Below are 59950 nucleotides of genomic sequence, written 5' to 3' on the forward strand. Positions count from 1 at the left end.
GAGTCTACTCTGTGCCAGTCGTCATCCTGGAAACTGGGACACAAAGACCAAAATTCACTTGGTTCATACATGTTTGTGGAGAAGCAAATAGAAGATGTAAAAATAAATGCAGGCATTGAAGGGGACACTAAGACTGGGCAAGTCAGGATCCTCTCCTCCCTTCTTAGTGCTGCTGTAAGAGCCTCCTCTCACCCATCACTGAATTTTCTGCAACATTGTACAAAGAGGCCAATTTCTTCCTCTTCTGGGGTGGTCTTACATGTAGAGGAGACAAAGAAACTACCCAGATGTTTTTTAAGAGACACCTGGAAGTTCCCATCTCCTCCCCAAAAGATGTACTCTGCTGATCTTTTCTTGATGTCTGGACATGTTTCATCAATCTCTTCCTTTTTATTCTCTTTTTTATTGTAAACTTTATAATTATCAATAAATATACCTTTCCATATTAAAAAGAAAAGAAAGAGCATTGTATATGAAAATTTGAACTTTCATTAAGTAGAATGTGTATATTTAAAAATTTCATAATAGAAATTGAGCACACACACATACATATATAATGTAACAAGATAGTAACACACTTGCTTTATTTTTGCATTTTTCTGTATTCATTTTTGCTTTTTTTTGTACATCTTGAAAATATTTTGGTGATGTTTTTGTTTTTTCATCTCTATCACTACCATAAACCCCTGCCCCTAAATAAAAATCAATATGTTGATTTTTTTGCTTGTCTACTTATTTTTATTACACAAAAGTTTTATTTCTGGAACTTATTTTCCCTTCTTCAAGATGGAGGGGCTGTCATCCCAGGCCCAGTGAGTGAATGAGTGAGTGACCATAATTAGAAGTCAACATATCAAAGGAATTTGGGAGCCTGGGAAATTTCAATGACCAACACAGTCAAGTCTTAGACTTAGACTATACTGGGCCATGAATTCTTTCATGACCACATGTTCTTAAGTCTTTTACTTCTGTTTAATGGTATTTTACACAATGATTACCTTATTAGACAGCCTTATTTTTTAAACATTGTCCTTTCTTTTTTTCTGAAATTATGCCATTAAATATACATGAAACTAAATGTGACCCTTCTCTACAAGACTGTTTGTTGTGAGACACTGGTAACAAAGCCCCACACCCCCTTAGATGTTTAGCCACATTATTTATAATATTTAATATATAATAGTATCAATTATATATTATAATATATAATATAATGTGGTTCAACATTTTCCTCACTGAAGTCAATAAATGAAAAAAACCTTTCATTTTATCAAATATATTTGTTTCATTTTCTTATAAATCTCGAATGCTTACAAAAGGCAGAAAATACATTTAAAAAATGTTATTTTTAAACCTTAAAATCCACCTTTTAAAACATAGTTATGCTCAGAAAAATGACAGCTAAAATGGCATCTCAGTTGTCTAAATTTCCCCCCTTGGTCAATTTCAAGTAAAATAGCTGCATTTGAAAGCTGAAATGAGATTTCCAGCTCTTCATCTCACTAATGCTTGTCCCTTGTATTTTGTTCCACTTAATGCATCTGCCCCAATACCAAAGTGTCTCAAGTCATGTCTCAGCTGAACAGGTCAGTGACAATTCTTGGGAGACATGGTGAACTCTCCCAGAGCCACTGCACTGCAGTCAGAAACATGCTTTGGTCAGTCAACTAAAGATACGATTCAAGGAAAAGAAGACAGAGACTATTTTTAGAACCAATTTTCTGTCCTTAAGCATCCTTTATTTTTACATAATAAGGATTTCAGAATGGCAGACGATTTCTTGTCTTTGGGTCTATAGTAAAGTAGAGATGATCTCAAGCCACCCATGCAACTCAAATATTGAGGGTTTACACTCACCCCAGATGTGGTCCCTATTTTAAGCAGAATGTTTAAGCAGAACATTTCAGCCTAGGGAAGAGATTCCTTGTGATTTAATAACTTCCATTAAAACAATTAATGCTTTGATAACCTCCTAAGTCAAAATACTTTCTGGTTGTCAGATGTATTAAATTGGTTTGTTGTTTTTGCCTCTTTCTAAGGCATGATGACATGAGGGTCATGCTTGAATTCCCCTGCTTCTTATTCTACCTGGAAGCAACCTCAAGACATTGGGTTCAGATATTCATATGGGTTGGAATAAAAATGAAAGAAAAGTGGTATATTTTCTTTAACATCTAAGCCAATTGGAAAATGCTAGAAAAGAGTGGGAAGCAGAGGATCTAACAGCTAGTCCTTATATAGTAATTTACAATTGGCAAAGTACTTTACCTATATCATCCCATTGAATCCTCAAAAGAAAGCTGTGAGGTAGGAAGTATTTTCATACCCTCACTCACATATATCATCTTCCCCTACTTCAGGCTCTCATCATCTCTCATCTAGAGACTGTATTAGCCTCCAAATTCCTTTGGGCTTCCGCAGTCTTTCCTTTCCCCTTCTATCCTCCATATAACTTGTCAAAGATACATGTTTAAAATGCAGATCTGATCGGTCACTCCTCTACTCAAAAACCTCTAGCAGCTCCCATTTACTTCTAGGATGAAATACAAAATGCTTATCTTTGCATTTAAACTCATCCACAATCTACCTCCCACCTACCTTTCCAATTTTCTTTGATATTTCTCCCTTTCACACATTATCTATTCCATTCAAACATATGAATGGTTCATCACAAATGACATCTCATTAGGTCATTCAATGAACACATGAAAAGACTAGTATGTGTCCTAAGCAATGAGGAACTAGGGCAGCTAGGTGGCACCACAGTGCATAGAGTGCTGGTACTGGAGTCAGGAAGACTCATCTTCCAAGTTCAAATCTGGCCTCAGACACATACTAGCTGTGTGACCCTGGGCAAGTCATTTTACCCTGTTTGTCTCAGTTTCCTCATGTATAAAATGAGCTGGAGAAGAAAGTGGCAAACCACTCCTGTATCTTTGCTAAGAAAACCCAAATGGAGTCACAGACAGTCAGACATGACTGAACAACAAAGGAAAAAAAAAGTGATGCAGATACAAAGACAAAGAATGTAACAATCCCTCCTCTCAAAGAGTTTATGTTCTGTTGGAGGAGGTGACTGTTTGATCTTCCACCTCCTGCAAAAGCTGGCTCCCAATATTTGGACTGCCCAATCTTGCATCTACCTCTTAGAATATTTGGCTTCTCTGAAATCACAGCTCAAGTCCTATCTTCCACACAAGACCTTTGCTCACTCCCTTCAGTTATTAGAGCTTTCTACATATTGAAATTAGTTTTTGTAGCTTTATATATACTTAATATTTACCAGTCTGCCTGTATGTCATATTACCTGGTAGAATGCAAGCTTCTTGAAGGCAGAGTTAGTTTGTTTTTTTTTATTCTATTTTTGTATCCCCACTGTCTATGTGGTAGCTGCTTAATAAATATTTGTTTAATTGAATTGAGAGGAGTCATTTAATAACTTTTCATTTAATTAAAATTCAAAATGTTAGAAAGGAACCCACTTAGATAATTGACAATAGCCTTACTTGCAAAATGGGCCAGACCAGAAGACCCAAGGTGATTGGTTTCCTGAGTGTCCCAAAAGTCCAGAGTAACACTGGGCACACCCTCTTCCTAATAGGCTTCCATGCCGCACCATTGCAGCAGAAAACTGAGTTCTTCCTTGGTCCAAAGCTGCCATATATAAAAACTATTGGGAGCTTATTACGTGGCCCAGTGAATGGGCCAGGGATAATGCATTAGCTCTTGAGTCACCTGGAAGTCCAGAGGGCTTGTCTATCTCTTTCCCAAGCTGTCCCACTTTACTTTGAATGGAGTGTCTATTCAAGATGCCCGTGGACCTTAGAGTGAGGGTGAGATGAATTTTGGATCATCTGTCAGTTCCATTCAGACCCACAAGTAAGTACTGGATTCCTACCAAGGGTATAGAACTGTTAGGTTCAGGACGCCTTTCTTGTTTCCTAAATAGATACTTGGGGTCCGGTACCCTCAGCAGAACTGGATTTCTTAAATTGGGAAAAGAGAAGAGAAACTATTTTTTTTCATTGGGTGACTGATCCTCCCTGAGTGATAGTTGCTGTCATCTCCAGGCAGCTGATGCCCCCTGAAGTAGAAAACAAGTACAGGGACATACCAGGGCAGAAGGGGAATAGGAACCAGAGACAACTTGAAATTTGGTAGTAAGTCAATGTCTGAATGTCCATCATTCCTGGCTGTATTTATCCCCTTGCTATTATATAACTAGATCTGTGCTAGAAAATACTTAGGCCAACTGAACTGATTTAGAAACTAGGGGCCAAGCTGCACAGCCTTCTTTGTATTATTAATAATAATAGGGATAGGAAAAATGGCTGGATCTGTGATTTCATTGATTTGGGGAACTCTCATGTAGATAAGAAATTAGCAATGCAGATTGGCACCTTCTAACTTATAGTCTTAGAGAACTAGTTGCCTAGAGCACTAAGTCACTAGCTGTAACTTACTTGGCAAAGGTCATGTAGCCAGTAGGTCAGAGGCAGGATTTGAAGAGAAGCTTTCCTAGCCCAAGTTGGACTCCCTTTCTGCTGTGCTAAACACTGCCTATCATTCATATTAGAGGCCAGTTATATAATTCTTTAAGGTTTGCAAAGTACATTATAGACATGATCCCATTCAACCCTCATAACAACCCTGTTAAATAAGTACTATTATTATTCTACCCATTTTATAGATGAGGAAAGTAAAGGTGAGGGGAGAGGAGGAAATGACTTGCTCAGAATCACACAAGTAGTAAATAGTATATGTAAAAAAGGGATTTGAGCCTGGTATTCCTGATTCTCAGAGCTCTAGTTTATTTTTTGCTTGCCCAAAGTTTATTTTTTTACTTGTTCTCAGTTTACTTGTTTTTAGTTTATTTTTCTCTTGTTCTACTTTGTGTCCTCCCCCCCCCCCCAAGACCTACAGCTTAGTATCTGTAATTTATAATGTTAGAGAGTGGTCTGAGGCACCAAGAAGTTAATTTTCTCAGGGTTATATAGCCAGTGGGTGTCAGATATGGGACTTGAACCAAGGCCTTCCTGACGCTGAGGCCAGCCCTCTCTGCATGATGCCATTCCGCTTCTCACTGAACCTGACTGACTAGACATCTCAGTTCCTGCAGAAAGTGCCCTGAGCCTTTTCCTTTCTGGCAAGCCCATTTTGCCACTGATCCTTATGATTCAGTCTCCTACCGAAGGAAGAAGAAGAAGGTTAATATCAACTCTTTCTCTCCCTGTCCTCCCCCTCCGCTCCTTGTCACATCTCAGTATTATCACACGCTCTCTTCTCTTTCCCTCCCATCTTAGAAGGAGTCGTGCCGCTTCTATTTTCTAAGACTAACCCCTCTGTTTGAAGCCTTTGATCACGTTCCCTTCTGCCTTTTCCAAGACATTGCTGCAATGGTGATCTGCTACCTCCTTTACCCAACTTCTACCTGTCTGTCTTTCCTTCACTATTTGCTCCTTCAATGAATGAATGCATAGTCAATGCTCAGGGCTCCCCAGTTCTTAAAAAAAAAAAGCCTATTTTTGACTCCTCCACTCCATTGCACAATCAGCATTTTTCCCATCCTGCACTGCTAAATTTCTTCAGAGATCTGTCCCGGGATACGCTGGAGCCATCTCAAAATCAAGGCTTGGTTTATTGTTTTGTCAATTGTCTAGACTTAAGAAAGTTGTGGAGAGATGATAATAATGCAAATCATTAACACTTAAATGTGTCATGCATCCATTTTTTTGGGGGGTGCGTCAGTTGTTAAACGTTTACCACAACACCTCTACTTCGTTTCTTCTCACTCCTGAACCACTCATGGATCAGACTTTCTCTTCCAGGGCACCATACTCCATATGAAGCCTGACCAAGGAAGAGTATGATTCTGAACAGGATACTTCTCCAAACATCTGAGGTTAGCATTTCTTCTTGAATCCTATAGGCATATTTTGAGCTTCCGGTGCTCTGAAACCCTCAGACCTTTTTCATAGGAATTGCTATTTAGTCATGCCTTTTCTTTTTTTGGTAAATTTTAAAAATTCATTTTAAACTTAAATACAAAATCAGAAACGAAAAAAAGAGAATATTTCCACATACACAGCAGAACATAGAAGAGGATTTAACACAAAACAATAAATTTCCATTTCAAGAAAAGCTATATAATAAATACTACACATTATTTTCAAGTACCCAGTTTTTCTTTGTTTCCTTCTAGGTTTTCTTTTGTTCTCTGTTGCGCATTTTTTACTTTGTTTCCCTCCCCCTCCCACTCCCCACCCTAAAGAAGGCTACAATTAGATGTGTACACACACATATGTAGATATCTATAAACATACACATATATACACATACACACTCATATACATATGTGTAAAACCGTACTGTATGTCTCTTTCTCTGGAGGTAGATAACATCTTCCTTCATGAGTCCAAGTCTTTCCATGTTTTTCTAAATTTACCAGCTCATCATTTCCTACCCCACAGCAATAGTCCAATGCAATCACATCTGGTCTCAGAGATTGTCTATGAAAGTTTCTTCCCAATTTTTGGCATTCTTTCTATTCTTGGCTATGTTAGTTTTCTTGATACAGGAAAATTTTAATTGCAAATAATCTAAATCATCCATTTTATACTTCAGCAATGCTCTCACTTTATAATATTGTTTAAGGTGTGATACTGCTGGGCCATGCTTTTCCAAGCTGTGTTTGCGAATTTGATTTTTTTTTAACACAGATATGGCATTTTATAATAAATATACATTAAATTTGATCTTATTTGATTCTACCAATTCATTTAGCTCGTTGACATCTTTTTAGGTCTGGACTCTGTCATCAGATGTCAAACACTTCACCATCTATACATCTGACTAGTGTGCCATCTCTGGCTTTGTACTGGTTGTAAAAATGTTTACTAGCACTGGGTAGATAGGTGGGGGGCATGCCATTAAAAACCTCTCTTCAAGTTGACACAGGTTCATTAATGGTGGCTTTGTGGGTCAGTCACTAAATTAGCATGCATTAAGCACCTGCTATGAGTCTCCCGGCATTGTGCTAATTATTAGGGATAGAAAGAAAGGCAAAAAACAGTCTCTGCTTTTGAGAAAGTCAAAATCAAATGAGAAGGAGACAACATGCAAACAGCTATATACAAATGATATACACAGCATAAATTGGAGGTGATCTTAGAGGGAAATTGCTAAGATTATGGAGGACTGGGAAAACCTTCTAGCAGAAAGTGGGAAGTTAGAGGGAAGGCAGGGACACAAGGTGGGAGCTGGGTGGTGCAGTGGATTGAGTGCTGGGCCTGGAGTCAGAAAGACTTATCTTCCTGAGTTCAAGTCTGGCCTCAGACATTACTGTGTGACCGTGGGCAAGTCACTAACGCCCATTTACCTCAGTTTTCTTCATCTGTAAAATGAGGTGGAGAAGGAAATGGCAAACCACTCAGGTACCTTTGCTGAAAAGACCCCAAACAGGGTCACAAGAGTCAGACATGACTGAGATGGCTGGACAATGACAACATAATAGGGAAACCAGGAGGTGGAGATGAGATAGGAGAGCATGCTAGCCTTGGGGGACAGGCAGGGAAAACACTCCATCAGGGGATGGAGTCATGGAAAGGAAGAGTGAGGGGGCCAGAGTCACTGGATCAGAGTATGTGCAGAGAAATAAGGTACAGGAAGACTTAGAAAGGCCAGAATGGGGCAGATGATGAAGGGCTTTTGCAGAGAGAGGATTTTATATTTGATCCTTGAGGTAATAGTAGGATATAGCCATGATGTGGCTAGATATGGTTTTTTAAAAAGTAGATATGGCTTTAGGACGATCATTTTGACAGCTGAGTGGAGGGTGGATTAGGTGGGGAGAGATGAGGCTGGGAGATCAGTTAGCAGGTTAGTGCAATAGTCCAGTAGGAAATCCTGCCCTAGGGTGGTTTCAATGTGGGAGGTGAGAAGCAGGCACATATGAGAGATTTTATGGAAAAAGAAAAAGAACCTACATGTTCTAAAATGTTTATAGCAGCCCTCTTTGTGGTGGCAAAAAATCAGAAATTGCAGGAATGCCCGTCAATTGGGGAATGGCTGAACAAGTTGTGATGGTATGTGATTGTGATGGAATACTATTGTGCTTTAAGAAATGGTGAGCCATGGCAGCTAGGTGGCGCAGTGGATAGAGCACTGGCCCTGAAGTCAGGAGGACCTGAGTTCAAATGTGACCTCAGACACACAACACTTACTAGCTTGGTGACTGGGCAAGTCACTTAACCCCAATTGCCTCACTTAAAAAAAACCAAAATGATGAGCAGGTGGACTTCAGAAAAACCTGGCAAGACTTGTATGAGATAATGGAGAGTGAAATGAGTAGAACCGACAGAGCATTGTATGCAGTCACAGCAATATTGTTTTAAGAACAACTTGGAGCAAGTAAGTCATTTTGACTATTATAAATACCCAAATTAGCTACAAAGGACGTATGAAAGAAGACATTATCTTTATCTACAGAAAGATCTATTAAATAGCAGTATGTATAGAATGATTTTACACATGCACACACACACACACACGCACACACACACAAACACACACACACACATACCCACACACGCACACACACACACACACACACACATTTCTGTCTGATGGTAGCCATCTCTAGGCAGGTGTGCAGGGGAGAGAAGAAAAAAAGGAAAAAGTTACATGATAACTTCATTATATATTTAAAAGGATTAGCAAGTTGTATATAACGGATTTGCGGTTTCATGTACAAGCACCTTTTTTTACTACTATGCTATGGAAATGCTGATTTTATTTCAAAAAATAAAAATAATAATAATAAAAAAGAAATGACAGACCATGAAAACTGGTAGGACACAGGGAGTGAGAGGGAGACATGGAAGATGATAGCTCGCTTTTGGGTCCAGGTGACTAGAAAGGTAGTGAGAGGGGAGGAAGTTAGAAGAGGGGAGGGCTTGAGGGAAAGATAAGAGTTCCATTTTGTGAGGGCATCCAAATAGTTCTGAACCCAGCTAATTTACTATGATCAACAAATATCTGTTCTCTTAATCCCGTCAAAAGATAACTGTCAAAAGACTTTTTCAGTGCTTTGATAAAATCTAAATATCATATGTCTGCAACATTCCCCTGATAGTCTAGGAACCCTGTTAGAAAAGGGAAAGGAAGTGAATCTGGTCAGACCCGGGCCTGCTGAAGCTTTGCCTGCATTTAACAGCTGCTCCTTCCTTTTCTAAATGCTTGCAGAAAACTCGCCCTTGAGCAAATCTTCGAGAATTATTCCAGAAACGAAAGTCAGATTCTCTGGTTAGTGGTTTTCTGATTACCCTCCAATGCCTTTTTATGAAAAGGGGGACATCTGTGTTTCTCCAGTCCCATGGCACCTTTCTTGTTCTCTAAAATAACAACAACGACATCAACAATAATAGATACAATTTAGACAATTTATATAATATAAAGTGTTTCACAGCACTGTGCCTAGCACATGGCTGATGCTCAACAAATGCTTATTGTCAGACTCTTGCCTCACTATGTCTGCATGATGTCGTTTGGTCTTTCCTAGATCACCAATAGTCACTCAGCAATCACTTCTCAGGTACCACCTTTGGCAGGAAGCCTTCCCCTCTCCACCTCCCCTGACCCCAGGCTGCTGCTAAAGCCTTCCCCTTTCAGGTTACCTTCCCTCTACTCTCCATGTATCATGCATATACTACTTTAAGTACCCCTTATTAGGATGTATGCTCTTAGATAGTTGTTGTTCAGTTGTGACCCCATTTGGGGTTTCCTTGTCACAGATACTGGGGTGGTTTACCATCTCCTTTTCCAGCTCATTTTATCGATGAGGAAACTGAGGCAGAGAGGGCTAAGTGACTTGCCCAGGGTCACACAGTTGGTGTCTGAAGCCGTATTTGAACTCTGGTTTTCCTGATCCCAGACCTGGTGCTCTATCCACTGCCCCACCTAGCTGCCCTTTTTAGATGGTAGAGACTATTTTTGTGTGTCCTTTGTGTCCCCAGAACTTAGCACAGTGCTTCAAATGTAGTAAACACTTAATCCATCCTTATTGATGGAATGGTTACTCTAGATCTAGGACAAGTACATCTTGAACTCCTCAGGGCAGTTGGATTCTCATTCCTCCCTTATGCAGTGTTTCCCTTCCCAGCTAAGGTTCTTTCTATGTCTGACATTGTATGTACTATGGTCTCTTCTGCCTCTGATGTTCTGTGATCTGCGTTCTAAAATCCCTTGCAGTGCTAACATCTTTGAGCTTTTGAGTTGATCAGATACATTTATTTAGGATCAGTCATGCTGGGCAGTGCCAGGAGTGAGGAAATGAGGTGAGGAGTCAACCTAGGGGGGTGAGAAGTTTCAGTGGATGGAAGGCAAGGCTTCCTCACTTCCTGATTTGAACTTGCTTCCATGGGAATCGGCATGTAGCCACTTCCCACCTGCCTTGCTGATGGCTCCGCAAATGTGGTCAAGGAACAAAGACTCATATCAGAGTCAGAATCAGAACGTCAGAGCTGGGAAGGACTTCAGAGCTTCTGTAGCCCAACCACGTCACTTTGCAGATGAAGACACTGAGGCCCAGGGAAGGGAAGTCAAATGTCCAGAGCCACACAAGTGCACTGCAGGGCCAAGATTAAACCCCAAAGAACTTGGCTTTTGGTCCTGGGCTCTTTCTATGACAGCAAAATGTGTCAATGAGAATTAAAAGCTGCTAGTGAGCATCTTTCTTACTGATTCTGTTTCTTCAGTGTCTTAATTGCCTAAAATTCTGCTGCAAAGAGTGAATCAGATGGCTGATTTTTCTTTGTTTTTTATTTTGAGAAGAGGATTGTAGCATAGGATTCAGGAAGACCCATGTTTGAATCATTCTAGTATTGCTAGCTGTGTGAGATGAGTGAAAATCTGAGAGAGTTTCTGGATAATTAATAATTAATTTATTAATTAGATTAGCAAATAATCAGTACTTTGATGGTCAGTGGTTTCTCTAGGTAACCAAAGACTCCAACCATTGGGATTATGGAATGTTTAAATACCTTTGGGAAAGTGGGTGTCCCTGACAGGTGGAGATCAACCGTGATTGATAACAATCAATCAGGGGTAGACATATGAATGAGGAGGTGGTCTAAAAGCCTTCAGCTCCTCCTCCTGAGAATGTGACTTGATCATGAGACTCAGCTGCCTCCAGCAATCTGGACAAAAGAATCCATCTCTACCCAGACCACTCTGGTTAGTTTTTTTTCATAAGCTGAGTCCCTAAATTCTCATGGAAGGTTCCAAGGATAGGGGCTTATTTCCTAAGGACAGGAACTCACCTAGACCAGATCCTGTTAGTAAGGTCTTCTAGCTGGTTGGGGTTCACCCAAGATAAAGAAGCATGTACCCAGAGGACTTGGACAATCTCATCTACTAGCAATGTCCTTCAGAGACTGGCTGAATAACCAGTTGGGCTGGTCCCTAAATGAGGAACAGGAAAAGAAAAACTTCATTCTAATTTAATAATTGGTTATTAATATAAGAGAAATAATCATTTCTCTCATGTGTGACCCTTGGCAGTCACTTAACTCCTCTGGGCCTCAGGTACCTTTCTAGAAAGTCATAGATGGGTTGTGAGGTATTTTTTTTTTGGGCGGGTGGTGGAGTAGTAGTTCCCACAATGGCAATTTCCAAGAAGGAACTAGGAAAGACTAGGACATAGCTTTGTCACTGAATTCTTGTGTGACCTTGGGCAAGTCACATTCTGGGTCTCAGCTTTTTAATCTAGATATTGAAAGTTTGGACTAGATCGCCTAATGAGGTCTCTCCCAGGTGTACATCTATGATTCTATGATGTTTTATGTAGGAACATAGTAATTTTAACTCTTTGATGTATTCATTTCATTACCTCCCCACCACCCACCCCAGTGTACCACTGAGCTAGAGCTTTAAGGTACTGTATTTAGCAAAAGTTGGCATTGATTTCACATATGACCCATGACTAATGACATTCTTATTTCCTCATACCCACAGGTAAATTTCCACAGTTTGGCTCACTTGAAAACTGTCAAGATCTCATGGAAAGTAATGTCACAGAATTTGTTCTGATAGGTCTGTCCCAGAACGAGATGGTACAGCAAGTATGCTTCTTACTCTTCTTACTTTTTTACACAATCATCATCTTTGGGAACTTTCTCATCATCTTGACCATCACTGTCAGCCCAAATCTCAACTCTCCCATGTACTTCTTCCTCTGTTTCTTATCTTTTGTTGACATTTGCTTTTCTTCTGTCACTGCTCCAAATTGATTGTAGACTTCCAAGCCAAGGTCAAGACCATCTCCTTTGTAGGTTGCATGGCTCAGCTCTTTGGGGTCCATTTCTTTGCTGCACTGAGATCTTCATCCTCACAGTGATGGCCTATGACAGGTATGTGGCCATCTGTAAGCCCCTACACTATACAACCATTATGGACGAAAGGGTCTGTATCATATTGATGGTGAGTTGTTGGGCGGGGGCTTCATTCATTCTAGTATACAGACCCTTCTCACTCTCTGGCTGCCCTTCTGTGGTCCCAATCTGATTGACCATTACTTCTGTGATGTCCATCCCCTCTTGAAGCTGGCCTGCACAGACACTTATGTAGTGGGCGTCATTGTGGTGGCCAATAGTGGTATGATATCCTTGAGCTGCTTCATCATTCTTGTGGGCTCCTATGCTGTCATACTTCTCTCCCTCAGGACCCCCTCCTCAGAGGGTAGGCGCAAGGCACTCTCTACCTGTGCTTCCCATATCATGGTGGTAATTTTGTTCTTTGCACCATGTATCTTCATCTACATGCGGCCTTCAACCACTTCACAGAAGATAAGATGGTAGCTGTGTTCTATACCATCATGACCCCCATGTTGAACCCATTGATCTACACTCTGAGGAATGCAGATGTGAATAACGCCATGAAGAAGAGGTGGAGCAAGAAAGTGACGGAAGAGACAAATAAAGACCCTAAATGAGACTGAACTATGGTTGTACCAACTAATAGCGGGATGGTAGAAGAGCCTTCTAATGATTTTCCTTTAAATCTTCCAATGGCCTAGGAAAGACCTTGTCATTTTTTACTCCTCAAAGCAACCCCCTCTGATTTGTGGTTTCTTTTAATTTGTCCTTTATTCATTTAATAACCAGGTGGCGTTGATAACCCCTCACCTGATCCTGTTCAGTAAAGAGCCTCTGGCTTTCAGGTGTGCCACATTCATATCAACTATATGTATGCATGCCCAGTGAGTGGAATAATGGAATCAACCCTTCATAGAAGCAGAGAAACATATTTAGATAGTATGTGTAGCCTTTGTTCTTAGGATCACATGAATAAACATAATAAATAATACCACACAAAAAGTGTCTATTGAATGGCTGTCAGCCAAGGATATATCCAGAATTATATAGGATTGATATGCACTCAGAATTTCTAGGAAATGTATCATTTAAGTTTATTTAGTTCCTCATGGTCACAACTCTTGTGAGTGGGCAGAGAAGTGCCTACTTAATCTTGACTCATGTTTTCAGTAAGGCCTGTCGTTGGATGATAACACAAACTCTGGATTCAGAATTGCAGCTCTGGCAAGGGCTTGGGATCCAGTATGAATTGGAACTCATGCAAGTTGGTGCTTTCTCTGGTCTCTATCACTGGCAGAGAATATTGAATGATTTGAGCCTTGGGTAGCCCACCATGAAGCAGGCTAAGCAGATTCAACAGCCATTCCCTGCAAGGAGCAATTCTACCACCCTGATACCTATTAGGGAATGGTTTTCAGTCTTACAAATATACATTATATGTGCACTTAGAATAATATTTGTTTAATTCCCTCTCCACTACAAATCCTGTTTGACTGTTGCTAACTAAAACAACCTTCCCTCTAAGCTGCTTTCCTCCCATGAGGAGGCTTTGGAGCATTTGTTAATTGAGTCAAAGCTACTATCACTCTGATTTTCCCCTATAATAATTCCAAAGAGGAAATAGTTAATCCTACTCAAAGTAGTTATGGTGCTCCTTCCCAGTCTGTTCCCTCTCACCTTGATATAATTCTAAATTACAGAGCCTTGCTGTTTTTTTTTTTAAGATTTTCTAAAGGTTTTACTCAGCACAACGTTGTTTGATCATCACAATTTTTCTTTCAGGTTTTGCAGATATTATTCCCTTATTTTACTGATGTGCATGTTGAGGTTCAATGGTTAATTACCTTCCCCTGCATCCCTCAGCTAGCCAGTGTCAGAAGTGGCATTAGAACTCAAGTCTTCCTTATTGTGTGACCAGTGATATTTTTAATACATTGTGATTCATCTATAATTTGACCTCTTATTATTTACTTTGAAGACATTCTCAGTGGATCAGCCCGTAGAAGGTCCTAGCCAGGCTTAGCCTTTGCTCCTTTCCTCCTCCTTCCTCTTTGTTGTTGTCTCTCTGTAAGTGATTATCTTGGAATTCTTAAGGATGAAGACAACTGTCACGATTTTAAAAAAAATACCTGAATAGAATTTAGAGTAAAAAATACTTTGGTGGTTATAAAACTTTTGAAGGAGTTAATGATAGCAGCTAGGTTGTGCAGGGGATAGAGTGCTGGGCCTGAAGTCAGGAAGATTCTTCTTCCTGAGTTCAAATCTTGCCTCAGATACTGGCTGTGTGACCCTGGGCAAGTCACTTAAACTCTGTTTGCCTCAGTTTTCTTATCTGTAATGAGCTGGAGAAGGAAATAGCCCATTATGTGACCATTTTGCTCTTGAAATTTGATATAATTCCTCTAGGTAGACTATTATTATTGTAGATATTATAATTTCCTTTTCACATATGCAAGATTTGCGTTGCCTTTGTGAGTTACATGTATTTCCACATGTGTTGTCTAAATATGGCCGAAGGGGAGACATATATAGATATCTCTGGAATCTTGCCTACCTCTCTGGAAGGGAGATTTGGAGTCCTGCCTCAAGAGCAGCAGGAGATTTGGGTTATTAGGCTAACTGCTCTCAGAGAGTGGGGCACAGAATAAGAATTATATCTATCTGCCTCCCCAGATTTGGTAATCTAGGGGACACAATTCAAGGTTTTTCCCTGGTCACTATCCTTTAAAGAAGCAGGAGTACATCATAGCTTATATCCTAAAGTCTGCTTCCTTCCCACCAAATGCTAGTTACACAAAAGACCATCAAAAATAGTGAATAGTGAGTAAGTCAGTTTATCTAAGCAGATACCAAATCAAATTCTGAGAACTTATACAGATTAGAACACATCAGACAATAGATAGAAGGAATGAGATCTCTCACATTTTGTCTCTGAGGGAGAAAATTGAGAGGAAGAAATGGGGACTTTATGAGGTAAGCAGCCGCAATAATAGGAGGAATGAGTATCCCCAACCAGGACTTATTAAGTTGAACTGGACACAGGGCCAACAAGTGAAAGGAGCTGCTGGAAGGAGAACTGAGTTTCAAGAAAGGAGGAAGCAAAAAAGATAGGTCTTTGGACCCCTGCCATCATCTCAGGACCCAGGACTAGGACAGAAGCTGCCTGTTTTACTCACCACTTCAAGGAATCCAGGAAGAACCTCTTCTTCTTCTTCTTCTTTTTTGGCTAGGTAATAGGGTTAAGTGACTTGCCCAAAGTCACATAGCTAGTAAGTGTTAAGTGTCTGAGGCTGGATTTGAACTCATGCCCTCCTGACTCCAGGGCTGGTGCTCTATCTACTGCACCACCTAGCTGCCTCTAGGAAGTTTTAAAAGCTCTGTCTTTCCCTGCTATTTCTCCATCCTTTCCCTATCCTGTAACTAGTACTGTAATATGTTTTACTTGCTCCTTTTATCTGAGTGTTTCCTGAATCTTGATTTTGCCTCAAATATATAGAAATCAGGAATGATCTATGAATAAACAAAATTTAAATTAGGGGTGAGAACAAAATGTTGTTAGGGATTTTTCTAAGGGGGGCTCTGAACTAGTATGATAAATTAATAACTTTTTGTCTGATAGAAACACCATAAAGTAGCAGAGGAAAGGGCTACATGGACCCGCATGCCATTATATTTCCTCTATACTAAAAGCAAGCTATGGCTACTAGGTGATACAATGGTGAGAGTGCCAGGCCTGAAGTTAGGAAGACTCATCTTTCTGAGTTCAAATCTGGTCTCAGATACTTATGTTGTGTGAGCATGGGCAAGTCACTTAACTTTACCTTAGTTTCTCAGGTGTAAAAATGAACTGCAGAAGGAAATGCAAACCATTCCAGTGTCTTTGCCAAGAAAACTCCAAATGGGATCACAAAGAGTCAGACATGACTGAAATGCTAGACAGCAAAAGCAAGTGAATTGTAACATGGTGTCACTGATTAAATCATCAGAGAGGAGGGAGTGGGAGGGATCTAGTACTGGTCAGGCAAATCCACCTTCCACACAGACACCTCCCAGTGTTACACTAGAAATGGGTGAAAACTCAGACCATTAAATAAATAATTGAAGCAGGCATTCAGCCTTTCCCCAAGTCATTATTTCTTTGGCAAAGTTCTCACCCAAGGGAGCCAAAGAAGACCTCAGAGGATTTGATCTCCTGATCTTAGCTGCTGGGTTAGAGCATTTTATAAGGTTAGGGCAGCTCAGAATTGAAATCATGCAGGTGAGTCTCATGTCACATAATGTGAATAGCTGTAGATTTGTTTCCTTTTGTAATTCTTTCCTTTTTCTAGGGGAAGGGATGAAATGATTGTCCATGTCACCTTGAACTGGGCTCTGAATGATTTACCTGCCAGTAGGACACCCTTTGCTTGTTTTCAGAGATCATGAGTTATCTTGAGATTTAGTGTGGGTGAAGGCAGCTTATAAACTATGATTCAGCAACAACAATAACAAAGTTGATGTCATGGGGAACGTAAGACTGTATAGTGGAAAGAGCATTGAGTGGAGAGGCAAGGTTCTTAGCATGGTTGTTGATGTTAAATAGTTGGGTGACCTTGAGCAAGTCACTTCTTTCTGAGTCTCATTTTGGTCAAATGAAAAAGTTTGGACGGGATGATCTTTAAGTCCTTTATAGTTATGACATCGAAAGTGTTAAGTCCCCTGCACCCCTGAATTCTTTGTTCAATATTTTAAGGGCTATTCTTTATTGTCCTTTGTGGGCTCTTCATCCAGGTCATGACCATTAACCATGGGCTTTTCCCAAGGCTTTGTCCAGCATCCTTCTCTCATCTTCCTCTATACCATTTCATCTAGTGATCTCATCAGCTCCAATGGGTTCATTTCATCTCTATGCACATGATCCCCATACCTATGTATCCAGCCCTGGTACCTTTTCTGACACCCAGTTTTGCATCTTCAACCTCCTCTTGCATATCCCAAACTGGATGTCCAATAGACATATGAAACTCACCATGTCCATAGCAGAACTCCTTAATTTTTTCCCCTGAAACCACTGTCTTCTTAAATTTCTTGTTTTTCTTGAGGGTATCACCATCCTCCCTATCCAGGCTTATAATCTAGATGTCATCCTTGACTTCTCATTTTCTCTCACCACCCATATCCAATCATTGGTTAAGTCCTATTGCTTCTACCTTTATAGTATTTTCTTTTTACAGTCTCCCCTTTGTCCTCTGACATGGTCACCTCCCTGGTGCAGGCCCTGATTACATCATACTTACACCATGGTGTAACCTTTGGTTGGTCTCCTTGCCTCAAGTCTCTCCCCACTCCAGTCCATCTTCTGCTCAGGTGTTAAACTGATCTTCGTGAAGTGAAGGTCTGATAATATCATCCCTCCACCTCTGACTCAATATTTTTCCATGGGTCTCTATTGTCTCCAGGAGCAAAAATAATACCTCTTGCTTGTCTTTGAAAAGGCTCAATAACTTCACTCCTTCCTGCATCTTATTCCCTTCCATGTCCCCACTGATACAATGACATGGGCTATTCCTTGAACAAGATACACTGTTTCTTAACTGTGGGTGTTTTCACTGACTGTTCCCCCATCCTTGGTATTCTCTTCTTCCTAATTTCTATGTCCTGACTTCCTTTAAATCCCAGATAAAATCTCATCTTTTATAAGAATATATAAGCCTTCCCAATCCTTTTAGTGCTTTCTCTCTATTGATTTTTCTCTAATTTGTATTATATAGAGCTTCTTTATTGTTATTTATTTTCATGCCATTTCCAATATTTCATCGTGAACTCTTTGCAAGTGAATACTTTGTCTTTAGTCCTTTCTTTGTATCTCCAGAACTTAATGCAGTATCTGGCAGGTACTAAGTTTTAATAAATATGTGTTTACTGGCTGACTGACTCTCAAAGATGTCATTCTATTTCCAGTGTTCTAAGGACACTCACAACTCTGATATTCTTATTCTCAGTGCTTTGTAAGTTCTAACAATAAATGTTCTCATGGCAATTCCTACCCTGAAATTTTATTATTCTGTGATTCTTTCTTGACTTTCTGTGGTGACTACCATCTTTAGCCTATTGTGGGCTAATACATATACACACACACATGCACACACACACATACACACACACATATATACATACATACGTACATACATACATACATACATACATATATATATATATATATATTTTTTTTTAAAAGCTCCAGTGCTCCAATCTTTGCATCCCATGGCCTGCCTATAAGCCCTAGGTCCCTTTTGATCATGTAGAGATCACTGAGTCTATCCTTTGCCAAGATTCATCTTGGGAAGGTCATGTTGACTTCCACACTGTCTCAAGGCAGCATTACCTCTAAAGAAGACTTACTGACTCTTAGGGATTGAATGCTGCCGGGACCAAAAGACTATCAGAATCAACAGGCTAGGATTCCTGAGAATAAGGAAATATGGTCAAGTTTCTGGTGGTTAGGTTTTCTAGGGTTGGCCAATGTTGTTTTGTTTCTGTCTGAGAGGGAGAATGGGGTAAAACCATTTCTCATAAAGTCCCTTCTCATGCCTAATCTTTGTTAGAAACTTGAATGTTCATTTTAGACTTGCTTTGAAAGGTCTTCTAGTTTTATTCTTTCATGATCTCTTTCTGTGATCTTTCTCCAGAGACCTGAAATTTAAGGGCCAGGAAAGATTATAAACCTAGAGATATCCTGCCCAGCCACTGACTCATTTTCAATTCCCATGGTCTGGATTTGGTGGGAAGGTGTATGTGGAAGCTGAGAAGTATCTGTTTGCATCCTTTAAGAAAGAGGAATCAGAGGAGAAATTATATGCATGGAAGTTTGAGAAGGGAGGGAAAATAAAGCAAGAAGGAGAGGGCTATCAGGTAGCCCCATTTTCCTTGTCTCACTCCCCATGTCCTTTGTGCCCCCAGTTAAGGGAAACTGTGAGTATCTAGGTCTTTTGACCCTCAGAGCACCATAACCTGAAAGTAGTATCATTACCTCTAATAAAATGTGAACTCCTTGGAAGTATGGACTGTTTTAAAACAAAATTTCTAATCTTAACCCCTGGCATGATGTCCTCACCTATAACAGATGCTTAACAAATTTTTTTTTTTGTTGTTGAATTAATTAAATTATTCTTCCAGTGACCCTGTAGCTTTATCTTTGCAAAAGCTGGAATTATCAAACTCATATAATTATTTTGTTTATATAGGTATGTATGATGTACATATACATATCATATATATCCATATGTGTATGTGTCAGTTTAAGTCACAACATTTGTGAACCTGATCAACCTAAGAATACAGGTAAGTGGGGACATGTACGTATGTATGTTTTGAAGTAAAAATAACTTTTTTGTTGAAAGTCAGATATAAAGCCATTTGTTTGTAAGAAACAGAATCATATTGAGGGAGGAATCTCTCATGCCTCCTTCATCTTCTCATGGGCTGTGATTCCTGTCATTTTTCCCATTCACTCTGTCTTCCTCCTCCCTTTCCTGTGGAGGATCTATTGGAAGCCCTGAAAATCTTCCTCCAGTTCTTTAAAAGGATCTTGAGTATGCCAAGGGAACTTCTTGTCTGTCCATCTGTTTTTCCTCCTTCCTTGAAAAAACGTGTGACTACCATTGACAATTCTTAATTCTTTTTTAATTCTATTCAAATTTTTTTTTTTGCCATTCAATATGTTAAATGCCTTTGTAGCCCTTTTTTTTTTTGGTCAAACCCCTACCCAATTCTCCCTCCCTTCAACTTTTGTGTTGAGAGTAAAGAAAAAAGTGCATTTAAAAATGGACAACAAAAGGTAAAAAGGTTGTAAATGATTATGAGACCACAAATTTCTATTATTTGCTGACATTTAAGTTCAATACAGAAGTTGCATATACTGTTTGTGATATATGGAGTGGAACCAATCACCATATTTTACATGTATTTATACCATACAATGGTGAAAATTTGAATAATGAGACCACTTCCTGGGATCCATTACTCATACTAATTGGGACCTATCTGTGTTCAAAACATAGTCGTTGTCTTGCTTGTTTCTATTTCCTTTCTTGAAAACCTCCTCTGGGTAGCTAACCTGGACTTGTAGTTTTTATTGTGGCATAATGTCATGTTGCTTTCCAAAAAGTTGGAACCAATCCAGAGCTCTGTCAACAGCAGAACAACATGGCTGATTTCTTTTTTAATCACAGCCAAACTACATTTAGTTTGATCCTTTACATTACCTTTGGCATCCTGATGGGTGTAAAGGAAGAATTTCAAGGTTATTTTCATTTGCATTTTTCTGATCATGAGAGAATTGCAAGGTTTTTTGTTGTAATGCATGATCCGTTTTGCTTGTAGTTCAAGAATGGCCCATTCATATCCTTGGGTCCCTTGTTAAGTGGAGATAAAGGTTCTCACTTTGGTGCAGGTGGGTGCTGGGGTGAGCTGTCAGTCTCTCTGAAGAACCCATACTTACATTTTCAGTGTGAGCATTGATACGCAGAAATTGGCAGACACTACAAAATGTTTCCAAACTTAATTTATTGCTTTGTGGAATATTTAGACTTAGGAAAATCATTGAGAAACTTTTAAAAGTATAGATTAAATTTGAAAGGACACCAGAGATTTTTGAGAGCCAGTTAGACATTTGCTAGCAAACATTCATTTAATGGTGTCATTTGTTCAGGTGGAGTAGCTTTCTTCCCTAGGTTTGAAGAGTTTTCATTTTTCAAATGCTCAATAGGATTGACTTGTAAGTCTATGCACTTCTGATCGACCAATCAAAAAAAGTTAATTGAGACACACCCACACCCCCACACACCCACAGAAAGAGACAGAGAAACAGAGACAGACAGAGATAGAAAGAGCGAGAATTATGTGATCAATAAAAAGATTAAGTAAAATATAAGGGATTAAAAAGAGTAACATGTCAAAAAAGTATTCTTTATGGTCAAGTTGAATTTATACCAGGATTTCAAGGACAGCTTACTATTGGAAAAGTAATTATAAATAAATCAAGATTTCTCAACAGTCTCCATCTAGGCTTCTGCCTTCTGATCATATTCCACTTTTTGGTTACTTTTAAATATTTAAACTATGGTTAATAACAGTTGCATTTCAAGATTTGCCTCTCTCTCTCTGTCTCTCTCTCTGTAAATTCTTTACGTGGCCTAAAGTGTGATCAATTTTGGTAAATGTTCCCTGTGTTTTTGAATAGAACCTCACTCCTCTGACCCTCTGCATTGGGCACAAGGGAGAACTCTAGAATCTGAGAAGCTGGGTTTGAATCCTAGCTGAGATGCTCACTCTCTATGTGACATTCGGTAAGTCTCTTACCATACTGTTCTTGGGTCTCAGTTTTCTCAACAGTGAAATGAGAGAGTTGGATTGGATGATGTCTGGGGTTTCTTCCAGCACTAGATTTATGATCCTATGATCCAGTCAGTCATTCTTCTATGCTGCAGTGGTTAGAGCACCAGGCCTGGAGTTAGGAAGACTTGAATTCAAATCCAGTCTCAGATACTTGCTAGCTATGTGATCTTTGGCGAGTTAATTCACCTTTTTTGCCTAATTTTCATATTCCTAATATTCTTGGCACACAGAAAACACTTCATAAATGCTTATTGATTGAGATATAAAATAGAGATATTAATACTTGTAGTAATTAGTAATGAGTTAGTTGTAGTAACTTATGAGGTTGTTTTAAGGATCAAGCAAGGTAGTGCATCTAATATGTTTTGCAAACCTTAAAGTTCTACATAAAGTCAGTTTTAATAGTAAGTATTATTATTTTTCTTGATATGATTTTCATTCTCAGTGGTCTCTTTATTTTTTCCATCCTCCCCATGGTCTCTTTAAACATAACAAAGTACCTATGTTTCTCTCTTTATTATTTCCTGATTTAAATTCCACTGTTTTATGTGACTATAACTTTTTAATTTCTGGAGTCAGATAAATATTTTATATTTTAATTCACCCTTCTCATGTAGCATTTTGAAGTACCTGACTTGCAGATACTTTATAAAACTTGCTATATGTTATTTTCCTAGTTCCTTGAGAGCAGGGCCTATGTTGATGTTCTATTCTAATCCTAGAATTTACCACAGAGTTTGCACGTAGCAATCACTGAATAAGTAGTTTTTGATCCATCTCTCCATCCATCCGTCCATCCATCCATCCATCCATCCATCCATCCATCCATCCATCCATCCATCCATCCATTCATCTACCCATGTATCCATTTAATCCATGCCTTCATGCATCCATGCATTTATGCATCAGTGTATTCATCCATCCATCTATCCATCCATCCATCCATCTATCCATCCATCCATCCATCCATCCATCCATCCATCCAACCATCCATCCATCTCTCCATCCATCCATCCATCCACCCATCCATTCATCTACCCATGTATCCATTTAATCCATGCCTTCATGCATCCATGAATTTATGCATCAGTGTTTCCATCCATCCATCCATCTATCCATCCATCCATCCATCCATCCATCCATCCATCCATCCATCCATCCATCCATCCATTCATCCATCCATCCATCCATCCATCCATCCATCCATCCATCCATCCACCCATTTGTTGTTCTTGTGGTAGGAAAGTATCGTAACTGTTACCATGGCCTCATCTTCTTTTGTCTTGTTTCAAGCCTAACGAGTTTCTTTAGAGTTGATATGACATGATTGGATTCCATGGCTGTTACAAACAATGTGACCCAGCTAATATTCACGGGGCTCTTCCAGGATCGAGAAGCACAGCGAGTTTCTTTTCTGGTGGTTCTTCCCATGTACTTGGCCACAATGTTGGGCAATGACCCCATCATTCTAACTGTCAACACTAGCAAGAGCCTGAGCTCTCCCATGTACTTCTTCCTTAGCCACCTGTCCCTAGTAGAGATCTGTTACTCCTCTACTATTGTTCCTAAGTTCCTTTCTGGCTTATTGGCTGAGAATAAATCCATCTCTTTGAATGGCTGCATGGCCCAGCTCTTTTTCTTCCATTTCTTTGGAGATGCTGAGATCCTCCTGTTCACAGTGATGGCCTATGACCGGTATGTGGCCATCTGTAAGCCCCTGTACTACATGACCATCATGAGCCGTCCCGTGTGTCATGTGCTGGTGTTTAGCTCCTGGCTAGGGGGCGTGTTCCACTCTCTGGTTTAGATTCTCATCACTGTCCAACTGCCCTTCTGTGGTCCCCATGTGATTGACCATTACTTCTGTGACCTCCCTCCCTTGTTCAAGCTTGCCTGCACTGATACTTTTGTGGCAGGGATTATTGTGTTTGCCAATAGTGGTTTATCCTGTGTGATTTCCTTTTCCCTTTTGATTTCTTCTTATGTTGTCATCTTGGTTCACTTGAGAAACCAGTCATCAGGAGGGAGATGCAAGGCCCTGTCCACTTGTGCCTCCCACATCACAGTTGTCCTCTTATTCTTTGGTCCTTCCACTTTTCTGTACTTGCGGCCTTCTTCCACCCTCACTGAAGACAAACTTGTGTCTGTGTTTTACACGGTGGTTACTCCAATGTTGAACCCCATTATTTATACCTTGATAAATGTAGAAGTGAAGAATGCCATGAAGAGGTTGTGGAGCAAGAAAGTGAACTTGGGAGGGGCATGAAAATGTGTATATAGACATGAACTTTGATAGACAATAGTGGTATTTTGAATTTGATTTTGGAATGGCTACAGAAGAAATAGAAACAAATTTATGTATGAAATTCATCTGTGTCTTCATAAACAGCATCTCCAAAACTCGGCATTGTAACAGAGTCATGGATTTAGAGTCAAAGCCTCTTCTTTTGAGTCCTGAGTTAACCAGGACTCCTTGTATGACCCAGGGTCATCCATGTAACCTCTCCTGGTTTTGATTTTCTCATCTGTAAAATAGTGATATTGGGCAGGATGGACTTTTCCAGGTGGAAATCTAGGCTATCCCTCTTAATCATTCAACGAACAAACATTTGTAATGAGTCTACTCTGTGCCGGTCATCATCCTGGATGCCGGGACAGAAAGACTAAAATTCATTTGGATCATACATGTTTATGGAGAAGCAAATAGAATATATAAAAATAAATGCAGGCATTGAGGGGGACACTAAGACTGGGGGAATCAGGATCCCCTCCTCCCTTCTTAGTGATGCTGGAAAAGCCTCATCTCACCCATCAGTGATTTTCTGCAACATTGTACAAAGAGGCCAATTTCTTCCTATTCTAGACTGGTTTTACATGTAGAGGAATCAAAGAAACTCCACCATTGTGTTTTTCAAGAGACACTTGGAAGTTCCTACCTTCTCCCCACAAGTTGTACTCTGCTGATCTTTTCCTGATGTCTGGACCTGTTTCATCAATCTCTTTTTTTTAAATTCTTTTTTTTTTATTGTAAACTTTATAATTATTAGAAACTTGTATTTCAATATTAAAAGGAAAAGAAAGAAAATTGTGTAAGAAAATGTAGATTTCCATTATGTATAATTATTCTTTCATGTATATATTTTAAAATTTCATAATAGAAATTAAACATATATATATTTATATAATTTAACAAGATAATAACACAGTTGCTTTATTTTTGCATTTTTCCTATATTCATTTTTGCTTTCTTTTGTGCATCTTGAAAATATTTTATTGATGTCCTTTTTTCTTTATATCTATCACTACCCATAAGCCCTGGCTCCTAAATAAAAGCCAAAATGTTGATTCGTTTTGCTTGACTACTCTTTTTATTACACAAGAGTTTTATTTCTGTAACTTATTTTCCTTCCTCAAGATGGAAAGTCTGTCATCCCAGCCCCAGTGAGTGAGTGGCCAAAAGCAGAAGTCAACACAACAAAGGAATTTTGTAGCCTTGGAAATTTCAATGACCAACACAGTTAGGTCTTAGACTTAGACTATACTTGGGCCATGAATTCTTTTATGACCATGTGTTCTTAACTCTTTAACTTCTGTTCAATCACAGTTTATGCAATGATTACCTTATTAGATATCTATATATATATTTTTAACCTTGTGCTTTCTTTTTATTTCTGAAATTATGCCATTAAATATATGTGAAACTAAATGTGACCCTTCTCTACAAGTCTGTTTGTTGTGAGACACTTGTAACAAAGCCCCACACCCTCTTAGATGGTGAACCACATTATTTATAATATTTGATATATAGCAGTATATAATAATACTTATTATGTATTATTGTATAATATATTTACAATATATAATATAATGTGGTTCAACATTTCCCCAATGAAGTCAATAAATAAAAAACTTTCTTTTTATAAAATATATTTGTTTCATCTTATAAATCTTGAAGTGTTTACAAAATGCAGAAAATACATTTAAAAATATTATTTTTTAACACAAAGATCCACCCTTGAAAACATAATTACGGTCAGAAAAGTGACCCCTAAAATGGCATCTCAGTTGTCTAAATTTTCCCTCTTGGTCAATTCCAAGTAAAATGGCTGCATTGGAAAGCCAAAATGAGATTTCCAGCTGTTCATCTCACAATGTCTCACTCATATTTGTACCCTGTAATTTGTTCCACTTAATGCAGCTGCTCCAATATCAAAGTGTCTAGAGTCACGTGTCAGCTGAACAGGTCAGTGACAATACTTGGGAGACATAGAGAGCTCTCCCAGAGCCACTGCACTGTAGTCTGAAACATGCTTTATAGCAGACAGAGGCTATCTTTAGAACCAATTTTCTGACTTTAAGTATCCTTTATTTTTACGTAATAAGTATTTCAGAATGGCAGATGATTTCTTGTCTTTGGGTCTTTAGTAAAGTGGAAATGATTTCAAGCCTCCCATGCAACTCACACATTAAGGGTCTACACTCACCCCAAATGTGGGCCCTATTTTAAGCAGAATGTTGTTTGGAACATTTCAGCCTAAAGAAGAGATTCCTTGTGATGTAATAACTTTCATTGAAACAATTAATGCTTTGATAACCTCCTAAGTTACAATCCTTTCTGATTGTCAGACGTATGAAATTGGTTTGTTTTTAGAACTGGATGCTGTATCACCCTACTTCTAGACATATGCCAGAAGAGATCAAAAATAGAAGAATCTTATATACACCACAGTAGTCATCCCAGCACCTCTGTGGTAGCAAATAACTGGAAGCAAAGTTGATGTCCATCAGTTAGGGAATAGTTAAAGAAGTTGTCATCACATGAATGCAATGGAATATTATTGTGCTGAAAGAATATGAAGAATTCAGAGAGGTGTGGGAAGGCTTATATGAACAGATGCAAGGTAAACAAGCAGAACCAGGAAAAGAGTAAGCACCACAACTGCCATAAGGGAAAGGGTGTGAACAACACATTAAAATTTAAGGCTTTGTGGTCACAATGCCCAATTTTGTCACTGAAGAAGAGTTGAAAAAATGTACCTCCCTCGTTTCTTTGTAGAAGTGGATGACCATGAGTGTGTAACACTTCATATAATACTAGATACTGCTGATGTGTTGATTTTATGAGGTCTTTCATTTCTCTCTCTTATTTAAAAAAAATCTTTGCTATAAGTGACAGCTCTTTGGGTAGGGGAGTAGAGAGAAATAAAGTAGTCAGAAATAAAGGGAATGTAAAAACAAAAGATGAATTAAAATAAGATAATCAAAAAGATCATTTGTTTTAGAAATGCTAAAAATATGTGAAAAGGTCTTTAGGCAGTTTTTTCTTTTTATAAATTACCCCTGCTTAATGATAGTTACACGCTGATAGCTTACACAATCGTTAAACAGAGACTGAGGTTAATATATAAAGTTGTGACCATTGTCACCATCTTGTTACTTCCCTGAGACGGTATTGCTTAAAGACTTCTAGTGAAAGCAATCCCACCCTCTCCCTAGGCAGCTCATTTCATTTTTGAACAACTCTATTTGTTAGCAACTTTTTTCTTTATATCAAGCCTAAATCAACATCTCTGCAACTTCCACGTATTATATTCCATGGACAAACAGCACAAAAATCCCTCTTCCATAATTCTACTATCCTATTTGACAGAGGTGTCGCAAGAAAACTTTTTAAACTTTAAACTTTATTGTAAATGAGAGTCTTTTTTTTCCAGCCAAAGCCAAGGTTTATTAAAGATCTGCCATATTAGCCAGACTCTTAAGGAATCTGAGCGTCTGTGAGCTATTGGCTAGATTCTAAAAATTTGAGCAGTGGCTAGATCATAAGAATCAGAGCCTCTTAATGGAGACAAGATGGACCTTACATACAGAAAGACTATGGTAGGAGTGGCCAAGTAGTCTATGAGGTATTAGAACTCCATGGGTGGCCAAGGGAGAATGGAGCCTAGATAAGATTAAGGGTGGGAAGTGGTCTGGGACCATAGGAAGTATGGAATTATAGCCTCAGGTGAATGCCAGAGATTTGGCCATGTGTGAAAGTCCAGGGTTTTTCCTTTTTGGGGTCTAGATTCCATCCTAATCATCCCCCCTCAAACAAATGGGACTCAAATTCCATTGGTGTAAGGAGCAGAGGTCTAGGCTTCTGAAACTGCTTCCTACTGGCAAGGGGCATACAGCTGTCCCTGCCTGGAGAGGTTGTAAATGAGAGTCTTATTAATTATTATCACTGATGACAAATTCATCCAGAATTCTAAACTCTCATGATCAAAGATTTAGGCTCAGATGGGACCATAGATGTCATCTGATTGAATACTTTCATTTTTCAGATAAGGAAATTGAGACCTAAGGCTAGATCACACAGACAGGAGCAGAGAACTGGGGACTTCAGTCCAGATCCTTTGATTCTAAATCCAATACTCTCTAACTTGCCCTGTATTATAAGTGAGGAATCTGTGACTAGCAGAGAAGGTGTCTGTCTAAGATTCAAAGAATTGAATAAAGATAATGTAAGAAATGCCTTTTGATTTAAACTAAACATGTTTTTTTTAATTTCCCAAGTCACCCCACCTGTAGTTTTTTTCCAATGCTTGATTCCAGTGATCAGAGACTTGTAAAAACAGCAACCCCTCAACAGATTAATGAGCTCTCTCTGCTACATGTTTTTTCCATGTTGCTTCAGTTCTTATCTTTAATTATGCACAGAGGAGCCAATAGTAGTGTTTATGGAAAGTCTGCATGGGTAAGGGAGGATGGCATTTGCAAGGATGCAGAACAGGAAACTCACAGAACAGATACTTACATGAATCAGAAATTTGGTATTTCATCAGTGTGGGGACCTCCCTCCCATCAACCACTGAAGCAGACTCCAATCCTTCTATTACTGAGTAGATGGTCTTCATGACTTGGTCACCATCCCATCCTACCCATTTCCCAACCTTCTGGCAATAAGAATTTCTACAATTAGTGAGGCTTGTCCTTAGATAGAATATATCCATTGCTGAACCCATATTCTAAGCTTTTTTAGCTTGGTAGGATCTATTCTCCACTGGTACGTTCTATGAAAAAGAACTCATGATTTCCTCCTCCCTGAGATGAGGAATTGGAGGAAGATTCTGACTTTGCATATGTACGTCTGAGATTTGCTATCACTTTCAATACAAGCTCAATCCATTCCCTATTCTTGTCATACTTGTCATCTACATGAGGCTCTTTATGACATTACTTTAATACAAGTTATCATTAGCAATGTGCCTTGACTGCCCATACCTACTATGCCCTTGTCTTTCTATTGACCCTTGAATCCCTCCAAATTTGATTTTTTTTCTGATTCTGCCCCATGATTTGCAGCAGCGAGAAGTGATTTCAGTGGATCCTATAACAGTGATAAGCATGATTCTGTGTGGATTGAATGGTGGACATAGTAGACATAATAGATTTGGAGTCAGAATATCTGGGTTCAAATCCTGGTTCTGCCACTTATCCTTGTGTGATGTTAGGCAAGTCACTTAACCATTCTGAACTTCAGTTTCATTAACAATAAATTAAAAAGCTGAAGAGCTGCTCTGGATGATCATAATTATGAATTATGAAGAACACCTTAGGATTTTTTGTCCTCTTTCTAAGGCATGATGATATGAGGGTCATGCTTGAATTCCTCTGCTTCTTATTCTACGTGGAAGCAACCTCAAGACTTTGGGTCCAGATATTCATATGGGTTGGAATAAAAATGAAAGAAAAGTGGTATATTTTCTCAAACTTCTAGGCCCATTGGAGAATGCTAGGAAAGAGGATCTAACAGCTAGCCCTTATATAGTGATTTACAATTTGCAAAGCACTTTACCTATATCATCTCATTTGATCCTCGAAACAAACCTGTGAGGTAGGAGCTATTTTCATTCCTAATTTTACAGATAAAGAAACTGAGCCTTGGGGCAGCTAGGTGGTACAGTGGATAGAGCATGGGCCCTGGAGTCAGAAGGACCTGAGTTCAAATCTGGCTTCAGACACATTACACTCACTAGCTGTGTGACTCTGTGTGACTCACTTAACCCCAATTGCCTCACCAAAAAAAAAAAAAGAACCTGAGAGAAGTGACTTGCCCAGGTTCACTTAGCTTGTGTTTAAGGCAGGATTTGAACTCAGGTCTTCCTGACTCTAGGTCCAATAGTACATCTGCTGCACTAGCTAGATACTTTGGTAAAGCATTTGACAATTGAAGAGTAGAAGATATCAGACTGTGAATTCTCCTAGATCTAATCCATTATGCAATGATGAGGATAAGAGGGTCTTATCTGTCTCTGAACTCTTATGAGGTGCAGAGATCAATGAGACCCACAGAACAAAGGAGCGACTTTCGGTTGGAGGCATGACTATAAAATACAAAGACTTTACTAGGCTCCAGAGAAGGCTGCTGTTTTCCAGGTTTCCATTCCCCCCACCTCCTCCAAGCTTTGATAGGAGTACTGTTTGTTTTCTTTGACCTATAAATAGGTTTTTACTTCTTAGAACCTTTGGAGCTTGTTTACAAGAGGAGTGGGGATAATACAACGATTGGCATCACTTAATGAGCTCATGGTTTCTCCCATTGGTTAAAGATGTAATACATCCCTTGGGTATATACAAGATGTGGCCTCTTGTGTTACACCGCTAACACAAGAGTAACAATTACATTCCATGGTGTAGGTAGTGTGCTGTATTGGGCTTTAAAAATCTTTTATTGATATCCTTTGTCTTTATATTTCCTTCATTTCTCAATATTTCTTAGCTCCACCCAGAGAGCCATTCCCCATAACAAAGAATAAAAAAGAAAGAAAAAAAATCAGATGAGCAAAACTACAAGTAAATAGCACATCACTCAAGTCTCCCAGTACATGTAGTACATCGTCCCCTTTCTCCCTTGATTCTATAAAGTAGGAAGGTGCCATCTACTGTCTCTTCTTTAGGGTCAAGCTTGATCATTATAGTCATGCAAGGTTTAGTTTGAAGTGGTTTTGGCTGGTGTTCTTCCATAATTGTAGTCGTGGGGAATGTCATTTCCCAGGTTCTTATTTCTCTTTGCATCAGTTCATAGTCATTCTGTGACTTTTATTGGACTTTTCAAAGCTTTTATACATAATTTCAGTCGATTTTCACAATAAAAAGGGTGTTTGTGGGCCATTTACAGATGAGGAAAGTGGGAACTAGGGAGGTTAAGTGGTTTGCCTAACTCCATACATGCAATAAACTAGATGAGCACCCTTCTTGCTACACTTTGCTGGAACCAGGATATCTAAGAAAACAGAGATATTAGTTGAGCAGTATAAGTAAACATGCAATTTCACATATATTTAGAGGCAGCTGACGTGGTAGAGAGGCAGCCTCAGAGTCGGAAATATGCGATTTCAAGCCTCATCTCTGATACATCCTTTGAGACTCTGAGAAAGTCAATTAAACTTTCAACTGTTCTGTTGGAGGAGGTGTCCATATCAATCATGGTCTCTATTGAAGAATACACCCATACAGACCAAAATACAAAACAAACAATCAACGAACCCCAATTAAAAATGAAATATTGAAGAAGAAACTGTGATAGAAACATTAAAGAAGAGGAAGGCTCTTCGTGTTAAGAGCAGATAATTTATTCAAAGCATTTCTAGAACATTATGGTTAGGAACAGTCATCTAGTGCTCTGGACTCATTCTACTTTTTTCATTTCCTCCCACTCTGATTCAGGATAAGGTAATTCCATGGGTCCTACTTCACCCCCTTCATTTCTCAACTTGTTTCAATGCCCTACCCACAGCTTCTTCATGGCAATCTTCACTTCAGCATTTCTCAAGGAGTAGATAACTGGGTTCAGGAGTGGAGTGATCACTGTGTAGAATATAGCTGCCATTTTGTCAGTAGTCAATGTGGTAGAGGGCCTCACATAGATGAAGACACAGGGCCCAAAGAATAAGGCAACCACAGTAATGTGTGAGGCACAGGTGGAGAGGGCCTTTTGGCGTCCCTCCTTGCTGCACCCTCTCAAGTGTACCAAGATGACAACATAAGAGGCAAGGAGAACCCCAAAACTGATCAGTGAAAGGCTTCCACCATTAACCGCAATGAGCTGGCCTATAAAGTAAGTGTCAGTGCAGGCAAGTTCCAGCAGAGGGGGTAGGTCACAGAAATAGTGGTCAATCACATTGGGACCACAGAAGGGTAAACGGAACATGAGGAGAATTTGGGCAATTGAGTGGAGGAAGCCACCCACCCAGGCTACCCCCAGCAAGAGGCCACACATCTGCTGGCTCATGATTGTCATATAGTGTAGAGGTTTACATATGGCCACACACCTGTCATAGGCCATCACTGTGAGTAAGAAGATCTCAGTACCACCAAAGAAATGAATAAAGAATAGCTGTGTGATATAGCCTTCTAGGGAGATGGTTTTCCTTTCAGCAAGTAAATCCACAATGAATTTGGGAGATGTGGTGGAGGAGTAACAGATCTCCACAAAGGAGAGTTGACTGAGGAAGAAATACATAGGTGAGCCAAGGCTTTTGCTGGCTTTGATGGTTAATACTATGAGTGAATTCCCCAGCATTGTAGCCACATACACGAACAGAAACACCACAAAGCAAACTCTCTGAACTTCTTGTTTGGGAGAGAGTCCTAGAAAAATGAATTCTGTCACATTGCTCGTCTGTATCATGATTTCTGGTCAAGGAGTCGAGAGTTCTTTGAGACTTATTAGTCAATAGCCCAAGCCTTAAATCAGAATGGTGGTCAAAGGCAATCTCAGCTGTTATATATAGAGAGAGTGGTCAACAGAGTAAGCGCAAGGGCAAATTCATCAAGTGGTAATTAAAAACCAAGCCAACCTAAGGATCATGGATGATATAGGGTTAGATGGAGTACAGATTTCAGATCCAAAAGCAGTCTCATTGTTGAGATAGGGGTTGGTCAGGAAGATCCAAGAGAATAAGAAATGAAGAGGAATCAGCCAGAGCTGTAGAACTTGGGAGACTTACTTAAGGCACCCTGATCTCTGGCTTTTTACTCTCTTCTCCTGCTCCCTTTGATGGAACTGCTGTCCTTGGGTAGCCACAAAGCAAGGACAATTTGCTAGGAGAGGATCCTGTGAAATGGTAGAAAAGAAGAAATCGAGTCTTTGAGATTAGTTAAGTGCCGTTGTCATAGAAACAGAGCATTTGGAAGTCACCTTAGAGACCAGCTAGTTCAATCCCTTATTTTGTGACCAACAGAAATGAGGCTTAGAGAATTCAATTCAACAAGTGTTCATTAAGGACCTACTATGTACAATACATCATGCTAAGCGCTAAAGAGAAAGAAACAAAAGGATAGTTCTTGCCCTCAAGGAACTTATTCTGGAGGATTTTACATATATATATATATATATATATATATATCTATCTCACATATATACATACATATATATGTGTATATATATGTATTTATGTATGTCTAAATACATATAAACACACATTCACTTCAATTAACAGCAATTTATTTTCTCTCCCCTTTGTTCTCCTCCTCCCTCCATTGAACAATTAAAAGAAAAGTGAACTCCTTGAAGTAAATTTGCATGGTCAAACATGGCCACATTGGCCATGTCTAAAAATATATGCCTTATTCTGCATCTTGAGTCCATCACCTCTCTGGCAGGAAGGAGGTAGCATGCTTCATCATCACTCCTCCGGAATCATGGTTTGATAATTGCATAGATCAGAGTTCTCATAATTGCATAGATCAGAGTTCTCAAGTCTTTCAAAGTTGTTTTTCATTATGATGTTATTATTGTGGAATTTGGGATAAACCACATCCACATAGGACTCCATCTAAAGCAATTCAGTTACCACACATACACGGAGGACCTAGGAAGACGTCACTTTTTATCCGTCTCCTCAAGGTCATGGAACCCCTAGGTTTTTTCAGAGCCAAAACCCCTTTTGCTTTTATGGAGCCAAGTATAGCTGGCAGACAATAATTACATAAACATACATATCAAGAAGTGAATTTTCCCAGGAGCACATAGCTGGTGAGATTGAATTCTCGGGGAAGTTAAAAAAAACAAACAAACGCAAACTCTTAGAAGGTGGTTAATAAATGCTTGGTGATTAATTTATTTCCAGAGCTGAATAGAGATGACCACACAATACAACTATATGTCAATAGATCTGTTTTGAAAACTTTCCCCTAGCTGATTTCTCTGTCAATTTCCAGAGCCCAAGTGAGAAAAGCCTCTTGGGTTCTGACCATGCAAAACACCTGAAAAAAGTAAAGTGGTTCAGGCAATGTAGGATTGACCTTAAATCTGGGCATTCAGCTTGCTCCACTTCTCCTAATTAGCTAACCAAGAAGCAGCTCGGTCTATCCCACCCCACCCAGCATATCTTCTGACTCCCAGAGCATCTGGAAATTACAGTTATTTTCTTCCTTTTGACAGTCACTGGGAGTTAATAAGAACTGTTTCTGGTCTCAGCTATGCCTCAGAAGTAGGAAGGTTTGCCCATCTCAAGGCTACTAAGCTTTAGAGTTATAAGGGACGTTACCAAGGAAACTAAGGCCCATACAGGTTAGTCAGCAAGCATTTATTAAGCACCTATTAGGTTCCAGGCAGTGTGCTAAGTGCTGGGATACAAAGAAAGGCAAAAGGCAATCTCTGTTTTCAAGGGGTTCACACTCCAATGGTTGTAGAGAGAAGCAAGTCACAATGTCAGTTGAATACAAGACCTGTGAACTTATAACCAGTGCTATTCTGGAGCTGCCTCTCAGAAGCCCAGAACTGGAGAGTTACAAGGGAGCCCAGTGGACTTTTAGGCCAGCCTATATCTGCAGGAGAATCCTTACTAAATGACACCTGACAAACCTCTGCCTAGAGACCTATGGTGCTGGAGGACAGCTCCGACTGCCTGCCTGACTATTCTTCTGTTTGATATTTTCAAGGTAGGTCTTTCAAGCCTGAGATATGTCAACTTTTAAAAATATTTAGCAACTGTATTTCAATAAAATGCAACCCTATATATTTTATTTTAATAATAATCTTATGTATTTGAAAACATTATTTTGATAAGTGTTCTATAGACTTCACTAGACTGCCCAAGGGGTTGATCACACACACACCCCTACACACCATGAAGAACTCCTTTTCTACATATTTAGGGAGTTTTTCCTTAATTACATCTCCATCACAGTTGGGCTCTTAACACAAATGAGATCCCATCTATTCCAATGGGAGCCCAGAAAAGCCAAGGGCAAACAGAGAGGAAGAAACGATGAATGCGGGTGACTCAGAGGACCAAGCCCAGGAAGAAGCTCTGAATTCTTAGTCTCACTCCGCATTCTCTACTTTCTCTGAATCGCAGGAATCACGGGTGGAGGGAGGGCAGCCCCAAAATACCTCCTCTCACATTTTAGCTTTAAGGAGCTGTGGGGAAATTTGGGAAAAGTAGATGAGGTATCTCAGGCTGAATTTGTGAACCTAACAACACCTGTAAAACATTCAAATAATCCGAACTGGGAGGGAACATGGAGTCCAACCCACTCATTGCATGGGTTCAATCTAAGACCATGACCGACTAAGGACCTGTTGTGTTCAAGATGCTGCTGTGTTGGGCACCAGGAAGACAAAGCAAGGACAAAACAGTCCCTCCCCTCTGGGAGCTTACACTGAGAGGAAACTGCCCAGAGAAGCGAAATTCCAAGGTCACAGAGGTAGTAAGCTGCAGAGGCAGGATTCTAACCTGGAACTTCTACCTCAAAATGCAGATGACTTGGTGCTAAGCAGCCTAATACAAGCAATCTTACATGCAGCACCAATTAAAGGACAGGTCTCATAAACCTCTTTCCTATGAAATATGCCAATAAATAGGAGTTAGGGAAACCAGTTTCCCTACTAAGATGTCAGAAAGACTTAAAATTAATTTCATAGAGAACCAGGATTTTATGGCTGGCTATTAAGTCATTAATAAGCCAAGAATTAGGAAAAAAAGGTTTTAACTAATTTCCTTGATTATTGTTTCTAGCCAGAGCCATGGAAAGGGAGTTAATCTCTGTACCTTCCTAGAATCAGATGAACTTAACCATCTGTGTTTTTTCCTTTCCTTTTTGAAAATTCTTTCCAGGGATGCATGATCTGAGAACACCTGGCCAAATGCAGTGATTTTCTTAGGAGAAAGATCTTTTTAAAAATCAAATGTTTATTTTTTCAATTATCAAGCTTCCCCTCCCTCCCTTTCCACTCATCTGAAATAAATAAAATAAAATAAAAATAAAAAATAAACATAGTCAAGTAATACCATTTTTCAGAGGAAGGAAGGGTCTTAGGAAATAGCAGATCCAGTTAGCTAAAAATCAACCCTTCCTAACATTCTTCTTAATCACATTACCTGAGAGAGGCTTAGCTGAAAATAGGCTTCCTCTTTTTCCTGCCACAGGGAAAGTTTTCTATGATGCTTGAAGGGTGCCGGCTAAATGTAGAATAGTGAGAAAGTCAGTGCCCTCCTCACTATGTGGATTCAGCCAAGACAATTTCTCCTCTTCTCTGAGATCAAAGCTAAGGAGTGAAGGGGAGCTAGTCATCCAAATTTCAGTCCATCTTGTTCTGAAACCCACCAGTTAATAGGATGGTTGGGAAAAACTTTCTAAATTGAGAAGCCCAGAGTTTATATCTGATGGAAAACTGACTCAGGGAATTGAGGTCCCTGAAGCTTCCCAAGGTCTCCTGTCAAAGGATTTTCCTCAGTAGACTAAATTAAACTCAGAGGCTAAGGAATCTTTGGTCTAATTGATCGAATAAGAAATCCCTGCCTTCTATCTGGCACCATTCCATTCTCATACAAACACAAACAATTGGAGAAAGTATAATAGATATTTACCTTTAATCATAATTGAGTGGTGAAAGTGCACAATCTTCACTGGGCAGTCTAAGTGCTCAAGTAGGTGGGGAATGGAGAGAAAGTACCTTGGAGGGCATTTCAAGAGCTCTTCTTTAATTATACTCTCCATCGCAGTTGGGCTCTTTTTTTTTTTTTGGTATCATGAACCTCTTATGTAGTCTGGTAAAGCCTATGGACCCCTTCTCAGAATGTTCTTAAGCAAATAAAATACAATTCACAGGATAACAAAGGAAACTGATTACATTGAAATAGTTAGTAAAATATATAAAAAAAATTCATGGACCACAGGTTAAGAACCCCTGTGTTAGTCCAACCCATTGATTTTAAAATGGAAACCAGTTTCAATAGTCTCCATCATAGAGACTTACAGGGCTGTTAAGACATCTTTACATCTTTAATGGAATTTTGAGACACTCACAGCTTAACTGTAAATCTGGAGAAAGTGTGATGGCTTGAGAGAAACCGTGACAGAATAGAGAGGAAGGACCAAGAGAATACATTTGCTGAGAAGAATGAGTTTAACTGTTCTTAAGAATTCTCTTTATGTCTCTTTGCAAGGTAAGGCTTGCAAAGAAACACGATGAGAATTTTTGAGAGAACCAAGTGTTGGTACCATGTTTCCAGCATTGACAAGTTAATACTTGTACAGACAGTTAAAGATGACTTTGTCACTCAGCACTGGTGCATTATAAATAATTATTTGTACTTTTTGTTTGCTACAGTGTTAACAAATTGTATAGACAGGAATTTTAATGTTTATTTAAGCTTAGAAAGTTAAAATAGGGGCTGGAAAATTGAAATAACTCTAAGGTACCTCATAGTTATCAGACTGACTAATACTATAGAAAAGAAAAATGAGAAATGTTGGCGAGGATGTGGGAAAATTGGGACACTAATGCATTGTTGGTGGAGTTGTGAATTGATTCAACCATTCTGCTTTATTTTAGTTTTTTCCTTAATAGTGTTTTTTCCCCCAATTACATCTAAAGATAGTTTTCAACATTCATTTTTTTTGGTAAAATTTAGAGTTCCAAATTTTTCTCCCTCCCTCCCTTCCTTTAATCTCTTTGGGATACAGACCTAGTAGTGGTCTTGCTGGATCAAAGGGTATGCACAGTTTGATTGCCCTTTGGGCATAGTTCCAAAGTGCTCTCCAGAATGGTTGGATCAATAAAAAAGGGAAAATGACCTTTTTGTACAAAATATTCAGAGCAGTTCTTTTTATGGTGGCAAAGAATTAGAAATTGAGGGGATGCCCATCAGCTGGGTAATGGCTGAGCAACTTGTGATATAGAAATGTAATGGAAAGCTATTGTGCTGTAATAAATGATGAGTAGGCAAATTTCAGAAAAACCAGGAAGACTTACATGAATAGATGTAAAGCAAAGGGAGCAGAAACAATAGAACACTGTACACAGTAACAGCAATATTGCATGGTGATCAAATGTGAATGACTTCACCATTCTCTGCAATATGATGATGAAAAATGCTCTCCACCTCCAGAGAAAGAACTAATGATGTTTGAATGTAGATTGAAGCATATTATTTTTCATTTTTTCCATGTTTTTTTCTTTTGGCCTGTTTCTTCTTTCACGTGACTAATATGTAAATATGTTTTATATGATGGCATATATATATATATAACCTATATCAAATTGCTTACCATCTTAGGGAGGAAGAAATTGAAAGAGGGAGGGAGAAAATTTGGATCTCATAATTTAAAAAAAGAATGTTAAAATTGTTTTTACATATAATTGGGAAGAATACTATTAAAAAAAGATAGGAGCTGGACCTACAATTTCATTGTTTTGGGAAATTATCAGAAGAGAAAACTCCTTTTACCAGTGAAGGTTGACACCTTTACCAACATTTTGGTATGGTATTCTCTCTCTCTGTCTCTCTGTCTCTCTCTGTCTCTCTCTGTCTCTCTCTGTCTCTCTCTGTCTCTCTCTCTCTGTCACTCTCGCTGTTTCTCTCTTTCTCTCTTACAAAAAAATTGCATCTTCTCAATGCTTTTTATAAAATAAGCTATGAAAAGAATTTTTAGCTCATATTTTATTCAAACAAATTTAAGGAATATATTTATAACACACAGTCTAAACCATGTAACAGAATCTAATATGTACAGATATTCATTTAGAATATTCTTAATTTTTATATTTGACTTACAAAATAATATTAATAATAACATTATCATTATGATAGGTAGGTTTAGTTCTCAGTGGAAAGCTTCTGAGAATGTACTATCATTTATGATATTGCTGCATTGATCAATTTCATTATTTTGTTTTTACAGTAATTTTTACTAAAAACTCTTTTTAATATTTACCTCCCAGAGTTGTTGTGTGGATCAAAAGAGAAAATATCTATACATCACTTCGTACAGTGCCTGGCACATAGTAGGTGCTTAATAAATTCTTATCCCCTCTCCCCCCCACCAAGATGTTGTTTCTTGCCAAGAAATTTATGTTCCCTAACAATACTTCCTAGATTTTTTTCTGATTGTACCCACATGAGTCACCAGAAGTAGAATGTAATTATCTGGCCTGACGAGTCTTTGGGGGCTCTCCATCACCTCTCACATCTTGGCTCTTGCAGTTGACTCCTGTGGGGAGCAAAAATATGAGAAATCATCCAGTAAGATCCACAGGAAGGAAAGACGAGCAGCAGTGATTAATGGCTCCGCTGAGGGAGTACTGAAATTGGTATTTTGGGACCTGACGTCAATATCGTAGAGCTCTGTAGTCTTCTTAGGCTGTTTGTCTGTTAACATGATAGAGAGGTAGATGCTATAATTACCCCCATTTTACAACTGATGAAAACGAGGCAAACAGAGCTTACATGATTTGCCCAGGGTCATGCAACTGAGAAGGGTCTTTGGCTGTATTTGGATTCAGGTCTTCCTGACTTCAGGTCTGAATCTATTCATGACATTACCTGGCTGCCTTGGCAGCTTGGGGGCATAGGGAGCATTTTCATTATTGCTACTCATAGAAGAGAATAAAATATGGGAACTGAAAACTTGGTTAGGAAGTTGTTATGTCAGCACAGAGTCTGGATCTCTGTACCATGGCTTAAAATAGAGGAATGATGCGAGCATGGAATGCATCTCCTAAAGGCTGGTGAAAAATATTGAGTTAATTCAAAGCCCTGATTTATAGAGCTTTAAATGGAAAGTCAGGGAGGGAGAAAAATCATCTATAGGTATCTACCAAGGTAGCTTCTTTAGAGAATATCTGCTATGTGGTAAGTAGAAAAAGAGAAAGCCAGCAATTCTAAAGGGAGAAATCCATGAAAGAAGGCAGCAATAAAATCCATGGCTACAGATGTTCATACAGAAATGCACAAAATATAAGTAACAAAGTGAATTAGAGATCCTAATGAAGGGAGACAAATTTGGCCTCACAGATCATCCCTGACACTTGGTAGAATAGAACCTAGGTCTAGAGTATCAATCTGGTGAGGTGACACTTCGCAAAAGGAACAGAATTGATAAAAAAGTACACAAGATAGAACAGCATTGTTAAGAAGATATATCCATGAGAGGAAATCCAGGAACTAGAGTGGGGATGTGTAGTAAGAAGCATTTGAGTGAAAATTAATGGATAATGAAAGATAAGCAATATCGTGGCAATGTGGCATAATGTGCTTGGGGTCAGGAGGTAACCTAGCTTCATTGCCCGTCTCCAACACTTACTGGGAGACCACAGACAAGTCAGTCACTCTAACTTCAGTTTTCTCATCTATAAAATAATAATAATAATACTGGCAGTATCTACTTCATAGAGTTGTGAATATTAAATGAAACTATATATATATATATATATATATATGTATGAGATAAAGTATTCAAAGTGTTTTGAAAATCTTATCCTCCCAAAACATTAACTATCATTATTATCCTTATTGTTATGAGAGTGTACTTTGATAACGATAGCATTTTAAGGCTTACAATATATGTGTGTGTATGTGTGTGTATGAATTTAATCCTCACAACAATCCTGCCAGGTAGATGCTATTATTGTCCCCATTTTACAGATGAAGAAACTGTGGCTAAGAGAGGTTAGGTGATTTGCATGCAGCCACACAACTAGAAGGATTAAGAATCAAAATTCAAAGTCAGGTCTCCCTGACTCAGGTCTAAGCATTTATTTCCTGCACCACCTGGCTACACCTGGACCAGATTCCCTTTCTGGACTTCTTTTTGTCTACAGAGTAAAATGAGAAAATATATGTGAAGTGCTTTACAAACTTTAAATTATGTAGTATTACTACTACCACTACCACTACTACTACTACTACTACTACTACTACTACTACTACTACTACTACTACTACTACTACTACTGCTACTACTATTATTTTGCCATTTCTCTGTAAGCAATGAACAAATAAGAGAAGGGTAGGAAGAGTTATCTCTGCCTATGAAAAATGAGGCAAGAAGCGTTTCGAGAGAGATTTTGAATACAGTTATCCCTTCCACATTGTGACTTTCCCCATCATGGTTTCAATATATATTGTGGGTCAGCAAAAGAAACTAAATGGGAATTTTGGGGGAGTTTTGCAGAAGCCACAGATGATACACAAAGGCCAGCAGATGATGCAGAAAAAGTTTAGAAACTCAGAAATGCATAAAATATATGTATAGTATTGTATAATGCCAACACAAATTTTATAATAAGGTACTGTAGACACCTCATAAAAGAAAAAGAAAAAATTCAGACTTTTTCTCTGATACAAAGGGAGGGCCCAAAAATTTTACATGGGTTTTCCAAATTCCTTAACCCCCACAATACGGAAGGGATAACTATATAGAGAAATAGAAGGTTGCACATTCACTTCCTCCTCACTGCCAGCTTGAGTATAGGATGTTAGGGAAAATTTGTTACTTTGTAAACCCATTAATGGCAATGTTGCATCAAGAGAAAATTTTAATATAATCAGTGGATTTGAGAATCAAAATGATGTAACATAGGAGAACTGAAATGGACTTTGTATTGATAGGTTCAAATGACTCTAGGAAGAAATGTAGATCTTTAAGTACCAACTAAAATATGGCTCTTCTTATAATTCGGATACATTGCATGCTTCATAGATAATCATTCCTACTAAGAAATGTGAGTTATACATGCAGTTTTAAAAGGTGCTCCAAGAGTAATTGAAGCATTCCATGAAAAGAAAAACTCTGCAAAATTGTGTGAAGATGTGGACACAAAGTATATGCTGGCTTTCTTGTATTAAAGTACTTTAAAGGCTATTTGAACTAAAAAAAGAAATGGCCACTTTCTTTAGTGATGACAACAAGTAAGAAATCACCTTAATTTTTAACAAAATGTCCTGTGAAACTTGCATATTGAGTAGATATTTTGAAAAACCGAACAATCAACATAAATTCATGCAAAGTTGCCAAGTTTATACTCCAATCCAGAAAGATAAGACTGAATTTACATAAAAAAATAGGACAAGGGATGAATTTATGAAATGATATATTGATGTTCTTTCTTCCCTATTTTAGAATACTTGCCCTGAAAATGAAGTAGATGAAAAATGACGTGACCTGCTTATTAGTTACTTGAGCCATCTACGGAAACTATTCTCACTTTATTTTTAAAAACATTTCTAAATATGAATGTCCATTTGCCAGGGGCAAATTTCAGGTTGTGACACAGTGCCTGATACATAACAGATGCTTAATAGATTCTTGTTGATAGATGAAAACATGATTATACATTGTTAATCCATTGGAACTAGAATGGTGAATGGAAGTTTCTTACGATTGCATGTTAAAACCAGCATTTGAGCTGGACAATCTCCTCATGTTTTGGCTATGGGTGAGTAGAGAATTCTCCACTAAAAAAAGTTGAGACAAGTTTTATTGGCCTTCAAAACATCTTGTTTGTGTGAGATTGGGTTCACCACTGCATGTTTAGAAAGGCAAAAATAATGATCTCAATCAGTGGTTGAAAAATGATTATGAATTGTCATCAATGATATCATGTTTGGGGAAACTCAGGGCTGAAAAATCCTTCAATTATGCTAATAATAATATTAATATTTAACATTTTGAAACATTAATGAAAAAAGCAAATGATTTTATTAATACCCATTTTCATTTTTTAAAGATGTTATACATTTAAATTCTATTTGAATAAAACACTAGCTAAGAAATTTTTGCATTTCTTATTTTATGAAACATATGAATGAGGTATCATGTGTTTTTTGTTTTGTTGTTATTGTTGTTGTTAAAAAGTCAGAAGGAGGGGTATTACATAAAGTTTGGAAACCCCTAACTCACAGGGCAAGGGGCACCTAGGTGGCACAGTGGATAAAATGTTGGGCCTGGAGTTAGGAAGACTCATCTTCATGAGTTCAAATCTAGCCTCAGACACTTATTTACGTGTGACCCTGGGCAAGTCACTTATTTCCGTTTGCCTCAGTTTCCTAATCTGTAATATGAACTAGAGAAGGAAATGGCAAACCACTCCAGTATCTTTGCCAAGAAAACCCTAAATGAGGTCGTGAAGAGTCAAGACACAACTGAAAAACCACTTAACAACACCTTACAGAGTTGTTCTGAGAAGCTAATTAAATAATAAGTGTAAAAGTACTTTGAAGAGTATGAGAAAACACTGCACTAGTCTAATGGGATATAGTATATCAATATTTTAGGAAATATTTTTCTAAATGGAAGTGTGGAGTGTGCCTTAGAGCAGAGTTCCTTTCATATGTAATGGAGGTGATCTTTTGGAACATGTTCTGACTCTGTTCATATGGACATAATTATTGGCCTCTTTCTGAGGAACAGGTATTTTTCTTTGATGCAGAAACTCCTGATTGGGCCTCATACAATTCCATGTCACACAATTGTGTCAATGAGTCAGTAAGCCATTGAGCATCATGGTGAATAAACTCTTTTGGAAGCTTCTCTCCTATCAGCAGACTATAAGAACTATTGAAAGGCTTCACCTCAGTTCTTCAGGCTACCCTCTCTTGGGATAATCCCTTTATCAACTTTCCCTTGGACTTCCAGGAGGAAGAAGGAATTCTTCTCTCTCTTTACTCTTCTAAGCAACAACAGTGGCTCCCACTGTAGCACATGACAATGAGAACTTATGCTTGCCTAGATGAAACTGAAACACAGCCTCAAGTATTTGGTTGTCGCTTCTACATTGGGATAATTTCCCACAGCACAGGTTACCAAATACTATCTTGAGAAAAAAGATATTTCTAGCCTTGGGAATTAACCTCATGAATTTGAGAGCTCTTAGGTTTCCCAGTTGGTGTTAGTTTATTAGAGACCTTTTTTGCAACTACACAATTTCTCAGAGAAGATGGCCACAGACAGACTCATCCTGAACCCGAATGGACTAAAGATCCATGCCTGGTGGGCCCAAATATTTGCACTTGTGCATTTCCTAGATAGTACACATTTGAGGGGAATATGCAATATCTGTTTGGCAGTCCTCATTCAGTCATCCTGTCTTGACCAACTCTTTGTAACCATACTGTCCATGCTTTTGTTTTTGTTTTTGGGCAAAGATAGTGGAGTGGTTTGCTACTTTCTTCTCCAGTGGATTAAGGCAAGCAGAGGTTAAATGACTTGCTCAGGGTCACATAGCTAGTAAATGTCTGGGGCTGGATTTGAACTCAAGTCTTTCTGATTTCAAACCAAGTGCTCTATCCACTGAGCCATCTAGCTGCCCCTCAGCAGTCCTACAAAGGAAACTATGGATATGAGACACTAGTAAGTCTGTTTTATAACTGTACCTGTAGTAGCATTCTTGAGTGAGGGCATAAAAATCCACAATGAGAAAGAATAGGCAGGTACTCTCATAGGGTTTGCAGTCTGTCAGGATAGAACCCTATTCATCCATGCCAAGTGTCAGAAACTTTTTCTGGGAAGGGTCACTGTAAGTGACAGGAGACATAAGTGAGTTGAAATACTAGGGCAGCAGATCTTTGTTATTTGTCATTGGCAAAGGCTAGACATTTATTCAGAAAAATTAAAGAACATTAGCCTGGGTGCAGTAGATAGAGCACCGGCTCTGAAGTCAGGAGGACCTGAGTTCAAATCCCGGCCTCAGACCAAACACTTGACACTAGCTGTGTGACCCTGGAAAGTCACTTAACACTAATTGCCTAAAAAAAAAAAAGGAACATTGGCCTGGAAAGTAAAAACACTGGCCTTGTTCTGGTCACAAGTTCTGCTACTAACTTGCTATGTGACCTAAGGAAACTCATTTTACTTCTATGGTTCTCATTTTCCTCACATTTAAAATTGATCACTTTGTTACAGCTAGGTGGCACAGTAGATAGAGCTCTGGCCTTGAAGTCAGGAGGACCAGAGTTCAAATGTGACTCAGACACTTGACACTTACTAGCTGTGTGACCCTAGGCAAGTCACTTAACCATTATTGCTTCAGCAAAAAAAAAAAAAGTCCAAAATCAATTACTTGGACTAGAGTAGAAACATTCTTGTAAATGTTTGAAAACTGGATCTCTGGAAAAAAAAGTATGCAAGACACACGCTCAGTTTAATATGCATTATTAACTTTTCCCCCATCACTTTCTTAGGTCTAGACTAACCACAAAATAATACATTAAGCCCAGATCTACAGTACTTGCTGATTTCTGAGGTGTCTGTGTTTGCTCTGAAAATTTGACAATTGACTCATATTAGCCAGTTTGAGTTGTTTCCAACACATTCCTAGACTAAAAGATCTCTAAGGTATTTCCTGGTGTTGGCATTTGCTGATTCTAGGAGCATGACCAGTGCAGGCTGAGGGAAATATCACCATTTGTTTCTGGCAAGATATATGTTAACTTCCATAGAATTTTTTATTTATGGGTGATGTGTGTGTGTGTGTGTGTGTGTGTATGTATGTATGCTTGCAGGAAAGTGCATGCATATGTGTGTGTGATGAAAAGGCAAATTAGGGTGTATGTGGTAGACCCAAGTAGTCATGATAGCTTTTCAGTCAGGTCCTTGAGGCCATCTGAGGATGAAGGAGGGTAGAGATGAGCAGAGACACTCTCTCCTCATTCTGATTCTGAGGGGGGAGGAAGAGACTAATCAAATGGTGCTGGTAGAAGTCCAGGATTTCTGATTGGACTAATTAATCTCTCAGTTCACTTTAGTCTACTGGGGAAAGGCCCTTGATAGGGAGTGCTAGAAAGCCCCAGGGACCTCAATTCCCTGATTTCAGTTTTTTAACTCATAAACTTAAGATATCCTCAGTGTAGAAAATAATTCCTTCTGATCCTTCTAAAGGTCAATAGCTTTGGGAGCAGAAGGCATGGGTAGTTCTGTAGCTTGGATCTTACTGAGGAGGGTGGGGGTGAATTGGCTTGGCTAAATCCACCCCCTGAGGTGGGCATAGGCAGGGTCTCCTCAGGCCAGCAGTCCTTATGTAACTGGCACCCCCAGAGTGCTACAGTCCCTCTCAGATCAATGTGGTCAATAAAGAGAAGGCTGGAGAGGCTACTTATTAGCCATTTGGTGTCACCAAGATCCTTCCTCCTAGAAATTGATGAGCTTGAGCAATTGTTCTTCTATCAGGCATCCCTGGGAGGGATGAAAAGATCGGGATGGTCAAGTTCATCTGATTTTAGGAAATGAAGGAATCACCGTCGTTGTTATGACTGTCATGATAATGGTCAAAAAATATTTGTTAAAATATGGTTTTAAAAATTCTTTGGTTTATTGCTGAACTAAGTCAGCCATGAGATCTTGGTTCTCTGTGAAATTACTGTTTCTTTTTTTACTGGGGTCTCAGTAAAGAAATGTTCTTCTGAATCTTATTTCTTGCTATGTTTCTCAATAAAGCTCATCTGGTGATGGTCTCTACACAGAGAAAGGTTGGCTGCCTTGTATGTGACAGAGTTGCAAGAATTGTCCATTTGGAGCCAGAAGTTATGATTTAGAATCCTGACTGCTGCCTATTACTAGTGTGACCTTGGGTAAGTCATTTCACTTCTCTTCACAGTTTGTCCCTTAGTAGAACTTGAGAGCAGGGGTTATTTTGTTTTGTCGTCCTGTTCCTAGAGCCTAGCAAAACCTCACCTCACACACAGCAAGGTAGTGATAAGTGTTAGTTGGATGAATCTTTAGGAGGCCTGGACTAGGTCATTTCTGAGGGGATCCTGTTGAAAGGAAAAGTCTTCATTTGGGCTTTCACCCTGATTAATGAGGCAAAGCTCAGGACCAAAAGAATTGAAGGGATTTTATTATAAGCAGGGCAAGGTAGCAAAACATTGCTGTGTTGATCACCAGAGATCAGCAATGGCTTCAGGGCTGGGACAGCTGTTACAGGTAAGTTTGTGATGATCCAGAGACGTCCACCCCAGCAGAAAAGGTGGGGCCCTTGCCTCTGAGCTCCTCCCCAAGGCAGCTAGAACATGACAATCTGCAGGTAGGGGTATGTGACAGAGAGCCGGTCACACCAAAACTGCACACCTGGTGTCTCGTCCCCAGCAGAGCCTCCCCCAACACTGGTGGATAAGCAGGACTGGGAGTAATGAGCTGCCAAGTCAACAGCACTTTCACCAGTCCTTTGTAACTCTGATTATTAATTCAGTTACACACGTTTTTACATTTAAGGCCTCAGGGCTGGAAGCAATATCTCATAAACTTAGCTAAATTTCAACACGGTTTCCTGAACTATTGTTTCATAAATTGTGGTAGGAGGTTAACTGGACTTGTGCTCCAGGTAAGACGGGGCAAGGCCTAGGACAAGGGGCAGTGTGGGCTGAGAGCAGCACTCCCCATGAACCCAGCCTTGTCCTCTGAAAAGACATTCCTTATTTGGACTTTTCCTTTCATTGTGTTTTCCAGCCCACCTTCGGAGGGTCTTCACCAGGCTGGGTGTGTGTAATGCCATTTATGCTCTGTAAATGAGACTCACCTCCATGAATAATAAATCAACAGAAACTTACTAATTTATTAATAACTTGCTATATGCATCTTACTGTCCTGGGTGCTGGGGGAACAAGACAAAGGTCTTTCGTTTCTTTTGAGGAGCTTACCTTCTTTTGGGAGAGATAATGTATACACATAGAGATAAAATGCAAAAACAGATACAAGATAATTTGGGGAAAGAGGCAGGCATAAGCAGCTTAGAGGAAGATGAGGGAAAGCTTCATGAAGAAGACAGTGCTTGAGTGGAGCCTTGAAGGAGAGGATTGTAATAGTTGAATGTGAGGAGGGATTGCATTCTAGGTTCCCCGGACAACCAGTGAAAGGCACAGAGACTGGAGACAGATTGCTGGGTATGAGGGGTACTAAGAATGCCATTTTGGATTGACTGGAGAGTGTGTGGAAAGAGGGTCAAGATAGGAGGTAATTAGAGATTGCTCTTGGGAATTGTACCTCTGTATGACCTTCATTAACTGACTTAATGTTCCTGTGCCTCAGTTTCTTCAGCTGTAAAATGGAAGGGTTGGACTAGGCACCTTCTGAGGTCCTTTTAAATTCTAAGTCAGGTGTGGGGAAACCTGCAGCCTCAAGGCCACATATAGGCCTCTAGGTCCTCAAGTGCAGCCCTTTGACTGAATCTAACCTTCACTGAACATATTCTTGGATTAGTTTTGTGAAATTTAGATTCAGTCAAAGGTCGGCACTCCCAGACCTACAGGGCCACATGTGGCCTGGAGGCTGCAGGTACCCCACCCCTGGATAGTTCTATTTATTAAAGACTTACTTAAAAAGTGCAACGAATTACTTTGAGATCAAATAGATACGGTTGCTGTCCTTGGAGGTCTTCCATCAGAGGCCAGATGATTCCTGGGATCTCTCCTGGTGGATGGTCTTTTTTGGAGTATGGATTATATCGGATGGTAGCTGAGGTTCCTTACACCTTTCAGATTCTCATTAGTTGAGGTTGTGTGGTAGAGTGGAGGAGTCCTGGATTTGGAATCAGAGGTTCTGTGTTTGGCTTTGGCTCTGTAATTTTCTAACCTGTGTGACTGAACTTTGGGCCAGTAATTTCATTCTTGGTCTTACCTTCGTAATTTGTATAATAAAGCAAGTGTATATGGATGATTTTCTAACGTAGTTTTCTAGTTCTAAATCTTGTCACTCTGTGAAATGGGTAACCTGTTTTACCATCCTAGGCATAACTGAGACCAGAGAAAATCCTCAGTAATAATTCCTATTCATTGAGGAATTCATTGAATTCCTATTCATTTCTAGAAAGAAATCTAGAACTTTAGTCATGGAATCCCAAATTCATAGAATTCAAGAGTCAGAAGAGACCTCAACATCTGTCCTGCCCACCCTATATTCAAAAGGAATCCCCCCTGTTCCATCCGAACGAGTGGTCAGTCAGCCTCTGCTTACAGAGCTCCAAAGGGAAGGGGGATGAGCCACTGCTTCCTGAGGCATCCCATTCCACTTTTGGACAGCTCTGATGGTCAGAAACCTTTTGCTCACATTAAGTGTAAACATACATCTTTACATGTTGCATGCGTTGCTCCTGGTTCTGCCTTTTTAGAACCAAATCCAAAAGTCAAATTTCTTCCCTCCCTGACAGACCTGCAGATATTTGAAGACAGCTTCCATATATCCCTGAAGCTTCTCTTCTGCATCTTTAGTTCCTTCCACTTATCCTCATATGAGAAAGACTTAAGGCCCTTCAAAATTCTGGTTGCCTTTCTCTGGATACTTTCTACCTTTCTGATTTTTTCCTTAAGTATAGTGTTATTGTTATTATTATTTTTAACTAGACCTGTGATTTGATTGGGATGGGAATACTGATACTGAGGAACTCTTCTCTTAAGTGGATGGGTGTCAGCTCTGCAAACCATAGTTCCAGAGAGCAGTGTGGAGCACTGAGAGACCAGATGATCTGCCCAGGGTCATATGTCAGGTATTTGTGAGAGGGGGGATAATCATATTCCTATTACAGAGGCTAAGGCAGCATCATGCAGTGGGAAGAGCAGTGAACTTAAGGTCAAGGCGGCTGCTTTTCAATCTTAACTGAGACTCGTTTTCCACCTTAATAAAATGTGGAAAATAGTGTGGCACAATGGGAGATATTTCCATTGCCCACTTCATTAGGCTGTCGTGAGGAGAGTTCCATATCTGTGTGACATTTGGCATATCCCTTCACTTCCCTGGCCCCTAGCTTCTCTGTAAAACAGATGATTTGAATGAGACAATCTGTAAAGTATCTTTTAGTTCTGAACATTAATCTTATATCTAATCCTATAACATTACTTCCAATTTTCAATGAGAGGGTTTATTGCTTTGTCTTATTGCAGAAGACCATTCACTAAGATAACTTTCCAAGATTCATGGTTGCCCAAAAACAGGAGCTCCATCTGAAAGATCAGAAGAGCAGAATTAAAAACTAGAGAGAAGGTGGAGCCCTAAGAGTTATCTTTCCCTTCTAGCTTAGTTGTGTAACACATTATCCTCAAAACATGTCTTTCCCTAAATTTTATCACCCGTTCTCCAAGACCAACTCCTTAGCTTGTTGATCTGAAATCTACATGGCCATATCACAGCATCTTCTTTGCCTTCCTTGGGTTTTTCCCACTGACTTGTTATATTTACTTTACAGCTTGTTTTCCTGCAATGTCTGCGTGATCTTTGAGAATCCCCTTGACCACCACCCTAGCTTCTACTCTGCAACTATGGATAGAATAATTTAGTGCCCAAAGTACCATAAAGAAACTGTGTGCTCTGGTATAGATTCCCAGGTCTTCAATCTTGGACCAGAAGCCATGGTGCAGACTGGCAATGTGACAGAATTCATTTTGCTAGGACTATCTCCCAATCCAGAGATTCAGAGAGTTTGCTCTGAGCTGTTTTTGTTCTTGTACATGGCTATTGTGCTGGGAAATTCCCTCATTGTGTTGACTGTCAGCTTCAGCAAGAGTCTTGGCTCCCCCATGTATTTCTTTCTCAGCCACTTCTCCTTTGTGGAGATCTGTTATTCTTCTACCACCTCCCCCAAACTCATTGCAGATTTACCTGATGAGAAGAAATCCATCTCCCTAGAGGGCTGCATCACCCAAGTGTTCTTCATCCATTTCTTTGGTGGTATTGAGATGTTTTTACTCACAATAATGGCTTATGACCGATACTTGGCCATCTGTAAGCCTCTGCACTATGTGACCATTATGAACTATTGGGTTTGTGGTCTTCTGGTTGGGACGGCCTGGTTGGCTGGCTTTTTACACTCAAGTGCCCAAATTCTCCTCCTAGCCCACTTGCCCTTCTGTGGCCCTAATGTGATTGACCATTATTTCTGTGATGTGCTCCCTCTGCTGGAGCTGGCCTGCACTGACACCTTCTTCACTGGGTTGCTTATTGTGGCTAATGGGGGGAGCCTGTCAGTGATCAGCTTCATAATTCTCCTGAGCTCTTACAGTGTTATCTTGTTCCACCTGAGGGGGCATAGCAAGGAAGGACGCCGAAAGGCCCTCTCCACTTGTGCTTCCCACATCACTGTAGTCATCTTGTTCTTTGGACCCTGTGTCTTCATCTACCTGAGGCCCAACACCACATGCCCCATGGACAAAATGGTGGCTGTATTCTACACGGTGATCACTCCCCTCCTCAACCCAATCATCTATTGCTTGAGGAATGCTGAAGTGAAGAATGCCATGAGGAAACTGTGGGTCAGGACACTGAAAGAAAGAGAGGCACGAAGAGAGTGATGGAAGACTCCTGACATTAATTTAACCTGAATCAGAATGGGCGAAACCAGGAGCAGTAGAACTGATTATATAGCAGTAGATACTCTCACCAACAATAGGAGCTGGAGAGATATTCAAAATGGCTTTCTCTGAACACAGAAGTCATGCAGAGTTTCTTTTATTGTGTTTTTAAAAGTTTTACTTTGTATTTCTGTTTAAATACATGTTTACGCATGTATATCATTATGTGTGTGTCTATAAAGTGGTCATTACCTTTTCCATCTTGCATTTCTTGGTGGCACTACGGAAAGAGCAGTGATATGGGTCTGAATCTTGCCTCAGCTCTTTAGTGGTAGTGTGGGTTCAGGCAAATAATCGTAATGATAACTAGCATTTAGATTATCCTGAAGTTGGTTAAGCAATTTTAATGTATTGTCTCATTTAATGCTTGTAACTAGTCTGTGAGGTAGATTCCCTCACCTCAGGGAGGTGATGCCGTCGCATGTAAGTGAATTGGATTTAAGTGAGGTAGGGTTATGCAAAGCTACCAGCCTCATTTTCCCCTCTGGAGTCATCTGGGTCCACTGGCCAGATATAGATCAGGACGACTGGAAATGGTCCAGGACGCAGTATGGACCTTGGTCTTTTTAAGCTAAGGTCTTTAACATTTCTCAGTTTAACTGAGGTAGCGCCCATTCTGTGATTAAGGCTTAATAAGAAATGAGGCAAAGAATGGCATCTTAAAAATCGATCTTGGAGGGGAAGACCATCAGGGTTTCTGGTCAAAACAGAAACATTTGTTATTTACATTCTTTCTGAGTAAATCAGGGCCCAAACAATGACCAAGTAGGGCTTGGCTTGGGATTTGATAGTTGGCTGATCTTTGATTTGGGGATAAGGTTGGGCTTTAAGAAAAAAACCAAAACAAAAAAGTTTCAGAGATTAAAATTTAAATTTGCTTTGGGCAGAGCATTGGCAGGAAAAGGTGTGATACCCTATGTAAGGAGAGATGAAAGAAAGAAAGAAAATTAGAAAGTAGGAAGGAATGAAGGAAAGAAAGATAGATGTGTTGCCCAACTGGAAGCTTGAATTTGGTCCCCAGTGGGCAGTTCCTTCCCTACTCACCAAGGTAGCTGTTTGTCGTTTCTTCTCAAAGAGGACCGCAATGTCAGGGAGGTGATTATTAAGCCTTAATCACTTGTGAAATATTTCACGTCTGTAAGTGCACAATCAATACTCATTGACATACGTTCAATGAAAAACAAGTAGCAAGGTAGAATTTAAACACAACAAACTAAAGTCCTGGGCAGCTGAGGCAGCCGGGTGGAACAATGGATAGATCTCTGGATGTGGAATTATGAAGACCTGAGTTCAAATCCATTCTGACACTTACTAGTTGTGTGATATTGAGCAAGTCACTTCACCCTCTGTCTGCCCCAGTTTCCTCATCTGCAAAATGGGGATAATAATGGTACCTATCTTACAGGGTTGTTGTGAGGATCAAAGAATATAATGCTTGTAAAATGTTTTGCAAAAACTAGGGACAGGTAGGTGGCTTAGTGGATAGAGCATTGGCCCTAGAATCGGGAGGACCTGAGTTCAAATCTGGCCTCAGCCCCTTATTAGCTGTGTGACCCTGGGAAAGCCACTTAACCTTGATTGCCTCCATCCTCCCCCACTCCAAACCATTATACAAATATTATAATACTATATAAAAACTTAATAAATATTAGTTATTATCAAACAAAAATAACACCCTAAATCAGTCCTTGTGGTTTATTACTAAGGGGGGGGGAGAATAAATAACGTTTGAATCATCTAGCATATCCGATGATCTGAATCCATTGAGGTTGATCTGAGACGTTTGTGTAGGTGGGTTTATGGAATTTCAGCCCTCAGTTAACCATGAAAGAACAGAGAATTGGGAGAGATGGATTCCAGGACCAGTGTGACATTAATAATGATGATGATAATGATGATGATAACTAGATCATTCATAAGAATAAATGAAGCTCTTTAGTTTCACAGCATATTTTACATGTGTTATCTCATTTGATTCTCACAATCCTGGGAGGTGGGTGCTATTATTATTTTACAAATGAGGAAACTGAGGCTGAGAGAAGTTAGATGACTTGTGAAAGTAGTCATCTAGGAAGTGTCTGAGTCAGGATTTGAACTCAGGTCTTCCAACCCATCTACCTTCAATGCTCTATCCTTTATGTCACCTAGTTGCCTTGTTGACTACAGATGTTAGGGACAAGTGATGTTACATTTTTTGATCTGCATAAGAAAGGAGGCAGTCAGTTTTTTTTTGTAGGCAATTGGGGTTAAGTGACTTGCCCAGGGTCACACAGCTAGTAAGTGTCAAGTGTTTGGTCTGAGGTCAGATTTGAACTCAGGTCCTCCTGACTTCAGGGCCAGTGTTCCATCCACTGTGCCACCTAGCTGACCCTAAGGCAGTCATTCTAACCCAGAATAAGTAACTTTAAGGTTACTCTAACATTCTCTACACCGTAGTGGGGTGTAATGGACAGTGTGCAAAAGTCTATCTAGCAAGTCCTAAAAGACCTGAGTTCAAATCTCACTCTATATTACACATTCTTTGTGATCTTAATGTTACTGAACCTCTCTCAGCCTCAGTTTCCTTATCTGTAAAGTGGGGCTTATACTAACAGTAGTACCTATCTCGAGCTCAAATGAGATGATTTCTACAAAGAGCTTTTTTAAATCTTGTCTCTCTACTCTCACTTGGTAAGCTGGTCAGCTCCTATGAGTGGGGTCAGATAGAGAAGAAGGTTAGCTCTACCTTCAGGGAATGAGGTTTTAAAATGAGGATAATAGAAAAAGGCAGAAATCCCAATCTCCCTATATCATTGGTTATTAAGAATCATTTGTCTCAGTATTAATCAATTTCTTAACTTTTGTAACCCCCCCCTTCCCAACTTTTATTACATTCTCTTTGATATTTCACCTTTTTATACTAGTCTTTATATCACCAAATTAGTCAGTAGACTTCCTTTGGGAATGGAATTGTGAAACTTGGCTTATGCCTCATATATTCTTGCTACCTCCAAAGTGGATTCTAATTTGTGCAAGCATTCTTGCCATGTTTCCCATCAAAACTCATGTTTTCTATCTCAGGTGTAGTATTTAAAATTTGATTGAATATAAATCAGTTCATCTACAGGCAAATCTTTGATTTTTATAATTTCAAGCTGTCTAAGTAAATACTCTTCTGCAGTAGGGTCTTAATGGCCAGTTTCCAAAGAAACTGTTATCACATTAGAACTTGGGAATGGTCAACTGTTTCTGGCAATTTACAAAGAAACTGTATTCAGCAAATAAATATTGCAAAAGAAAATATGATGAAGTAAATTATATAAATGAGAGCAGCAGTATACAGTAAAGCAATTCAGAATCTTGCAAATACAAAAAGCATTAATGAAATAGCACATAACAAAAATTAGCTTTTTTAAAACAGAAATAATGGAAATAAATTAGTGCCATATGCATTTATTGTAATAGCAAGTATAGCACATTTTTGCTGTTGGAAACAGGTATAATGCCTCAATAATGCCATTTACAAACATCATACATTTGGAATCACATGAATATAGTGAGTCAGTCGTGGGAGGGGAAATCCCACAGGAGAAAATTAAAAAAATAGATTGGAACAAAACAGTTGCAATGAAGAAATAAGACTTAGAATAGAAAGGAGGAAAAAAATTTTTCTTTTTAAAAATTGTAATTTATAAAATTTTTTTCCAAAAAATTATTTGAAAAAATAATCAGGACAGAAAGTATTATTTATTTCAAAAGCATCTAAAATATGAAATGGTCACATCTTACATGACCAAGCTGACACCTTTCTTGGCTTGCTATCTTCTTTAAACATATGGGAAGACACCCTGACAAGGTGCTAATTACTGAGTTTTTGTTCAGCTGAACAGAATATCTGAAATCAGCAGCTAGGTGGTGTACTATTTGAGACAGCAGCCCTTGCTCTGCCTCCCTGAAATATACATAGAACAGGTACTCTCTAATATGCTGCAGTTTTCAAAATGGACACGAGATGGCGGTAAAGCCTGCAACTTTTTAAGCTGCTTTTTCCTTCTTGCGGTTCCCACTGTAGCCCAAGGCCAGTCGGAGATTAGCTTGGGCAAAATCAGCTTTGGCGATAACCCCTGCCTGGACAGCTTTGATTTAGCATAGGAGATGAAGGGGAGTATTGCTCAAAATTTTAAAATATGAAATCGGCTATCTATATCTGACCTAGAGTCTCTACCCCCATAGTGATCTTCCACTCTCTTAGGACACTTTCCATTCTCTTGCTACAACAGGTGTTTAAATTTGTTGTCACCGAACAATTGCATAAAGAGGGAATCAGATGCAAAGAAATACATAACAGGCAGGAGGAAACTGCCTGTTTCCTCCAGGATCTTCTGTGTGGATAGGAAAGCTGGCAATCTATGTATACCTGGGACTCAAAAAGCAGTGAAAAGAGAAATAAGCATTTATTGGGGTTTTATTATGTGCAAGACACTGTGCTAAGCACTTTACAAATATCACGTTATTTGATACAACAACTCTGGGAGGGTTATTCCCTGTGGTTATCCCTGTTCTTATTTCCATTTTACAGTTGAGGAAACTGAGACAGACAAAGGTTAAATGACTTGCCCAGGGTTGAACAGCTAGTAAGTTTCTGAACCTGGATTTGAATCGAGATCCTCTGACTCTAGGCGCAGTGTTCTATCCATTACGTCACTTCAAGATGATTGACACTCAGATGCTTGGCCTACATGGCTTATGGGTTAACTTGGCAGGGCATTGGGGGGGTATGATCAGTTCCTCTGAATCACTGTGTACCGCTGAAGGAACAAAAGCCCAGAGTCCATTCTCTCAGGGGGTGATCTAGACATAGACTTTAGACGTGGGAGAGACCTGAGAAATTACCTGGCCAAACACTGTATTTTTTAAAATTAGGAATTTGAGGCCAAAAGAGTGGGAAGAGTTTGTTTAAAGTCACGTGGGAAGTAACTATTATAGCCCAGGTAGGAAGCAACAAGGTATTGTGGATAGAAAGCTGGCTGCAAACTCAGGAAGACGGGTTCAAGTCCTTCATCTGATACATCTGGATTGTGTGACCCTGGGCAAGTCATTTTACCTCTGTGCAGTAGGACCCTGCATGTTCCTATGTTCCTGAGGCTGCTGTTAGGGCAGAATCCCTGGAAACCTAGCTCTCCATCCCTATCCCTCACCATGTGGCTTTGACTCTTTCACTTATTCCCATAATTCATTGTGGGTGGGCTCACAGCAAGAAGGCTTCAGCAGCAGTCACCTAGCCAAGATCCCAGCCCAACTCACTGCCCCCATCATTCCCAAGGTCCTGTTCCATTGCAGCAGTGAAAAATGCAGAGGCTTAATCATCTTCCAGAAGACACTTAGTACTCGGTTTTTCTCTCAGAAGCTAATATATGTCACTTACCACTTTGGTCTCTACCCTAGAACTGAGGGTTGAGCTGTGGCAATCTCTCTCTCTCTCTCTATCTCTGTCTCTCTGTTCTGTCTCTGTCTCTCTCTGTCTCTCTGTCTCTCTCTCCCTCTCTCTCAGGCAGCTGAGTCTGAGCTCATTTCCTCCCTCCCCCATAGCTATGATTATCATGTCACCTGTTCAAAAAAGTACTCTGTATATAGAGATAATTTGGAATTGTCTGGAGAACAAACTTTTCATGAGGTGCAAATGCTGAACAATCAGGTTGATTAATTAGAATTTCCACAGGTGCCTCCATGATTGGCCAAGAGAGCTTGATGAGACACATGGGGAAGCAAAGGTCAGTCACCAGTGGAGAGGTGGGGAAGCAGGAATTCCTGGGACTTAGTAAGTGCCCCTGTCTGGTTATCCTGGGATTCTGGCTGATCTGCTCAAGCCCAGTTATCTCCAAGGTTTCCTCTCTGTAAAGCCCACTTGGGTCCCCTGGTTACCCTTCTGTCTGTTGTATCCTTACTTGTACTTCCACAGGTTGCTAATTCACATTGCTCAATATGGGTTCAATGCTTATCTCTCTGAGCTAAATAGGGGCAGTGATCATGGGTATAGGTTCCAAAATCTGGCTTGCTTTTTTATTTATATTTCTGGTGCTTAGCACATAGTGTTTATCCAAGGTTTTCATTCATTCATTCAGTCATCCATCCATCCATCCATCCATCCATCCATCCATCCATTCCTATTTTCCTGGGACTAAGGATGCTGATGTGTTTTCCCACTCTCTTACAGAGTTCAGCACATTAATCAGCCAGTCCTTACATGCCAGATAAGAGAATGAGCCATGTTGGCTGCATAGTCTGGGCCTTTTAAATTGCCAGCACCTGGCTGGTTCACCTTAGGTAAGGTTAAATCCTCAGCTCTGCAGCCTCAGATGTCAAGCCATCAAGCATTCATTCAATTACACCGTGGAAAGCACTGTGCTCAGGACTAATTCCACAGTGTGGTTCGATGTTTCCTATTGTTTGGGATGGGCTCACCGTTTATTTCCCCAGACACCAGGTGGGGATGATCATGGACAGAGCTTCTAAACTCCGTCTGGCCTTTTAGTTTTTTCTTAATGCTTAGCACAATGCTTTGCACACAGTAAGTGCTTAATAGATGCTATTTCATTCATTCATTCACTTGTTCATTCTATAGCTCAACTTTGAGGGGATTGATGCAGAAGTGCCTTCCCTGCCTCCCTAGTTCAGTTCATTAATTGACCAGCCCTTATGTTCCAGATAAAGGTGAGCCAAACAGGAAGTAGATCTTTAAAAGGGATGTTTCTCTGGTCACTAGGTGGATCAAAGTGCCTTCCTCCCTTACTGAGCCTTCTGGAGCAAGAGGGACTCAGGGACCCATGATTTTTTTTAGGTTCTTACTGGGGTTATTGGATCTGCCACTTTCTGTGAAAGGACTGAATTGGGTCATCAAATTGACTATTTTTCCTGGCTGAAGTAAGCCAAGTTGAATATAAACTGCATGAGGGCAGAAACTGTTGTGGGTCTTTGGGTCACCAGTGCCTACTATACAATGTTTGTTATTGAACTGAATCAAAGTTTTCAGGCGTGAAATAAGTAAACCAATAAATTTCAAATCATGTGCACATAGCTTCCTTTTGTCACACACATTCATGGCATTCATCAGCTTCCAACTCCGATGCTGGCAGCAAAACTTCCGTGGAGAGAATTTTTCAACGAGTTGAGTTGAGAAGCTATAATTTGAGTCCTTTAGAAGGTTCAGAGTATGTTGTTTTGCTGCTCAAAGATGAGCTTTGAAAAAGATAGTAACAACTGGTGTGTGTGTAGTCTCTCAACATGCACAAAATACATATGATGCCTCATGTGTTTCTTTCATTAACCCCGTATGGTAATGCTATAGTTAGCTCAGCACTGATGACCAAGGAGAAGATTTCCTATCTACAGTGGCTTTGGTTCTCTGGTAAGTCATGTTGAGGGGAGGGAATGAAGAGGCATCCTCAAATACTGAAGAACACAAATATTTGTTAAGGACGTGCCTGTGTCAATCTTCCTTGGGAATATCGTTATTGACAGCTGACATAAAGCGTGAATTGGATATAGGTGATTGGAATGATTAGGAGAAGCACAATGGATTAACTTTCCTCCTGGCTTTAGTTAGAACGCTAGTCTCAAAGACTGAGCAGTCCCTCAAAAGTCATGTTGATTGGACTAAGAGGATAGCCACTCAGCAGGATCTCCTTGATTCAAAATGGATTCCTTTCTTGTTTAACAATGGACTACTGATCCCACAGGGCTTGAGGTACTGCACCCACTCCCTTTTCCTAGGAGACCCTTGGCTCTGGATCAATACGTTCAATTTAGCCATGTTCAGTCATGGGGCAGCCTGTCCTTTAACACAAGGAGAGCTAGGTGATCTTTTCACACTTCTCTACTTGTTAATGGCCCCTCCCCCCTTGCACTCTAGGGAAGATGTACATATGGTTAAGGTCACAGGACCGTCTAGGTCCTGAAGTGCAGCCCTTTGACTGAATCCAACCTTCACAGATCAAATCACCTTAATAAAAGGATTTGATCTGTAAAACTTGGACACAGTCAAAAGGCTGCCCTCAAGGACCTAGAAGGCTGCATGTGGCCTTGAGGCTGCAGGTTCCCTATACCTGGTTTAGGATTAGGATCACCTTTTGGATTTCCCCAAGAAGGAGGAGTAGAAAGGTGCTCAATAAACAATAAGAATCAGGTATGGGTCAGACATTTATTTCCTATATGGAAAAGAAATGCTGAAAAACAAAAGGGCATATTGACACTAAGACATTAACTAAGTAGTGGTGGGCTAGGAGAATGATACTTAAAAGCATCTAAATATAAAGCAGTGTTTGACATCGCAGTTTAGGCATTTTACATTTCACTTCAGCTCAGCATTATTCAAGCAGCTCTTGGTTAACTGTTGGTAAAGTGGCTGATTTGGAGATGGTCCTTTTCTTGGTAGCCATCCTATCCAAGAGCAGTGGAGTTGTTGCTGGGGGCTTCCCCCTTACCGTCATTCAGCTTTGACCAAAGGGACACAGGGCATCTGGACCTCTTAGCAGGGTCACCTTCCAGCCTGGACCTGTTCATCACAGGATAGATGGTCATTCAATCAGGAAAGAAGAAAAGGTAGTCAGGGGCCCAGGTGAC

The 59950-nt window shown here is 39.6% G+C and overlaps 3 protein-coding genes and 1 pseudogene across 4 annotated transcripts; 3 read left to right on the forward strand and 1 right to left on the reverse strand.

Moving 5' to 3' along the window:
- The first annotated feature begins 12031 nt into the window (after positions 1–12031).
- LOC110223994 (olfactory receptor 4S2-like) lies at positions 12032–13359 on the forward strand (annotated as a pseudogene).
- A 9723-nt stretch (positions 13360–23082) lies between these two features.
- LOC110223964 (olfactory receptor 4B1-like) lies at positions 23083–24012 on the forward strand. The gene is given in 1 exon segment (XM_021009748.1): positions 23083–24012. A coding segment is annotated over 1 exon segment (930 nt).
- A 7497-nt stretch (positions 24013–31509) lies between these two features.
- LOC110223965 (olfactory receptor 4X2-like) lies at positions 31510–42359 on the reverse strand. Of its 2 annotated transcripts, XM_078149000.1 has the most exons (2): positions 42348–42359; positions 31510–32412 (listed from the first exon to the last, which is right to left on the reverse strand). In XM_078149000.1, exons 1-2 carry the CDS (start codon positions 42357–42359, stop codon positions 31510–31512), a joined length of 915 nt encoding a protein of 304 aa, XP_078005126.1. The 2 variants fall into 2 exon arrangements, with proteins under 2 accessions (XP_078005126.1, XP_020865408.2); XM_021009749.2 differs by lacking the exon at positions 42348–42359 and having other exon boundaries at positions 31510–32421.
- A 7994-nt stretch (positions 42360–50353) lies between these two features.
- LOC110223997 (olfactory receptor 4X2-like) lies at positions 50354–51292 on the forward strand. Its single transcript, XM_021009788.1, has one exon. The coding sequence runs from the start codon at positions 50354–50356 to the stop codon at positions 51290–51292; it is 939 nt and encodes a 312-aa protein (XP_020865447.1).
- The last annotated feature ends 8658 nt before the right edge of the window (positions 51293–59950 follow it).

This window comes from Phascolarctos cinereus, unplaced genomic scaffold, assembly GCF_003287225.1.
Source record: "Phascolarctos cinereus isolate Bilbo 61053 unplaced genomic scaffold, phaCin_HiC Scaffold_9;HRSCAF=440, whole genome shotgun sequence".
Taxonomy (NCBI): Eukaryota; Metazoa; Chordata; class Mammalia; order Diprotodontia; family Phascolarctidae; genus Phascolarctos; species Phascolarctos cinereus.

Coding starts and splice junctions, on each gene's coding strand:
- LOC110223997 (XM_021009788.1), top strand. CDS start 50,354: ATGGTGCAGACTGGCAATGTGACAGAATTCATTTTGCTAGGACTATCT.